Source organism: Bidens hawaiensis, unplaced genomic scaffold (genome assembly GCF_021521415.1).
Source record: "Bidens hawaiensis isolate Kalapana, Puna unplaced genomic scaffold, B.hawaiensis_p1.1 tig00031477_1, whole genome shotgun sequence".
Classification (NCBI taxonomy): Eukaryota; Viridiplantae; Streptophyta; class Magnoliopsida; order Asterales; family Asteraceae; genus Bidens; species Bidens hawaiensis.
The window spans coordinates 54,425-126,513 of NW_027495308.1; the positions used below are offsets into that span (position 1 = coordinate 54,425).

Here is a 72,089-nt window from a genome sequence, read left to right on the forward strand (position 1 = left end):
ACTAAGCCATGAGTATCCACGGAGAAACAATAGTCGGAGATGCATGGATAGTCTTCATCATCATCTCCCTCTTCGACTGCTCGTACGTTCTGATGTTGAACTTGTTATACGGCTTTGTGTTGTTGTTCTTGAACGAGAATCCTTGCTTCTTGTCAGAGGATTCTTGTTTTGTTTGATTCCCCAGACGATCCTGGATCCTCTTGTCATCTTCTAACCGTATAAATCTGAGCGCCCTGTTTCTTACTTCATCTAGGGACCTGCAAGGAGCATCACAAGATCATCATAAAAGGGGGAGCCCCTCTGAAGTCCCATCTTGAAGGCCTCAACAGCCGTAGCCATATCAAGATTGGGGATTTCCAAGGCTTCCCTACCAAACCTCGTAACAAAATCCCTAAGGGATTCATCACTTGGTTGGATAACTCGGTATAAGTCACTAGTTAACTTTTCAAATTTCCTGCTACAGGAAAATTGGCTGTTGAACAAGTTAACTAAATGAGAAAAAGAAGTAATTGAAAAGGGAGGAAGACTTAGTAGCCATTTCAATGTTGATCCTGTCAGTGTGGATCCAAAGCCTTTGCACAGGCAAGCTTCCTTGAGTCTCTCAGGGATGGGGTTGATCTCCATCCTTTCTCTGTATTGCGCCACATGTTCTTCAGGATCAGTGGTTCCATCATAAGTCTTCATGTTGGGGGTTTGGAATCGCTTCGGGATTTCAGCATCACAGATAGGTGGAGCAAATCTGGATCATTTGTGGCTTCCCTCAGGTATCTTGGGGATTGGTCGTATCACCCTGGGAACACTGGATATCATATCCTTGAGCTTCTGTAGCTCCTTGGCCATTGCTTGGTTAATACCTGTATCCTGCATGGAACTACGGTTAGATTCTAAGGATAAAGGATCATACAAATTACCTCTTTGCTGGGCGAAAGTTGGCATCTCGGATGAGTATCCGGGATAAGAAGAGTCAGCGATAGGAGTAGGAACACCCGACACGATAGTCTGCATGGGAATGAAATCTCCTTCATGGACTTCGGAGGATCGTTGATGTTGGATTCCCAAGGATCCTTGATTCTGAAGGAAGGATCTGTTGGAATGAAATCTCCTTCTTAAACTTAAATGTATAAACCGATTTCGTTAATCATGCATGTTAACTTCTGTCCTAAAGCCTTTTTCCACCACGGAATATCAAACCCATGTGTCAACAAAATTAAATTATTTCAAAATACTTTTTATAAATAAATATGAATATAATGATGTAAAGAAATATTTACTCTGTTTCTTGCTTCAATTGAATATGGGGAGTCAAAGTAGAAGTCAACTGAGTGTTTGTAGGCGAGATCAGCCAGTACCTTTGCTAATATTCAAACAAAAACTTATTAATGACACTTGAAATTAATTTGTTTGTTTTTAATTAGGTCAAACAAACAAACAAACAAATTAGGGCGAATTGAATATGAATATAATAGTGAATCGAAATGAATTGAAATAACCTTTGGCTTTCTTGCCGATATCGGAGAAGATTCCCGGTCCGGTATTCATATTTGGCGTTGAAGGAGAGTTTTCGATCGATGGATGGATGGATGGATTGATGGATGTGTGGAAACCGGAAAGAGGTCGTGGAGTGGCGGTGCGGGCAGTGGTTGTAGTGGAGGCCATGGAGGGGCGATAATAGTATTCAGCGACCATGGAGAGGGGATGGATGGATTGATGGATGTTTGGAAACCGGAAAGAGGTCGTGGAGTGGCGGTGCGGGCAATGGTGGTAGTGGCGGCCGTGGAGGGTGGGTAATGACCAGAAGAGGGGGATGGATGGGAGTTTGGATAGTTGTGTGATTTAGGGTTTAGGAAGGAATAAAAGATCCAGATCCGAATTACACACAGGGTGGGTAATGACCCATAGGATTCATATTTGAAAAATGGGTTAAAAAGTCTAAGAATTGATGAGAATGTGACAAGTGGCACTTAGTGGTAGTCTTTTATTATAGGAGTTAGATATGTTGTACCACCACAAACAAGTGTTAGTAAAGTTAGATAAACAAGTTAGAATGAAAGACTATGGTTAGTTTGACTTGGGAAGTCAAACTACTAATAATATGAAGAACAACCCCAAGTCAAACTACTAATAATATGAAGAACAACCTTTGAATCTTTAAGAATCGAGAGAGAAGTTGGAGTAAGAGCAAGAGTAAAAATGAAGAAGATGGGTGTGTATATATAGGGTAAGGGTCAAGGCTTGTTTACAAGGTTCTCTTTCATGTTTGTGTGTAAATAGATTGGTTAAACAAACAAGCAAAACACAAAACAACAAACAAAATCCATAATAATGTGCAGCTCACCCTAGGCGCCGTGCGACCGTCTCTCTTGCCCTGGCCGCGCAGTGCGGTGTGGCCGGGGGGGGGGGGCTTTCCAACTCGTCTAGTGTGGTTCGTTATGTGTCCGGAAGTTCGTTTTTGATGTAATTTGATCGTTTAAAAGGCGTTTTCGAATCCGTAAAAGGTGTTTTTCAAATTGAACATGTGAGAATGTTTTAGTAATATAAAATCCAATATTTTATATATTTGAAATGTTCGGGATATAAATCGGGTCGGTTTACGTGATAAACGAATACAAATAGAACCCGAAATTGACGAATGTCACACTCGGGTTATCTCATCTTGCATCTGAACCGCGAGTGTGGATGCATGATCCTCGGCTTGTTTATTCTCCTTGGTCATCTTGGAAAGTGTCTTGCTCTTTGCAGCGGTTTTGGACCTCATTCCAGAGAGAGTTTCCTCGTATTCTTCAACAATCTTCTCATGGTGGCTTCGGGCAGAGTTAACAGCCTATACGAGAAAACAAGACAATATTAGAAGAATATTCGATCCATAGATAAGGTCTATCAGGATGAATGATCCTTACAGCAGTGAGCATCTCGATAAGTTGTTTCTCGGAGTCAAAGGGATTCTCGGGCTCTGAGCTTTTCTTCCTCTTGGCTCTTGACTTGGCTCGGGTCGTGACTGGACGTGGCTCGTGCATTGGAGTGGACTTTGGAGTCTATTTCTTCACGAACATGCAGTCAATGTCTTCGAGGGAGAACTTGGACGCAGACTTGCCGGACTTCTGGGCGCCTACAAACAAGGATTCACATATAAGTTTTCAATTATTTTTTACTTTATATTAAACTTGGTTATAATGATACTTACTCGACATGTTTGACTCTGAGTTTGATTCTTGAAAAGCTTCTATAAACTTGGCTTGAAAAGTTTTGATTTTAGGATCCAGTGCAAGGAATTTCTTGACTCTCTCTTCAACTCCAGGAAGTTTAGCTAACAAAGCAAAGTTGTCAACTGTACAAGAAAAATAAAGTGTTAGTGAATGAATCGAATATCCTACTGATGTTACCTAAGGATCCTGGATCCTACCCTTCCGTATCCACTTTTTGGGTAAATCAGATCCACCCGGGATTGAATCCCTTTTCACGAAGAAAAATTGGTTTTTCCAGAGTGAATCATTCTGGGTAACCTTGGAAATAGGGATCGGTTGACGAGACTTTGATTTAAAAACAAAACGCTTAGAACCGTGAGTAGCTAGGGTGTACAGGTACACTAACTCCAATAAGCCGAATTCAACGCCTTCTTCATCGATTATCCTTTCTACAGCACGAAGGACCCTCCATAACATAGGCATGGCCTGGATATAACTGATTCCGGTCAAAGTGAAGAAGCCTTGGGTGAAGTCAGGAAAGGGGTATTTGAAGCCTATTAGGAACAGTTGGGCTTGAAAGCAAACCCAGGTCTTCGAAACACAGTCGCTGTGAGTTGTAGAATCATAGGGTCGGAAAATGGTGTTGGTCGAAAAAAATGGTCGAATGTCGTCAATATCTGGATCTGTGAACTTACAAATCTCAAAGGACGGGTTCTCAAGAATACCTTGTGACCGGAGTTTATTGGGGTCCGATTGCTCGGAAGAAGAAGAAGAATAAGAGACAGAAACAGTAGACATGATCGAGAAAAAGAAAATGAAAAGAAAAGAAGAAAGGATACCTGAATGGCTGCTGTATTGTGTGGTTATAAAAGGGTTAAGATGATCAAATATATAGGCGGCGGATAACCATAAGGTTATTGATAATAACTGCTTCTGACGCACGTCTAATCATATATCTTTCACAGGGATTTCAAATTTTAAAATGACAGTTGTATTGCATAAACACCCGCCATTTTGGGGGCAATTGTTAGGGCATAGAATTTATGCTGAGAATCCTCTATCCTTAAATGACTTATGGATAAATTATCCTTGAGATATGTTCCAGGTTGCTAAGGATTAAGGATCCTCGGTACATTTGTTTACTAATGATTGTGTTTGAGTGGTGTTGTGTTTGATAGATATAACGGTTGGACAACTTAGTCACCCTATTTAATCGCTACTGGACTACTCCCGCACGTGGTCAAGATGGGAACGGCTAGTGGGAAGAGTGGGTGATTATAGGAATTATAGTTGTTTGTTATTTTTTATTTATATCGAGATTATTATCGATTAGGATTTCACTTGTTATCCCACGTTGGAAAATACTACTGAGAACTCTCTCTAGCAGTACACACACACTTAGAATTATTATAATCATTGATCATATCTCCACCATTTGTAACCCGATTTTTTATTAATAAAGTGGTGATATACGATTTGTCATCACCCGGGGATTTTGCGCCGGCGATCCGAACAAGATCAAGGGTTTTTCCTCGTAACAAATCCTAGTGTTTGTGCTTGCAATAGTTTCATTATTGTTATCATCAAATTAGCACTTGACCTCACCTAACGAATTTGATTATATTATCCTTAGACGATTTTTGACCAAAACAATCGCCTGCTTAAATTATTTCATGTGACCCGGTCGAGTACTTAAGCTAAGATCTAGTATCTAAGTTCGACTACATAGATGGATATATCGATCCAACTTTATACTCTACTAAGATACTTAACGGTCTTACAATATTCGGGCTGCCCAACCACAAGCTTATACCAAAAGTCGGCGTACTCGTGATGCTTTTGAGAAATATCGATAAAAAAAGGGATTATGCAACGTCACAAGGCTCCAGGTTGTTTCTTTGGGTACGCATGTAATCGAAGTGAAAATTCTTTCGAGGACTAATATTGGTGAGAGGATCTCTATTCCAAGAATTGCCCTAACACCTTCTGATAAGAACATAGCATTCACGTTTACAAGACGACAGTCTCCCTTATCAGTTTGCTTCGCCATGCCAATAAACAACAGTCATTAACTAGGGTGGGTTTGTACTTAAAGAACGATGTCTTCTAACACGGGTCACACTATCAAGAGTAACGAGCAAAAAGGGTTTGAAGATATTAATTCTAGACAAAAACGACAAAGAGGCTAAGTAAAGGACAAATGTTTGATATAGTCCCCAGAAGTTGTGAAACATGTTTATTATTATTATTATTATTATTATTATTATTATTATTATCTGCTCCTGAAGAGAATTGAGGGGGAAATGGGGGAGCATGTAGAAGCAGACAACGCAGAAGCCATCATCACAAGGATCGAGCACAAATCACGCAAGATCGAGACTTTACTCAAACAGTCAGTCAGTCAGTCAGTTTGTTTCTATTATTAAGAGTTAGATCGAAACCCTAATAATAATAAAAATAATATAATGAAACAGATACAAGCCTGTTGAAGCCCTCAAGACTGCACTCGAAGGATCTCCTCCCAAAACCAGAGATGAAAGATGCAAGGTTTGGTTGCTTTCTTCTTTTTATTCATTTTTCATAACCCTAATTGCTGGGTTTGAATTTACAATAATTGATTGTTGGGTACTTGAGATTTGATTTGGGTGGGATTTTATTATTATTATTTATTAGGTTTCTGGTTTTAGGGGTGACCATGAATCCGAAACCAAACTGTACTCAATCCGAAAAACACAAAACCAAACATTTTGGTTATCCCAAAACCGAACCGATACATGCATATCTAGTTCATTTTGGCATTGTGTTGTTTGTTTGATTCCAATTTGGTTTAATATGGACTCAAAATGCGACTTATTTTGACTTTTTTGGTTTGAAAAATTGATATGGGGATTTGGCTGGCTAGTGAATAAATGAAGTTGTGCTTTTGAAGCTCTTCTTGTTCCATGTTGGATAAACTTGTGCTTTTGTTTTGCTTAAAAGTCGAAATTGATATGGGGATTTGATTTGGGTAACGGCTCATCTCGGTGATGATACAGATATCTTATAATTGTGCAAGCAAACTGTTCTTGTTTCATCTTAGATAAAGTTTGTGATTTTGGCTAAATGTGAATTATTTTGACTCTCTTTTTTTTTTTGGTTTAAAAGTCAACATTGGTATGGGCATTTGATTGGGAAAACTGATTGAACTGGATAGATAATATTTATGTTATAAATGAAATATATATTTCTCTTGGTTCAAGCATATTGTTCTTGCTTCATATTAGATAATTTTGTGATTTGGCTAGATGTGAGTTTATTTGACTTTCTTTTTTGCTTCAAAGTCAAAATTGATATTGGCATTTGATTTTGATAACCGATTCAAGTGGGTAGTGAATACATATGTTAATGTTATGAATGAAATGAACTTCTATTAATTGTTCAACTCAGCTGTTCTTGTTTCATGTTGGATGAAGTTGTGCTTTTTGGCTAAATGCGAATTATTTTGACTTTTTGCGTCAGTGTTCAAATTGATATAGTCGTTTGATTAGGAAAACCGATTCAACTAGGCCAATAATATTTATGTTATAAATGAAATTTACTTCTCCTGGTTGTTCAAACAAGCTATGTTGACTTTTTCTTGCTTTGAAGTCATAAGTTATGTGCGATTATATGCTGAACTTGTTAATTCTTTTTAGATAAAGTTGTGATTATGGCTTCTTGGCTTGTTTGTAGTCTGCGAATTGGATCGTGGTTCACAGAGCGTTAATGGCAATCAAAGATGTGGATCTAATGTTCTCGTCTCTGGACCCCGAGTACTATGATATCCTCATGAAGTTAGTCCCTTCATTTTATAAAGTTCACAAAATAAAAACTATAAAAACTTAAACTTAAATAAACTCGTGTTTTGATAACTCGACAGGTATTTGTATAGAGGATTGTCTACAGGCGATCGCCCCACCTGTGACCAATGCCTGCGGATTCACGAAAAGCTTACACAGAGAGCGGGTCTCGGATGCATTCTTCGAGCACTCAGCGATACTGTAAATACCGTTTAGTTTCTGCAATTCTCGTTATTATAAACGTAATGTTATGTGCAAAATAAGTCATGTATCTTTCTTTCTGTTTTTGCCCATTATTCTATGTTAGCGGTTCTCACACGGGTCAGTCTTTAAGAGATATTGTTGACATTTTCTAATACTACAGACAAAATCAACATGTTTAAAAGAAAATCAAATGTCAAACTTTATGGTAGTCAGTATTTAGGGCATGATATGACATAGTTTTTAGTCTTTGGTTGATTATATACATAACACATTTAGTCAATGTTGTAATGTCCCAAAGTGTTATGTTTTATATGGTTGAACATGAAAACCCGTTAGAGAAAACTCATGGGCCCACAAATCCATGTTGACTAGGAGGGTCGATTAAAGCGCAACACAATTGTGCAAACGTTACTTTAACATGTTTATACTCACTCGTTGTATACATAATCAACAACTTTAACAATAATTATGAAATATGCATTGTGTTAACACATTAATGCGCAACGATAACACACCAGTTAATATGTATCTATTGTATTTTTAATGGTCATATGCAACTTATAATATGGGCATAATAATAATTATAAAGCTGTGCTTAGCTACAATCAATGTTACACTCATGCTATATCCGTGAAATACAATTAAAAAAACATCAAGCTCTATGAATTTTATGTTCCAAGTTTTGGACAAATCAGCTTGGAACTGTGTTAAATTGAAGTTTAAAACTATTAAAAAAGGAAAAGAAAAGAAACTTGTTGAAAATCAAAAAAATATCAAATATAGAACCAAAAGATGTATACAAATAACATAACAAGACATGCCACAAATTATAACATAGTAAAATATAGTTTGTTTTTTTAAATTATTTTTAGTTAAAAGTTAAATATATCTTAATAAATAAACAAATGGTTACTAACTTTATATTAAAAATGAAAAGAGAATTGAATAGAAGGAACATGAAGAACACATGAGCCTTGCATGACTTTTCCTGTTGTGAGTTGTGACTTTAAATCGTGTTGTACATTTATAACACCGTTACTCTATTCACTATAAAGGTTTCCAACAACTTCTACCTAAGCCTACTTCTCTTATTTCTCACATTCATTTCAACATTAAATCTATGATACCAATAATTAAATGACTCCTACACTTTTCTTTCTATACGGCAACTCAAACACTCTCTAACAGTAATCTTAATATACACCTTATCAATCAATATCTGGTTCTCTAACAAAATTTGAACTAGAAATAACTCGAAAAATAAATTAAAATTGGAACTAAAATAGCATTCAAGGTAACGAATAAAATAAAAATAAGAATTCTAGATCCATATTTAAAAAGCTCAAAATATTTCGGAGATCTGACTCATTTTGTTAATAAAAATAGCAACCCGATTAAGTAAAAATCTCTTTTTATAGACAAGTGAAAATCGAAAACGAAAACTTTTCTGAATTATAAATATGCATTGTTTCCTTCTTTAATACCCAATATTATGGTGTCATAAAACCAGTCTAGAGCGTGCTAGTTTACTAGACTATTCAAATACCTAAGATTTGTACAACATAAGTTAAAGATCATAGGTTGATATTTACAAATAACAATCTACTTTTACAAATAAATGAAATATGTTGGACCTACCACTACAAATAATTATGTCAAAGATAAAAAGATGCCCAAAACCACATGAAAAGTGAATGGTGGATTGCCATGTGTGTAGGTGGTGGTGGTGGTGCCCATTATATTTATCAACATACATATAATATTATACAAAAATGTTAATGTATAAAACCATTCATACCACAATACTCCTCAACCCCACCTCAACCACCTCTTCCTTACTCCCATTTTTATGCATCATTTTGGGTACTCATTCTTGTTTATAAAACAAACCAACATGGAGAATTCAACCACCTCAACCACCATCATCACCGCCGCCGCCCCAACAATAACATGTGCCTTCAAGGAATGCAAATATGAAAAAAGTTCTATTAGAGATCAAAAGAGAAAAAATGGCAATGTGGACAAGAAACTATACATAAATGGCGGCGGTGTTGGCAGGGCTGTCAATGCTGCCGCCAGAGAGAGTGGTGAAGACCACCCAACTTATCATGGTGTAAGAAAAAGAAGTTGGGGCAAATGGGTGTCCGAAATTCGTGAGCCACGTAAAAAATCAAGAATATGGCTTGGGACATTCCCAACGGCTGAAATGGCGGCTCGAGCCCATGATGCAGCGGCTCGAGCCATAAAAGGCGCCTCGGCTAACCTCAACTTTCCTAAAATTGCACATTTGCTCCCTAAGCCGGCTACAACATTACCCATAGACATCCAAGACGCAGCCACAAAGGCTGCAGCCATGACATTTGATGATGGAGCCGAGCCAGAAAGCCAAGAAACAATGGCTTCTGACGACGACGATGCATTTTTCGACTTGCCGGATCTTTGTCACCGCCATAGCGACGGTTTCTTTACGGCTTCATCTTGGCAGCTTGTAGCTGGTGGCGATGGCGGCTTTAGCCTTGGAGCCGATGAGCCGCTACTTTGGGAGATATACTAGCTAGCTAGCTTATAATAAAAATACATATAATAGTTTGTGTAATTTGCTAAAATATACACACTCCTTTTGGATTTATCACATATATCGTAGATTATTCATGTTGTATGCTTGAGTATATCATGTATTGTTTATTCTTTTGGGAATTATTGATATATATAGAATCTGATATAAACATCTTATAACATTAAGAAGCATTAGATGATTAGAATATTACGCTAACAATGGAGTATTTATTATTACTGTATATATTTCCGCTAGAGTAACTGTACTTACTTTAGTTCATATTAATATAGTTATATATTTCCGCTAGAGTAATTGTACTTACAATTTAGTTCATATCAATATATTGTAACAACTATTACACTATAGCAAAATAAAGTTGAAAATTATTATAACTGTAAGTCCCGAACAAGGGCCGGCATAATGTTCTCGGAGGCCTCAAGCTAACTAAAAAGTTGGGGCCTTTTTTAAAATGTTTTCAAAAGTTCAGTGTGAGTTTGATGTTGATATATTAGTAAAAATATAACAAATATCAAAGAGTATGACACAAGACCATTAAAAATTATTCAGGTAGAAAATATCAACAATCAAGGATGTAATATCGATGTGCTAATATGTAAATTAACAAGGTTTTAAATAGTTTAAACTTATGTCATCTTTAAGTCTTTAACGAAACCTAATTTTACCCTCAATTCTCAAATATTGGAATCTTTTCTTGGGCCTAGGGGGCCTGGCAAGTTAATAATATGTAAAAAAAACATGAAAATCAGTTTTGACAAATAAAAAAGATATAATATATAAAAGTATTAAAAACAATAGACTTCCTTGGGGGTCGAACGGGCGTCTAAACAGAACAACAGATGATAATGTTAGATTGTCTACCACTGAACCAAAGGAACACCATTAGTATGGAAATCAAATTTCTTTTTAGTATCTAGACAAAATATATAACGTTTTTTTCTCTAAAATAGGGCCTTAAATTTTGTGGGCCTAAAGCCCTAACTTCACTTGAATGGTCCACGGGCCGGCCCTGGTCCCAAATCTGATCACTACATTATAATATCAACCCAATTACGATGTTAGTGTGGAATCCTAACACCGTGGTAATTCAAGAACGAGATAAAAGAACAATATAAATATGATGAACACGAAGTAATATGGTTTCAATGCATACGATTCTATTATCAAATAAATCGTCACATACATAAATCAACTCACAAAGAATATTATGCTCTCTAGAATATGGTGGTTATGAATGTGTGATAGTTCTCTAGTTCTACCACCCTAATTATCAACTAAGACATGTATTATATAGTTAACATTTACAAAAGGCCCAATGACCAAGTCCAACTAAGCCCAAACAGAAATCAACATGATTTATATATTGCTAGCCTTTCCCAACCGAAATCCATATGGATTTCGGTATTACATGCTACAATTGAAGTTTGGTGACCAGGATCGATAAACACAATAACGGAATTTAGATCATAAGCTCGATCCTTGTAACTTTCATTAGCTCGAAAAATTACAATACTCAAATCTCCTAACTCTCAGTTGATATAACCCACAAGCTCGGGTATATATACTAGTTTAAACATAAAAATCTAATTAGACTAGAATACAAACTCCTTATCATACTCAAACTTTAGTAAAAACATATTTAAACAATAATTAATAAATAAATTCCTTGTTGTCCAAGTCATTGGCTCGACTTGTTCACCAAGTAATTTATTCCATGTAAACCAAGTCATGTGCTCAACTTGATAAACAAGACACAAACTCATCATAGGCTCGATGAGTTGATCCAACGGAAATTACGTCTAGCAACAAGCCATAAATTTCATCTTGTATAACCTTAATCATGTCATGGTCTTCTAGATTATTTCTCTTTTGTCTTGATCATGTCATGGTCTTTTGATATGCGTCAGTCTAACCAAATCGTGACCCAACAATAACCTTAATTCAAAGTTATATCAAAATTATAGTTACTCTTATTTCAACTGAGTTTTATTTATAATTCGTATGTGATTATAACTCAGGTGTTTTTTTTTTATTAATTCAAATATTATTTGTATGTGAAATTAATATCTCAGTTTATTTATACTATTCACATGTAAAGTAACACTTGTTCACATGTGAATCCACTAACAACCGATATTTTGTTCCTGTTGTTCATTAAGGTGCACAACATTTCCCTACCTTTTAGATATTTTACAAACATTAGTTACATGTGTGATCTTTACTCCAAATCACAATGTGTTCATTAGAATGTAAACGAAATGATCAAACGTGAACGAGCTATGTACATTTGCGTTTGTTAACTATCGAATAAATATACGAAAACTAACAAATATAAAGTAAAAACATCAACAATCGATAACATGAAAAGAAATATTCAAATTTAAAATCCTAATAACAAGTTTAGATAGTTTGGTGATACTGATCACCAGCTCATATTTTAATACTTTATTTATTAGCGAATATATACATGTAGACACAAAAACAAAATGCATTAACATACCTTAATGAATGAGGGTAAAATAAAATAAACGAATAGAGCATGTATCTAGGTTCATTTGTTTAATTTATTAAATAAACGAATAAACAAAACTCATATTATCCACGCCAAACGATATATTTCTTGCAATCACAATTTTCATAAGTTATTCACTTGAAATAGCGCCCGGAATTTTCCAACAAGATTGTTTTTGTCAGTATAAACATGTTATTTTCAATGTAAATCATAGCATAAAACACCATGATATAATCATGTAAGTACACACCAAATCCAAAAAGTAATCTCATAGCTAGTCATCATTATGGGACCCCCGGCATGTCACTCCAATATATGCACATATATTTTTCATTCGACAACCCATTTATGATTTGGGGCATCCGTCATGATTTCAATAATTTATAAAAAAGACAACAAAGTTTCACTTAAAACGCCACGAACCACAAAAGTGCGTAATGGTATCCTAACCATGTTAGTTAAATGTTAAAACAATGCTTAAATTAAATTAAATAATTAATGTAAAAAAGTTTCTTATTGGCTCTTACAATTAAATGAAGTGTGATGGACCGGGTGTTTATCGGATTGAATATTGGTTATTCGAGCTGTTTAGACTGGTTTGTTCGGATTTGAATTTTTCTTTGTTTTATCCGTAAACCGAACCGATCCGAATTCAAAGCTGTCTAACTGAACCAGATTCATCCGAATTTCAATTCGGATTGTTTGGTTAAAATCAGAAAAATTCGAATTCGTATTTTACTTCATGTTTGTTCCATACATCATTTAATCTTTCAACTTCACCAGAGTTTTGAAATGGAAATGAGGATATGGAGTTAGACTTTCGTATAATATGAAAATTGGGTTGGTGGCTGTCATATAATAAGAAAATTGAGTTGGTCTTGTGGAGGTTAACTCCTAACTTAAAACTGATAAAATTATATAAAAAAAACACTATATGGCATTGATTGGATTATTCGGTTATCTGAACGACCCGAATTCAAAAATTTTCAAATCTGAACCGAATTAAGAATTCGGATGGTTAATATCTGATCCGAAAACCGAATCACAGTTTGCACACCCCCTATATAATGGAGGGCACGTCCCCACTTTCACTCGTGGGCAACACCCTATTTTACCTCCTATATAATGGAAAGGTCTTGAGTTCAAGTTCCATCAGTGAAAGAAAAATAGAGAGTTTCAGGTTACGTCAGAGGAGTTTCTCACCTATGGTGGGTTTCCTTTTGTAGGTGATCTCAAGTACTCAGGTAATGATGAGTGGGTGAGCAAGTGCGCCGTCAGTAATCAAAATTAGCTGTTAAAAAAAGTGACAAAGGCGTTGCCTGTTATCAATAGCCTTAACCGTATCAAAATCAAATTAAGGGAGTCACTTGTTTCAACACACACGTGTTCTAATCCTGGTTGGAACTCACTTTAAACAAACCGGATATGTTTTTCACTATATCTAAACTCATAGACGTATTATTTCCAATAAAAATCCATAAAACTTTATTTTCTTGTGTGAAACTTTAGTTCTATATAATAAATACAATACCTATACTAGAAGGGTTTAACTTTATGAATTCAAGTTAATGGTGTTTAAAAAACGTTAGAAACCAACCAAATCGTCAAAACAGAACTTGGCAGATTTCGCCGCTTCGTGATCAGAACGGTTGGCTTGGCTTGGCTTGACGGTTTAACAATACAGGCCAGTTTGAAATTCAAAACCGATCGTGTCAACCAATCGACCTTCATTTATATGTTTTCAGAAGAAAAAAAATGCATATCTGTGTATGTATTACACTTACTAACAATCTTCATTTTAAACATTTTAAAACAAAACAATTTCTTTAAATAGAAAAGGTTTGTTCAAACAGCCCAAACCAAATCGAAGCCGTTAAACCAGCAAAACCGACCAAAGGCTACAATAACATGCCGAACAGAAAAGCAACAGAACCAAAAGTTTATGATTCATCAAGTCGGTAATTGTTAATATTATTAAGCTCCAAGTTGTAAAAAACAAGGAATTTAAAATCATGCCAAACAAACTTTCACTATGCTAAAAACTAAAACAATCTGCAAAATCAAAAAAAAAAACCAGAAAAACTAAATCCATATTTGATATCCCCGGTATCGTTCCCGAGAAACATTTTTCATATTATACATCTGAAGCTGCCATTGACCTGAAAACTCCGGTCAAATGTAAACAGGTTTGACATCGTTAGCACTAAAACTTGCAGCACAAAGAGGGCATTTACGATGTCGACTTTCAATGATCCTCTGGACACATGTGTTGCAAAAAAGATGATAACATTTTGTGATGACCACCTGCCAACATGTAAAGTTGGGATAATTAACATTGAACACAAATATATACACAAATCATAGATGTAAAATTACTTCTTAAATACTGGTTAGAACTGCCAAATCAAAAACTATTTTTGTTTTAATATTTTTTGGGGTCATGCCAGAAACTATCACCCCAGATAGAATACTAAAAAAAGATTTTAACATATTTTAAAAAATGGTAGTTTTTTTTAAATAAATAGAACTAATAACTTGAACATTTTTTTAAAATATAGAACTTTTTTAAAGAAATAAATAAAATTAATGCACAACCTTTCTTATGGTTACAACGGTTCTCTCTACATTTAAAATGGTAAAAGTTTTATTTTTCAAACTTCAGAAAAAGATATTTAAATTTTCACTAATGAGATGTATATTTATGCAGTTGTCCAACTCTTTTTGTCTATAATTTGATATTAATTTTAACGAGAACCAAGTTTAATCCACAACATAAAGTACTTTTTTGGTCTTTTTATATCCAAAATAGACATTATTTTAAAAAAAAAATTATATCAGATAAACCTTTTCAAAGAAAAATGTATATTTAATATTACGCAGCATTAGAAAAATTAAATTATATCTTAAACAAAAATTGTAAAATAAAACTTTTCACGTTTCAAATAAGAGAGAACCCGTTTTAAAAATTTTCTATACTTCTAATTTCTAAAGTTTAAAAATTGATCAGCAGGGATAAACTTAAAGATTTGCATCATTTGTTCAAAAATTCCTAAAAGTTACTGATAAAAAAAAATCAAAACTTGTTCTCAAAAAATACAAACTTCTAAAAGTTTCTCTAATAGAGATCATTTTCACACATGTTTTTCCTAAAACTCGTAAAGCTTAGACCAAGGCAAACACTGTAGATTTATTTGTATACATATAATTTAAGATATGTGAGATTACCTTCTAGTTATAACCTAATAACCTATGTATCCATGCACATAAAACATAAAATTACCTCTTTTGGCCTATCAAGGCAAACACTGCATTTGAGTATTTCCTTGTATTCTTTGAGCTCCTGCTGAAGCTTTTCAACAACCGATGACCCATCTAAGTCCGACGTTAGATGTAAATACTTTCTCCTTGCACCTTCTAACTCCTCTACAACTCTCCTTTTCTCAAACCTATGTCAAAATATAACAGCTGAAATTACTAAAGTATCCCTCAGGCCTCAGTAAAAGATCATACAGAGAAACCTTGTAGAGATTGACACAACTGTTTACAATACTTTACTGTAATGATTACCAACGGGCAAACAACTGAGTTTTGATTGAATTTTTGAAATACACAAAAAGAAACAATAACTATCAACAAGCAGGTCAACTCAAATGGGTCATATTGAGTTGATCAGAAACTTTTCCTCCAAATCTTCTATAAAAAGATATTATATTATTTGGCTTGTAAACAAACCAAATGAACATAAACTTTGGCCGAACAAACGATCAAACAAGAACATATAAATGGACAGAGTTTTCTAGTCCGTGTTCGTTCCTTAAGAAAATGAACGTGTTCATGTTCATATATGTTCGTTCATTAACAGTACAGTCGTAAAGGCAAACATGAATATCAATCTTTTGTTATAAAAAAAACTAAACTAACTTGTAATGTATGTTATTTTAATTTCAAAAAAGTTGGCTAAATTGTAATGGACCTAGCAATTCAAATGAATCAAACCAACAAACGTAAGCGAGCAAATATAAACAAACGTTCAGGAACAAAAATGAAAGAACGAGTCGTTCAATTAACTAAATGAACAAACAATGTCGTTTACCTCTCTTTCTCTAACTCGATCTGCAAATCCACGAGACTAGCTCGACTTTTGTCGACCTTACTCTGCGAATCCTCCAACGAATCCGTTACCTGCTGAGACGTTCTTCTAATATCATGCAGTCTCCTTTGAGTATTTTCTAAAGCAGCCATCTTTTGAAACCTAGTTTCAGACAGCTTCTGAATTTGATCCGAACATGCTCTCATCTATAAAGCACAAATCTTGACTCAGTATCTTCACAAAAATGATCATTAGTTTGAAAAAAACACACAACAGGTTACAATCAGTGGTTTGAAAAGACCTGATCACCGATCCTCTCAGCTTTTGTTTCACAGAAATGAACCAATGCATTGCCCTGTTGAATCTTCCTTTCAACTGTTTGTTTATCCAGGAGAAGAGAATCGTTCAGCTGTTTTGCACGCACTCCCTCCAAAACAAGCTAAAACGAGGATTATTGTTAAATAACATTAATGATTTAATGTGTTATTATTGAAGTAGCTAAAAAATTTACCTTAATGTTATAGTCATCTCTCTCGGTTATTTGCTGCAAAAGCTGTTGATTATGAGTTTGAACGTCATCATACGCCTGGCCAATTGTCTGCACAAACAGAAACCAACATTGTTACAATTTATTCTCAAAATATAACTTTAAAAACTAGTAAACACGAGCATAAACTTGCAAGCACAAACAGAACACAAAAATGAATTTTGAAGTTACGCATACACAAACATAAACTTGCAGGTTAGAAATATGTGTTGTTATAAAAATGAGTGTTAAGAAACACAACACTGAATTCAAATATAAAAAATAGTAAATTTATATTACGTTTGTCGATTTGAATAAAACTTGTATCAAAACGTAGGAAAAAAAATACACAGAATAAAAATTATATCGAAGCGTACAAATATACATTTATACTTAGAATTTAAAAATCATTATAGTTTAAAAGTTTTTTTTTTAAAAGAAAAGTAAAAATATACCATATTTAATCCGACTTGGTTTTGAATACAGATTAGATCAAAATGTAGTTAAAATTAAGTATATCATAACGGCATATTCAGAATTTAAGAAAACGCTAAATTTTAAAAGTTATACAAGAAAAACAATATATGTCTAAACTGCGTATAAATAATAAAACAATAAAAATAAAATAAAAGTGGGACAACTGGCAAGAAATGAATGGGTCGGTTACTATTCATAGTTTGCTGATTGCATAATGCATATATACTTATGCTTATATATAATATATAAATTGTTAATATAGTGTAATTCTATTATAACAAACCTCAATCTCAGAAAGGTAGGCCTCGTTTTCCTGATGTTTGGACTCAAGGGCATCCGTGAGTCTACATTTTTCCCTGAAAGCAGACCATAAGAATGTAAATCAATTCAGCAAATGCAATAATATATATATTGATATAATGTAAAACACTAAAACATGTTAATTTTGAATCATGAAACAAAGAAACTACTTGTTAGATATTTCCAATTTCTGTCTGAGATCAGCAATCTTAGCTTCTGCAGCAGCTAACATTTGTTGAGATGCAGCTTCTGCTCCAATCGCCATCTTGACTCGCGTTTCCAAATTATGTTCATCAAGTGCATAACTTAGGCTTTGAACATGAGCCCAAGCCTTGGACTCAGAGGTCCTAGCCTCAAGAAAGTCACTGTCATCACCAAAAAACCATTTTCAAATTATTTTAAATTTTTAATACTTAATATATTTCATATAAAATCATATTAATAGTTACTGAAAAATAATCTCTAGATTTTCTCAACCTGGAATGTGGTGTATCCCGCGTGTACATGTCCAAAACAACCTTCAACTCAAAGTCACTCTCCTCCAAGTCATGTATCTGTATCAACGTTAACAGTATCAGACATGAAATCAAAGATATGAGTCTTTTATTATCTTTTTTATAGCAAATGTTATAAACGGGATAGATAAACATACAATTGCATGCAGTTTCTGTATCTCAACAGAATGTGCAAAGGATCTGACAGATAACGCTTCCAACTCTTTTGTCTGTGTAACGCAACCAAAGTAAAGTTAAAAAGTTGCTACTTAATCTATTTAGGAACAAAAGGCAGACCTAGGCTTGTAAATGAACCGAACGAACACGAACAGAGCATATTCGTGTTTGTTCATTTAACTTTAACCAAACAATCGATCAAACACAGACAATTAAACGATCAGGGTTCTCATGTCCGTTCATTTAAAATAGAACATTTTCGTGTGTGTTTATGTTCATTTAACTTTAACCAAATAAATGATCGAACACGGACAATTAAACGAACATGGTTTTCATGTCCGTGTTTGTTTATGCCCATTCGTCAACAAAATAAGAAAACGATTCCTGAAAGTAAACGAACAAACATATATGAACTAACAGGATTGAGCTAAACCAGTTAAAAGTAATGTAAAGAATTATGTGTTGGGCCTAAAAAGTTTTTAGATTAAGGTGGAATGAGCCAAAAAATTAAGATGAATATATTAATGTAAAAGAACAAACTTAAACAAACGTAAACGGATGAACATTAACAAATTTTAATGAGCAAACGTAAACATATGTACATGAACATAAATGAACGAACATGACATATGTTCATATTTGTTTGTTTATCAAAGAAACAAACTTCCCACCTTCCTATTCAGGATGGCGGTTAGATATTGAACATCAGCACGCAACGATTGAACATCTGAAGAATCCTCTTTGTGTTTTCTTAGTTGAGTTTGCATGTTTCCCATATCTTGGGGGAAAGAAGATACAAAAGTTCTAAACTTTGCAATGATTTCTTTCCTACCAGGTTCTCTTAACGCTTCTTCAAACTTAGATTCAATCAACTTCTTTTTATTAGTTTGTGTTTGTATCTCCATTTGCAGATCCCTAATTCTAGAATCAGTAACAGCTGACGATTGGCGTAAAACATCCCCAATGTCATTCTTCATGCTGAATTCTTTCTCATGCCACCCAAGGTTATCTTTCTCAACCTATATATAGTAAATTGTTATTAGTATGGTTTATTAAAATATAAAACAAAATATAAATGAAACTGTCAAGAATATACTACCTGCAATTTCTCATATACAGATTGATACTGAGCAATGTCCGCTCTTGCTTTAGCAATCTGATCTTTCACCGAAACAAAAGCTTCAGATGAGAAAATGCCCTTCACATTCTTTAAGGAACTCTGCAAACTGGATAACTTTTTTAATATGTTGGTTTTTTCTTCATGAAAACGTTTAAGTTCTAGTTGTCGGGATGAAGATTGATCCTGGTCAATGAGTTAAACCGGTTTATCTTAGTATTACTTTATTGTGCAACTAAAATAACAAAAGATGTGAAAGAAGGACAAGTGGTCTACCTGTAATTCCTTCAATAAGGACTCCATATCATTTAGATTCTTTTCTTTTTCTCTTGCTCGATCATTAGCGACACGTTTATTTCCAAGAAGAACGGGAAAAACGCCTCCTTTTGCTGCTGCATCCGTCTCTGCTTTTAGGACAGCCAAGTTCTTGTTGCTTTCTTTCAAATCCGCATTGGAACACTCCAGCTCACCTTCAAAAGATATCAAAATATCATCTTCAACCTTTGGTTTCAAAGCCAATCTAGACAAATACAAGTTAATAAACAAAAATCACAAATGACTGCAGGACAGCAGACTATGTAACTGATACAGGTCCGTTTGTACAGATTTATTGTCAATGTCTCATTTTTTTCACTTATGTGCTATTACAGTTTTGAAAACAATAGAGTCTCTCATTTTTCACTTATGTGCTATTACGATTTTGAAAAGAATACCTTTGAAGTAATAATCTAAATCTTTCAATAAACTAGACTTTGAGCTACTTTCAACCCATTTGACCCATTCTAGTTTTACTGAAAAAAGAATTAGTAGTTTGAGATAAAGCACAACCTAACTCAGTTTATTCGTAGTATATGAGTCAAAATTGCTACATCTGCTAAAATGCCAAAGAATTCCGTATAAAACTCTAAATAGACTGCAGGTTTAGCATAAAAACTTACACCTGGCTAACTAGAATACTAGAGCAGGATGAGACTATATATTAGTAGTATTCATCACAAGAGAAAAAATTGTCCAATAACTTTAAGAAAATGAAAGTTACCCCTAAGTAGTCTGAGCCGAGATTTATTCTTAGCATCAGTATCACGGTGGAACTGCAACTGCTTTAAAATAGATCTATGCGTCAAATGTGCATCATCTATCGCTATCCTTATATTCTGCACTTCTTTCTGTAACTCAATCAACGAGTCTCGCCTGCATGACCCTATAAAAACAGAAATACTTGTGAATAATAGCTAAGCAGACAACACACGACTCACACATCAGTGTATTTAGTTAGTAGTATTAAAACCTTCTGGAAGTTTCTTTATAGCTTCAGCACACACTTTGTCCTTCAAATTCCATAGACTATCAATGGTGTGTACAATATTGCTTAAAATGCTGTCAACTTTGTTGCCAGCAGAGTCCCGACATTCTTGTAGCTGACTTGGGGTATTATTATTCAGAGAGCTACTCTCGGTTGCACCTTGTTCAAGAAGTCTGTGCAGAAAGTCATCCTCTGGAGGTGATGATGTTTGTTCTGGAAATAGATTTACACTCAACATTAGCACATTCCAGTTAAAGCCAATTCGTTTAGAAAGTGAAAGTAAATAACTAGTAAAATGTACAAAACTACAAGTATGTAGCAAAAAATGCAAGTATTTTGTAAGCAAAACTTTCAACAAGATAAAAATAAAAAATTCAAAAGGTCCTAAAAAGGTGTTTTCAGCACATAAGGGATACTTGCATATTCTTAAAATCATCTATTTTGCATTAAGAATTTCCTAACATTTTTTGCTGTTCCTGATATGCAATCTGTATTTGTTCCGGGTAACACAGAAAGTGAGAAAACAGCAGGCATAATCCAAAAATATAAAAAAATCAGGTATGATTTCATACATAATTGAAAACTCCACTAGAAACGGAGATTTATTAGCTTGCATTGTAAACCCAATACTTAAAAGCCAAATATACCTGACAAAACAGGCGGGTCGGGTTTGGCAGGGTAGAAGGTCAGGATGGGTTTGGCCGTTTGGGTCAGAATGGGCCAAATTATAGAAAGGTTCAACTTGGTCCGGGTCAGAATGAGCCATTTTAAAAAAGACAAAACGTATATAAGTGCCAAAACGTACCAAAGCAGATCCAACAAATATGATTCAAGTATTCCATAAAAAATCACAATACCCGAAAATATGAGAAGCCAATATCAATTGCAAATACAAAGCAAAATAGGTTATCATTTACGAATGTAGTAACAATTTAAAAGCACTAGCATCATCAAAAAAAACCACAAAAAATAACAGCAAAATAAAAACTAGAATATGATCAAAATGGGCTTTGCAACATAAATTAATAAAATAACTTGAGAAAGATAAAACTCTAAAAAACCTTAACAATGCAGCCAGACATTTAGAATGCATTGTAAGTTACTACGGTCTAAGCCTTGCAAAATGAGTGATCAGGTAGCTGGCAGTTTAAAAACGTTCTGTTTGGTTCAAGTCAAAATGGGTTCTCGCCAACGTAGGTTTTGGACTTTGGGTAAAACCGTAAGAGCGGGGCGTTCCACGGGTACCTTGTAGCCAAATAGGTATTAGCAAGCCCATCGATAAACTGAGATTCTATCTGCAGTTAAAAACTTAGCTTGAAAGTGACAGAATCCATTGTTGAATTAAAGAAGCTTCCACCTATGTACATAACTCCTTACCAAGTCATCATCAATAAATAAAATTCCTACTACTACACATCAATCAAAACCTAGCAAATTTGATAAAATTCCAAATGGGGATAGAAATGTACAAAATGCTGTCAGGTTAAGGACCCAGAAATGAAATAACACTACAAACATCAAAAGCAAGTCGAGTAGAATTTGAGGAAAATTTAGAGACAAGAAAGCATATGGAACCGCAGATGAATGAAATCACTATATATGATGAAGGTAATGGGTTACTAATGAACAGATGTAATCAAACTGGGAGAGAAGAAAACTGATTGGTTTACGGAGAGACAATCACTATAATTGATCGAGAAAAATGGGTTAATAATGAACAGATATGATAGCGAAAAGCAAACAGAAACAGATACAAGTGATAAATAATTGAATGATTTAAGAGAGCGTTACAAAAACCTATTCGCTGACGTTATGCAATCGTTCGTCAACGAGAAATGAGAATTTAAAAGAATTTAGTAGCAATTGCAATGATAACCAGCTGACCTGGAGGCCTGACTATGCGACTGAGTGATTGAGCAGCAGCCAAGAGATCGGGGATGAGCCCCGATGATACCACCACTGTCTTCTCTACTTCAGTTTTTAGCGGTGCCTGATTCATCTAAAGGGAATGATAGGTATCGCTTGATATATGAATCGAGGGTAATTAGGGTTTCTGCGCAATAAGTAGATGGTCTACAGTGCAGAGACGTATTTGAAGAGCACCCATTCTGCCCCGTTTTTGGCCCTTGGGGGTTTTTCTTTTCTTCAATCCAGCCCATCTAGACCCACTTAAAAATTTACTTTTGACCCAAAATTTAGTAACTGGGCTTGTTATGCCAATTATACCAATAAATACTTACCATAGCAGATATCACATAAAAAACATAGAAACATTTTTTGTGTGTGCTGTCTACTAATACACATACTTTAATTGGGCCATCCAATCCACTACGAGCAGTAAATTAACAATTCGGGCAAAGCAAACTGCACATGCTATTCCATATGCAAATTATAGATCTCAAAAGAACCTTATAATTGACTAATTTACCATATATTCGTTTCAAGTACTTGGATAAAATATAAAATTCCTCCATTACCATGTAATAAAAATGTCAAATCATTTTATATTTTTTGATAAGCACGTGTTACAACCAATTGCGATGAGTTCTAGAGAACCAGTGGTGTGACTTTCACAAGCATACTTTCTAATCAATAATTTTAAAAACAACTTGCTTTTAGCTTAATAGTCTTAATATGCACAGCACTAAAGGCCACTTATCAAATGATAATAAAAACCACTTGTAAAATCCCTTCGGCTTTGTGCTTAGAGCTACAAATTGATTCTATAACTCATCAAAATGTCAACATTTTTGGATTTCCCATGTATGAAATAAAAATAATAAAGCATGTCTTCTCTACGTCAAGCAAAACAAGAAACTAGATAAGACGAAACTGAAAGGGAGAGGGTTAAACAATTCTTACCTTCTGCAGCCGCGTGATGACTACTGTCACGACCACTAGTCACCAAATCCTTTGTGCGGATAGAGCATGACTCTACTTTCTCAGCAAGCTGTTTAAATAACATTTAATTTTTCTTCAACCAACGGATGTATATGCGTATATGTGAGATGTAAAAAAATTCAGGTTTAAGTACCTCCTCCCAGGACTTGTCTACTACCGCTAAAGTTTTGGTGTATGGCGCTTGTTTCTCTCTCAATTGACGAAACTTGTTCTCTAGAATAACGCATTCAACCTTCTGTGATTCTAACTTCTGTAGAAGCTTTAAGTTTTGGAATTGGAGTACCACAGTGTCAAGCTGTGAGCATAAAATGAAACATTATTCCAAAATAAAGTAAAACAAACACATGTATACATAATTAACCTACAATCAAGTGGCGAAATCGTAACAAGCATAAAAAGGCTCAAATCAAGTACTTAGGGTTTGATGAGGACTTATGAGAAGCATAGTAAAGCTCAACATAATGCAGACCGTGCAATTACTCGTGGTTTAAAGAGAGATTCAAATAAATAAAGTAATAAATCACCCAAGATACAATTCAGACTCAAGTATAGAATCCTAACCGCGGTCTCCCAAATGAGGAAACATTATTACTTTGATACGTCATCCGTGGCAAAACAATCTCTATATAACTATGATCATCACAACATATCTATATAAGGACATATACCACAACATCAGGAACTAATCCCATGCATCCATAACCATGCATAACACGAGTAAAACAATACTCTGCCCTAATGGTACTCACACATACCGTAACATGGGCTTGAAATGTAACTTCTAAAATCAAACAAATTCTAAATATAATGCTACTATTTGGTTAGACTCGCAGTGGTTCCAAACAAGTATCCCAAACTCTTATACTCTTATACAACACCTTAAATGCACATACAAAAGAAACATTTGCAATTTCGCATTTGTATTCTGTAATCAGCATCCTTCATCCATATACTACCAATTTATCATATAATTCAACAAAATACACCACACAATAACATCATAAAATTCAACAATCAGATCTATCTAATCAGCAATGCAGCATAAACCCTAGAAAACATTATTACTTTGATACGCCATCCGTAAAAAAAATGTCTATATAACCATGATCATCACACCATATCTATATAAATATAACAACATATACCACAAGATCGAAAACTAACCCCATGCAAACTTAACCATACATCAACTATGCCTACAAGTTCAACACGTGTAACTATAGAATACTCTGCCCAAATTGTACCCACACATTATTTGCAGCATAGTAAAGTGTCAACCTAAGCTGAGTCACTGTGGTTGAAAATAGTGCATAAATGCCACATAATGCAGATAGTGCAATTACTCTTGGTGTAAAAAAAACTCAGATAAACAAAGTAAGAAATCGCCCAAGATACGATTCAAACTCAAGTATCAACTCCTAACTGCGGTCTCCCATACAAAGAAACATTCTTATTTAGATATGCCATCCGTGACAGAATCAGTATCTATATAACTATAATCATCACACCATATCTATATAACGACATATACCACAAGACCCAAAACTCATCCCATGCATCCATAGACATACATCAGCTATCCCTTCAACACGACAACAACCATACCCGGTAATCCAACCCATAGCAAAGCTATTGGTAGGGTCTGGGGAGGGTGGGATGCAGGCAAACCTTACTTCTATCCCTAAGATAGAGAGACTGTTCCCAAAGAGACCCTCGGCTCCACACCAAACCGAGCGCACAAACAAAACTATACATATACACATGAAGCTACCAATAACCGAAGAAAAAGAGAAAGAGTAAAGTAAAAACATATGTAACATATATATACATAAATAGTGATAAGCAATAACATGTATAGTAATCCTACGTCTCCACAAATGCCTTCAACACAAGTAACTATGAAATACTCGCACATAACGTAACATAAACTTAAAACGCTCCAAAATCCAAACAAATTCTAGAAATAATAACATCATTCAGTTAGGTTAACAACACCTTAAAATGCATTTGTATTCTGTAATCAACTAATCAGCATCATCCTACCTTCAGCAGATATTATCACACAATCAGATCTAGAAACAACACAACCTCTAGAAATCAATTAAACATAAACCCTAGAAAAGCTAATAATGAAATTATACCTTCTTTTCGGCAGAGGAAGGCACAAACGGATGCTTCTTAGCAGCGGCAGCAGTCGGAGACGATATGGAACTGAATTGACGCTTGCGGTCAGCTTCACCAGTTCCCCCCATCATAAACAAACCCTGGCCGTGTGTAATAACAATAACATCTCACTACTACTCTCGATGATTCATCGACACATATCAATAATAATAATAAACACGAATTGATCCAATAATATTAATAAGAAGCCCTAATTGACTACTACGAATGAACAAACAAACAATCGGTGTGTGTGTGTGTGTGATTTGATTTGATTTGATTTGATTTGTGTACTGGATATATGCGTATTGAAGGTGGGGTGTATGGATTATTATTACTATGCGTATAAAGGTTATTTCTCTCTCTCTCTAGGTTTTGTTTTTTTCTCTCTCTAGAACAGATACAGATACAGATACAGATACAGATACAGATACAGAGGTGTATATATGTGTGTGTGTATGAGAATGAGACTGGAAGGTTATTATTCTCTGATTGTATTGTATGGATGATAGAAAAGGGCCGAATGAAATGAATATTAGTTTTAGGGTCAAGTGATACTTTTGGCACGTGCCGGTGACACGTGGATGTTAATGGGATGGACACCGTGTTAAAACACTTGCTAATAATCAAGCTACTTACTTGAATTAAACCATGTACCCAACATTTCAATCGTAAATGGTTGATATTCGGGTTACTTATTAGACTGACGGTAGTGGGGGGTGAGGTGTGGGCGCAGCCGCCTACATGGCTCGCGAATACCGCTACACCCCTCCGATGAGCGAAGGCGCGGCCGGGCGGCGTGGCTGTGGTCGCGGGGCTAACTAGCCGTTGGAGGGTGTGTTGACTGGTCAACTTTACCGTTGGCCAGTTTAAATATTTTTTTTTTATCTATAAATACAAATCCACATTTTCTATAAAAACTCAAACCATACATTATCTCTATCAAAACTTCTATTTATATATTTATAAATGGCATCGTCGTCATCGTCTTCGTCTTCCTATTCTACCGAAGAAGACGAACTCATTTGTCAAGCGGTTCAAACGACGATAAGCTTTTTGAGAGATCAAAATCGCCCCCGAGCCCCATTGTTCCGCCAGCCGCGTATTCGTGATCGAAAGACCGCTAACGAAACTTTGATACGTCACTATTTTAGTCCCAATCCCACATATGGTGAGGATAGTTTTAGAAACTTTTTTCGAATGACTAGACGATTATTCATGCGTCTAGCAAATGACTTGCCGGGGCACTTTGAGTATTTTCAACAAAGGGATGACGCTAGAGGTAAGCCCGGGTTCACAACTACTCAAAAAATTACCGTCGCTCTTCGACAACTAGCGTATGGTGTTGGATCGGACATGTTGGACGAGTATCTACAAATGGCTAAAAAGACCGGACACGATGCGCTTAACCACTTTTGTAGAGGTATATATTTTTTTTACGTTTGTTTATATATTTTTCAAATATTTACATAACTTATATAACTTTAATAATTATATTTATGGGTCATATCGCTATACAAGCGGAGATACTTACGTAGACCAACAATGTATGATATCCAACGCATATACGAGGTGCACGGTGAAAAGCATGGTTTCCCCGGGATGCTCGGTATCCTTGATTGTATGCATGTTGGTTGGGCTATGTGTCCCACTGCTTGGCGAGGTCAATTCCATCGAGGTGATCACCCCGGCCCTACTATCGTACTTGAGGCGGCGGCGTCACAGGATCCTTGGATTTGGCATGCGTTCTTTGGGGTTGCCAGGTCTAATAATGACCTCAATTTTATCGATCGGTCACCGATAATCGATGACCTTATCGACGGGGTAGAACCTCCTCAAGCTTTTTTTGCAAATGGAGAACATTTCAAGTACGGGTACTACCTCGTTGATGGTATTTACAACGAATGGGAGATACTTGTTCAAGCTTACACGGCTCCAGTTTCTGACAAACGAAAGTACTTCACGAAGAAACAAGAATCGGCAAGGAAAGATATTGAAAGGGCGTTTGGAGTCCTAACGAAAAGATGGGCAATGTTGGCGAATCCAATAAGATTTTGGACAAGGGAGAAGATAACGGAATTCGTCATCACGTGTATAATCCTACATAACATGATACTAGAAGACGAGGGTAAAGCTATTTGTCAAAACTACCAAGGTGATATTCCAAGACAAGAATCGACGATCACCAATGAACAACGACTCGCCAACATAAATATCATCAAGAGCCGTGAGTTACATGGCAACGTTCGGCATGAGTTGGTCTAGCATTTGTGGGATAGAAGACCCGATGATCTTGTATTATACTAGTATCAACGTAATGTTTTATATTATTATTAATGTAATGTTTTATATTATTATTTAATGTATTATTTCAAATAATTAAATAAATAAAAAACTGGATCAAGCCCCTTCTCACCTAGACCACTACACCCTCTGGGGCTTGGTTGAGGGGATTGATCCATGGCCATGTCATCGCCTACGTGTCAGATTTTGCTTGGCTCATCTGGGGCTCAACCAAGCCCCATTACCCTCAGCCTTAGAGTGAAATGGGCACTCATAGTAAAGGCTTGCCTTGAATTGTAAGTTGGCAATCTACCCATATGGGATGGGGTGGGTTTGTTTTGTGGTATGGATGAGCATTTTGTCCCAAATATCAGTACCGTACTCGTACACGTATATGATCGGTACAAGTATCGGTACTCGTTTTTGTTGAATTTCGGTACAAATACAAGCGGGTACGTTTGGTAATTTGTACATGTTTGAAATATATATGGGTTTAATTGGGATGCTTCATATTTAATATATAAGATAAACTACACAACCATGTTATTATTGAACAAATATCACTGTTTCTTCAATATTAAATAAAATACCATCCAATCAAATCAACAAACAAATCACTTAAAGACGGTGACCGAATTATGGTTCTTCAATACTATCGTATCATTAAATTCGCGACCAATTTGGTACTTGTACTATTTGGTACCTGTCACGTACCTGTGCAAGTACTGATACTCGGACTAATTCAGGTTGTATGTTACTCATATGGGTACCGGTTTCAAGATCGTCGAAGATTTAAAAATAAAAAAGCAAAGTGGTACAAAAGCGGGTATCGTACCGTAATACACGTGCCATGCTGAAAATTTTGGTACACGTATTGGGACATGTTTTTATTGATTTTTGGTACGGGTACAATCGAGTAAGGTGCTGGCACGAATACATGTATTGTCCAAGGCCATCCCTACTTTGTGGTTTGTAACACATGAAGCTTACCCATGCATGTGCCATTTCCCCTCTTAGACCATGGGTAGTAATAATATTTCAAGTCATGTGGCGTCGAGTCAGTATTTTGTAAAAAAAATGGGTGTAGTCAAAACTCTCATCATAACTTTGTAGTAATCATTATCATTTTTTTCCTTTTTTGCATTTCTATTTTTTTAATTAAAACAAACAAATAATATTTCATTATAAACTTATCAGAAATATCAGTCGGGTGTGAGACGTTAAACATTTAAGTGGGTTTGGATATACAAAACCCATTTATTTACTTTAACAACCTCAAAACCCTAAGTATAAATATCACATTATACGTGTTTCCATTTCACAGCCTCACACACACACAAAACCAGCACACCTTGTTTCCATTTCACACCCTCACACACATAAACCAGGATAACTTGTCGGACTGTAGAACCACGGCTGCCAGCGACGGGATGGGTTTCAAGCGAAAGATGCCACACCATAACTGTGACACTCGTCCTTTTTAAAACCCGAAAACCCAACCCATTTTAAAATTTTGACACCTCTCGGATCTTCACTTATTAAAAAATGGTGAATTGTTTTTGTATTTATGTTCATGATGTTTTTTATGTTTATAATGATTTTGTTTATGTTTATATGTTGTTTTATTATTTTTTATGTTACACATTTAATCCTAAGTATTATATCATATTTATTTCATCAATTGAGTCAAAGATATTTAATTGATCATAAAAGACATTCACCTAGTCAAAACCATGTTTCAAGACTTATGACTAGTATAACATCCTACTTTCGATAATATTAATAAAGGGAAATATTGTTTATTCAATAATATGTCATCTATCAATATTGGGTGAATAAACTATTAGAGGGTGGGTTTGGACTTTAAAAGATGGAATAAGAGATGGAATGGGTCTTAGGTCCATGGGCTTAAGGGAGTATAAATACCCCTTAAACCCTAATCCTTTCCATTTTCATCAATCTCTACACTATAGTCTACACCTTCAAAAGCACACACAAACACCCTCATATATCCCGAGCCAAGATCCAAAGGTAAAAACCCGAGCTTGTTAGTGTTAGAGTATTGTAACGAGTCAAAACCAATATCAAGACTAGATCGTGTTCGTAAACCGGTCTGTTTAAATGTACGTTTTATAACGAAACACTTATTCGACTCATTTAGGATTCCTAGATCTGTACAAATGATAAAGACTAATCAAACACAATGATTTTCAATGAAATTCATTAACGACTGATAGGTTAATTGTTAATATAAACAACCAGGTTCTTGTATTGGTCAATCGCACCATTAAAACACGAATGCTTTGCTGATTTGATGTTTGGGGTTTGTTAGCGCTGCTATTACAATCTTAATGATACCAAGTTTGTGTTGTTTCATCATGATTTGAAGTTTAATCGCAGATCTGTTTCAGTTGACCCATCTGTGTTCATGACGATTTTAACCTTGACCCCTGAGTCAAAGTTTTGGATAAGACCAATGCTCATTCGTCATGATTGAACGAATCGCTGGTCATTCGTTAGACAATCATAACGAATGAGAATGCATGTGTAACGAATAAACCCTTCATTCGTCTATTAGAGGTCACGAATGGACTACTCATTCGTTATTCATCATTCGCCTTGATAAAGTAACGAATCTAGCCATGTGTTATAACAAAAGGAGAAAGTCATCATAGCGAATGAGACAGCGAATGGTATAGCGAATGATACTAAAACCAGAAGGAAGCTTTCATAACGAATCAGACCATTCGTTATAACAAATGAAGTCATTCGTCATAGCGAATATGATAGCGAATGATGCTTAACCAGAACCCATTCGTCATAACGAATGAGTTAGCGAATAAAAAAATTGTAACATCCCCAAATTTTCGATCTAAATTTAACAACTTAGGAAGTTTGAGGGATCAAAAAATAATATCAAGACAAGTCATGAGAAAATATTAAATAAGGAAATATAAGAAAAATAAGGAAATAAAAATATTTTCTAAGTTAAGTATTCTTACATGAAGGAAATAAGTAAAAGGAAATTTCATCCCGCATGGAAGGATGTAAGAAAAAGGAAGCATTTTACTTGGGTATAAATAAGGAATATAAATCTCATCCCACATGGAAAGTGGTAAAGAAATGGAAGCTCTTTATAAGGAAGAGATTTTTCATAATAATATTCTTTTATGGATATCATGCACCAAGTAGTCCTAGCGGAGGGTGCGTAGCACCCGACGTGCACGCGCGAGGGCGAGGGCGACGGCGAAGGGCGTTGGGTGCAATGTGAGGGGAGCCTCGCGGCTCATTCCCTCACACCCACAGCCACTCTCTCTCTCTAGAATTACACACTCTCTCTACCTCGGTTTGCATGTCGAACATCGTTTTGCGTGCCACCGACCCGACAAATATTACCTCGTAATCCGTGTCAAAAACCCGGCATTTTCCTCGAAGTGCGTGCCACCCAAAAGTAACCCGACATTCCGTCTTGAAGTACGTGCACGACCTGGCGACATCTGAACATCGTCTCGATTTTCGTGCCAAGAAGGGTTGATCAAGAACGCCTCGATAAACGTGCATATAGAGTAGAAGTGTTGCCCGTATAAACTTAGGAATATCTAACTCCGAATACCCGTGCGAGGTAGGGGTTGTGCCTAAGTTATTATTTTATTATTATAAATGACTTAGACCATAGTCGAGGGTATAGCCCGAACCTTGATTTATAATTAAGAATAATATAACTTTTCTTAAGCAAAGGTTATAGTTAAAATATAGTTTCTTCTTGATTAAGAAACGTAAGCAAGTATATACAAGAGGTATAATTAAATAGTATTTCTTTATTATTAAAAAATATAATATTCATATAGAAAGATTATAAAGTTAATGTTTCTTCTTGAAGAAGAAACATAGTATATAAATGATAAACAAACAAAGGGACTAAAGGTCCAAATGTTTTGAATAAACAAATGTTTTTATCAAGGTTAAAGCTATACAAAACAGACTAAAGGTCTGAAGCTAGATCGTTGATCTAGTTATTTATATAAAGGTTATTCTCGTATTATAGGCCCGAGGTAACAAAACAAGAAGAAGGAAACAAAAAACAGGAATCAGTAACAGAAACTGATTATAAACAGAAAAGGTGAATACGCCCCAAACCTTTTATAATGAGTCTGAATGTTTGCATAGGATTTACGAATCCTTAAAACTTTGTGTTACAATAATAAGAAACGGACACTATGATTAAGAGTATACATTTGTCTGGATCCAAACATACATGGTGACTCGGTGTTCCCCGAGGCCATGCATATCATCAACATGCATCTGAAGGTCTACGGGACTATTCAGAGAAATGATATTGTATATATAATTAATTGTACATGGTACTTAGGGTAATTTGATCCCAATTTAGTTGGGTGCCTAATGAGTAGTCACAAAGGTATTATTGCTGGTTTCACAAAGGTATTGGAAAGATATTTTTAAAGTCAACGTTATTCACCAGCTTTGAGCTGACGTATTTTCCCACCCATGTTACAAGGAAACAAGAAAGGTTAGAACAGACAAGCAAGAAGGAATAAAAGATTGGAGTTATAGTCATTAGATGCTATCTGGTGGCTCAGATATTTTATTTTAATATTATAAAGAGTTATGTTTTATAAAGAAATGTATTTGAAATATCAAACGGGTATTTAACCCGAGTTTTTAGTAAGTTTTCAAAATAATAAAAATTTATAAAAGACTTCCGCTAAAACTAAACTGCAACTCTGATGTATTTACAAAACAGGTACCAACTTGTTGTCACACGCCTAGACCCTAAAGTCAGGGTGTGACAAAAATAATTTAAAATTTTCAATGAAATTTGTGTTATGGCATCTAATGAAACTAAAATTTTTCCAAGCTGACCTGGCAGCTTAACCCCTTGGACCTTGCTAGGGGATGCCGCCCCTAGAACCCCACTGCCAGGGGCGCTGCCCCCGGGCCCCCGTTCGTTGTGGGTTATATACTAAACTAGAAATACGACATGGATAGGGATAGTTGATTGATACGTGTAATTGTTATACAATTAGTCGTGCCCAGCTAATGAAAGGAGTTACCATTAACTCTGAAAGGAACCAAGTTCAGGTGAGTTTCTAGCCCAAATTCCTTGTTATGTTTTCGAGGCTGTGTGCATACTCGATGTGATTAGTTAATACACTTACCATAAGTGGTAAGTGTATGCCTTTTGAATGTATATGAATTATGTATGTATGATATATGAATGTTTATGAATGATATATGAATAACATATGAAAGTTATAGAAAGGGTTAAGTGTAAGTATGAAAGTAATAAATTAAATTATAATGAAGATGATGTATGGTTGTATGGTCGTTTGCTTAAAGGGTTGCAGGCCCTAATAATATATGCGAAGGTTACAGGGTTGCAAACCCTAATAATATATGCGAAGGTTACATGGCTGCAGACCCTAATAATATCTCCGAAGGTTACAGGGTTGCATACCCTAATAATATCTGCGAAAGTTATAGGGCGAAATGCTCTTTAAAACGAATAGATAGCTATGCATGTAATGTACGGGCTAAAAGAATGAAAGTATGAAAGAAAGAAAAATAGTATGTATGCACGAATGAAATAAAAGTAACAGGCTAAAGTATGTAATATTTATTTTCATATACGTATATTGTAACATTTCGGGTTTTCCGTTCCCTTTCATTTTGTAATCATTACCCGACCCGGGTTCGGGTTCGGGTAATTTATCAATAAAGTTCGTTTTTGTTTAACATTTCATTTATTTAATTATAATTGATTACAACTTTGAACAATATGCAATATCTATCCCCCAAACTAACAATTGATCCATTTTGCATCCAACCTCAAAGACCAAGAACCCAATTGCTATTATTCAAATTCCCTTCCTCCGTCCTCTTCCCCTCTCACTGCCGACTCCATACCCCCCCCCTTCAATTTCGGAATTGTTAAACGCGTAATTGATCATACCATATCAATCCTTACCTTATTTCGATTCTACCGACACTCCAAACATGGAAAAACGTTAACAAATTGACAGCTATTACGTAATTACAATCTGCGGCTGACCTCGTCTTTAAAACTCTATATAAACACGCTTATAATTCAATTAAACTCGTTCACACATCCCTCTCTACCTCTCGAATCAAAACCCTAACCTAATTATAACAAACCAACTTGTTAATATCAGTTTCGATCTTCACTTGAGCCGCAAACCCTAAAACGGCCGTTCTCCCTCGTCATCTCAACAATTTCGGTAATTAATCTTTGCTCCATGGTCGTTTTTAATCAACAAACGTAAGCCCTAACTCTAATTGAATCAATTTTGAACGAATCAAACAAACCCAGATTCTAGGGTTCGTTTTTGATTGGGGGATGTTCTTGGGACTGCATGTATATATATTAAGAAACATGTTTTCCCTCACAAGTTATAGCACCAGCCCAATGGGTGGTGCATGTTTGTATACTTCCATTAAAACCGGCCAGGCGCGGGTTCGAGCCGCCCTGGACGCGGTTTTGGATTTTATTTTTTTTAATACACTTTAAACAACTTTCTTTATATTAATTTATGTTTATAACTTTTAATAAATGAAAATTGGTTAAATCGAACCTCTAAGTCTCACGAAACCCGATTTTTATAGCTTTATATTTTTAAAACTTTTTAATCAAACTTTTACATTTACTACATATAATACAATATTGTGATAAACCGAAGTTAAATTATTCCTAATAAATCTTCTTTTAAAACTCCACGTTAATTTATATATATTACATAATATTTATCTTAGTTATCAAAAATAATTAATAAACATGATAATTAAATACTAATAATAATAATAGTAATAATTAAAATGTTAATAAAATACAACAACCGTACGATGATTACACATTAATAACCTCATCGAGACCCAAGATCCGTCATATTATTTTATCTTTTATATCTAACTCACTTTATCATTAACAACTAAGAATATTTGTCGGTGAACCTCAAGAAGCTTGATCGTTTTCCATCATAGCATTTTCTTTTATTATCTCGTCCCCTCATTAAAGATAAGTAAATTCACATCTCCCTTTTTACCGCTTTACAATTTTGGGGGCGTTATGCGTTCACAATTAAATTATTGTTTTCACTATGATTCCACTATATGCGTAATTGAAATTGTTAGATTAGTTGATATGTGCAAATGTGACTACGTGTTTACTTTATGTTGGTTGGTATCCTCATCATCATCATCCTCATCCTCATCCTCATCCTCATAAGTATGATCATACGCCGTCGAATTAGCTCGTTATCAAAATGATTCGAGTGAAAAGACAACTTTTATTTATTGTTATACTAGTTGTAGTGATTTACAATTATCGCACGGAATTGTCATTTTATTATTATATATACTCAAAATCGTGGTTTACTTACTCAACTTTATATTGACAAAATATATATTTTCACGCATGGCGCAGGTAGCTTTATCGGATGAATCAAGTTTTGGAAGTAGATGAGACCTTAGGTTGCTTGATGATTGAAGAACACTTTTTCTTGTTTTAAATAATTTATTATCGATTTGTAACGTTATTGTTAAGACAATGTTTGTGCTTTTGAAAATTGATATATGAATGAATAATTTAGATATTGACACGTGTATTTTACTTAGTGTCTTCTGAGATATGATACAATCAATGCCGCGTCCCGGTATGTTCCGCCGTAGGTTGGGGTGTGACAGATTGGTATCAGAGCCGAAGGCTATAAGATAGGTGGTTAGACGTAACGACCTAGTAGCATGCTTAGGGTCCATATACGTGTTCCTATACGTGCACCCTACTTGTTTAAATTTTTGTACATAGCTTAGCATATTTATATTGTTCATCATATACAATTGTACACAAAAAGCAGACACTTAATCCGAGGCTATGCCTCACCCTTCAAAATTATTTTTTTTTAAAACTCTAGGATGATTTTTATCGGGAAATCCTTAGGAAATCCCACCTTTTTGCTCCCCTCTCTTTGAGGATGATTCAGGGGACGGATATGTAGTAACTGGAAGAGGGACACACTTGTTTACCGAACCTTTGACACCAAGGCTTGCGAGCCTAAGGAAGTGCAATGCGTATAAATCTCAATCAACCGCGAGACCTGGTTGCCTTTCTGGAGTGTTCGGTAAGGGTGTGGAACTTATTAGGCCAAAGCATATCATACCAAACGTACTCGAATCTACTACCCTCATTGTATCAACGTGGTCATGTGACGATCACAACCTTAAATTTATAACCGAATTCACGGTGATTTCGTGGCTAAACTCGGTTTTTCCGTATTGTGTTTTGTTGAATCAGATGGATGAAGTATATTCAATGGGGTGCTTCCCGAACTACTTCAACCATCTACCTCAACACCCCCCTCAAATTCGATTTTCGACTGATTTTGTTTATTTGGTGTTCGATATTTTTCATTTGTTGAAAGGACCCATGGTGATTCATGAAGCCCTAACCGACAAATGAACCTATGTATTTTTGTGTTCAAGTTATGTTGTTATATTTTCTCAAAATGTTAAAGATGATAAAATGTTATATAATCAAGTCTCGTTATAACGAAATTCTCAACCTCAAACACAATCCCAACCTCAATGCACGATTACTATATTTCGCCAATTAATTTTACTCCCAACATTTACCCGAGTCTTACGAACTTTACACCTTTTACCCTCGCAGTATGTCTTCTCGCCTCATCAACCGTGACCGTCGCACTGACAACTCTGGCCGTAGCATGTCGTCCCGCATTGCTAAGGGCATCGTGGAAGCCCTCCCAACCATCATCACTCAATTGGAAACAGTGAATGCTTCTTCATCATCCACAACTCCGAACCCAATTGCTTACCCCCTCAAACAATTCAGGAGTGCCAACCCGCCCGAATACCACGGTATCGACGGTGCTACCATTCTCCTCCAATGGTTCGAAGAAATGGAGAGCATATTCCTCTAATGTGAATGCCCCGAGGACAAGAAAACTAATTACCCCTCGAGCAAGCTTAAGAAGAATGTCCTCAATTGGTGGAATGGTGAGAAGCGCACGCTTGGCGCTGAGGTTGCCATGACCTTTCCATGGGATGACCTCAAGAAACTTATGCTCAAGAAGTTCTGCACCGGGACCGGGGCTTTACAACTAGGCACTTGACTAGTCATCCAATTAATTCATTTTAACCTTGTTTTTAACGATTTTTGGCATATATAAAGACCACTTCACTTCTACAAATCTTTCACCACAACTCATTTCACTCACAATTGTGTTCTAGCTCTCTAATTTGTGCAAAGTCCAAGTTTGACCAAGAAAAGTCAAGCCGCCCAAGTTTAAGTTTATTCTTTTTTTCTTGTGTTCACTTCTCGAGTTAGTATGTTGATTTTTCTGCATGTTTAGTTTGTTAAGGACGATTCCTATGCTAAAAATATTTTCCAACGGCATTCGTCCGACTGAAAACGAACTTAACTCGCTTATGTTTATTTTGGACAAAGTTTGGTTATTTTTATACATATAATTTTTGAAACATAAACTATTAAAGTTCTAACCAACGAATAATATTTTTACCATGGCGGAAATGAATCCGACATAAAAACCGAGTTCGAGTCCGACAAAACGAACCTCTTGCTTAAAACGTTTTCTTACTTTTAGGCCGTTTAACTTTCTTGAACAATCGAACTCATAAAAATTGATTAACAAATATCGCAACCCGGATTCTTAATAAATTTTACCAACTTAGCTATTTTTATGTCAAAAATATTACTAAACCAATTATTGAGGGAAAACTATACTTTTCATTATAAACTCTAAAAAAATCCAAACTTTGAACAAAACTTATCGCTGTCTTTGATATTTTCTGTCCATTATTTTGAATCAAGAATTTATTTTCTAGGATCGTTCGTCTAACCGAACTTGTCCAGTTTAGATCGCTTAAACACTTAGTTCGCTTTCACTCGCTTACTTTAACAAGTGAGTTTTTCATAACCCCTTTTAATGCTTTTAATATGTTGGGATGCAGCACGTCACAAATTTTATCTCGTTAGTTATGCGCTTGTTTACAAACTGATTCACATTTATCGTTCGTGTTAATATTATTCTCGCATCTTGTTTATGATTATCGTGAATTTTGTGCAACGTTTTTACTGTTTTTATGGTGAAAGTTACACAAATGAAAACGCATACACTTAGTGGGAGTGTCCAACGGGACGTACCTGCGCTGTCTAACGTTACGACTTCGGTTGTTTCGTATGGTGGTTCTCATTTCCCCTATTACTACGGCTTCAGCTAAAGGAACGGGAAGACGGCACTATTTGATTTCATTTACTTTATGTTTGGATATTTATTGCATGTTGATTGTTGAATCACGCCCTTTTATACATATATGTACGCAAAAAGTTATGAAAACTCACTAACATGTTGACGCAGCGTGATGATAAAATTGGAAGTCAAACACGTTGATTATGCAAATACCTGTGTGATTCTTTCCCGAACTTCCAGAAAGACGTAGATCGAAAATAAGATAAATAATTGAAGCTGTTGATTTACAAAAATACCAAGGTCAATGCTACCAACTATCGTTGATTCACAAAGAATACCGATAATTAGGTCCTTCACACACTAACACACACTGTGATAAAGAGGAAACTATTTTTTTTCCTATATTCCAAATCTGCTTTTCTATATTACAAAATCTCAAGTATTTAAAAGAAACATAATACCATTGAGCTTCTAATGATTAAACCAAAAGACATAAAATATTAATTATAAACTCTTGTAATTCCATAACTCATGTCGTCATTATTTGGTAAATGTTTGATCTCCCCACATCATTCTCTCCACCTTTGAAAAAACTCACCCTCGAGTTTTTGTCTTTGAACTGTAGCCACCTGGGTCAAAGGGACCATCAAACTCCATGATTCTCACATGAACGAAAGCATTTGATCCAATTAATATCACCACACCTTCACCTTTACGAGTTATGTGTATGGGCCCATCACAAGTAATTACCACTTCATGCAATTCTTTTATATTTATGTAATCATCATTCAATTTTGGGCCCACCATATAAAGCTCAAACATAAAATATTTTTCTTTGACCTTCGAATGTGGGAAATAGTTGATAATTACGGTAGACAATTTCTTAAAATTTGCATCTTCATTTAACTCATTAATATGAAGTTTCAAAATAGTGGGAGATACCATGTATATGGAAGGCAAATTCGAATCACCATTAACCACAATATCACCACCATTTTCTACCGTACCATCCCTTAAAATTTTATCAAAAATACCTGAATAAATTTTAGACCACTCATGTTTTCTTTTTAAACTTTCAAAAACATCACCGGTTGCCCAAACATATCATTCCTCGTCCTCGTATTCATCAAACACGGGGCAGGAATCATAGTTATTGCCCCCCTCACAAGCCATATTGAGCCAGGTTTTCGACTTTGATACCAACTGACGCAGGGTGGTGATAAAATTGGATGTCAAACACGTTGATTCTAAGAACACCCGTGAAGAACTTCCCAAAATTCCCAAAAAAGACATAGATCGTAAATAAGATAAATAATTGAACCTGTTGATTCACACGAATACCAGGATCAATTCTTCCAACTATCGTTGATTCACAAAGAATTCCGATAATTAGGTCCTTCACACACTAACACACACTGTGATAGAGAGGAAATTATTTTTTTTTCATATATTCCAAATCTGCTTTTCTACATTACAAAATCTCAAGTATTTAAAAGAAACATAATACCATTGAGCTTCTAATGATTAAACCAAAAAACATAAAATATTAATTATAAACTCTTATAATTCCATAACTCATGTCGTCATTATTTGGTAAACGTTTGATCTCCCCACATCACATGTGTTGCTGACAAATGTATTATTTTACACATGCTGCAGGTTGATACGATAAAGTGTCATGAAAAGAAAACTAGTTATGCCTTAGGATTATCTCAATAAATAATATTTGATTCATTTCGATGTAATTTTGTTTGTCTCATTATCAATCTATTTGTGTACATGCGAAACTATGGAATAAAATAGATATATTTTCACTATTAATAGTGTTACGAGCTTATGAGTTATCTGTACGTTGCACACGGACGTATTCTGCTTAAAGTCGAGGTGTTACACCAACCTACAGCGGAACATGTCGGGGCGCGACATAATTTGTATCGTAACTCAAAGACAATAAAATAATAATATTAAGTGTTGTAGGCTCCTGGACGGATCGTACACGGGATGTCGCTATCTGCGCAGGTGCGGAATCCCTGCGTAGTTAGATACGAGTGCAGAATATGTAAATCAAACACACGAGCAATGAACGAACACGTTATATTGATAACCGAACACGTGACTCGAGGTCACTATTACAGACACAGACTAGCAAACACGTAACACTTGAACTGAACAACTCAAACGAAAACCTAACCAACCACTTAAACTGTTACAGCGAACAGTTTAAATAGACACGACAACTTCGCCTCAGGCGAAGTTGTCTTTAACTTCGCTTGTTCAACAAGTTCGCCTGAGCGAACTTGTTGACAACTTCGCTTGTTACAAAAACATAAACATAATCATAAACATAATTACATTACAGACTCGATTACAAATGCTAGACTATGAACTACTGACACACATGTACCAACAGACTCCCCCTTGGCAGTAGCTTCATATCTTGATCTTCAAATCTTGAGTCTTGTAATCTTGCATCTCTACGCGTGCGCTCCCTCTCTAACACACACCGACACCACCCGTTGATATTTCCTAGCTTGATCCTTCCAAGCAGGAATGTAGAAGATCTTCTTCTCGTTGAGCACCTTCAGATCAGCCTGCGATAGATTAACAAGATGCATCGGGTCGTAAACCCTAAGCACTTCTTGTTCATCCTCATCTTCCATAACCGCTTCAGCTGTCTCACAGTCCACAAACCACCATTTTAGGTCTTTGAGCACGTCCTTGGGCATGAGCTTCATCGGTACTTCTTTAAGGCACCGGATCGGTTTATATTTCATAACCATCCAAGATTTTCCATCAGCTCTCAGACCTCTATCCTTGTCTTCGACAAGTTTCCCCTTTTGTGGTCTCATCAGCTCAAACTTCTTCTCCTTAATACACTCCTTCCACACGATCTTCCCGATGATTCTAGCCATGTTGTCTTCACTTCGGTTTATCAATCCCAATCTGGCTAAATCTTTTACCTCACATTCAGGCAGTGTGTTTAAAGATCTCAACGTTCTCCTGAAGTACTGAATTCCATCGTATCTTTTGATCACGAAGAGCCGCAGCTGCTCGTCATATATCCAGCAGATAATACCTTTCTTTGCTTCTGCGTATCCCTTAATATTGTAACTTGTTTTGAACATTTTAGGGATCGCCGGCTTCTTCGTCTTTATGAACCAGTGAGCACAACCTTCCTTCCAATTCGGTTGTTCCTCCCATTCAGTATCTTCCACCACGCTCTCATCACCCAACTCTGGTCTCTCAACCTCCGGAATCTCGTGTTCCACGGAGTCATCTACAATCTCCCCTTCCTCTATCACATTCTCAACAGTAATTTGCTCACCGATCTTCTCAATCTCATCAACCGGCAGCACATCTTCTTCAATCATAAACTCATCATCATCCTCATCCAGCTCTTTCAACGCGTCTATAACATCTTCAACATCAGCATCATCATTAACATCTACCACGTCGTCACCGGCTGCGCTTGCAGACTCCCCCTCAGCTGTGGAAGCCCCAAGAGCCTAAGAGGTTCTTGGCAGCTCACCACCTGCACCTTCCGGTGCATTGGGATCATCGTCTTGATCTTCTCTCCGTTTTGTCCGCAACTCATCTCCCCTACAAGTCTTCTCCCCCTGAGATGCCAAGAATGCCTTGAAGGCATCTATTACTTTCCCGTGTTCAACCAGGAGGGAGGCTTGTAGTTGATTGGATTCCACTAGGCTTTGAATGGTCTTTGACTGTTCAGCAACGATCCGCTCTAGCGATGCAATCCTTTCGGAGTCAGAAGTAGGCGTTGGAGTTGGCGGGACATCAGCAGCAGAAGTGACCGCAGGTGGTACACTTGGTAACCCTGCAGTAGTAGTGACGTTCGATTCAACAAATCATGCAACTACCACCGGTGGAGTAAGCGATTGGGGTGGTAGAGACACAACTGCTGGGGCCGACGTCTCGACGGCAGTAACCTGTGCTGTAGAAGGAATAAGAGACATACCAGACAAGGCAGGTGGAGCAAAACGTACCAGCCTCGAAGATTCTCCAGCTCCCGAACCCATACCTGTCCGTTCTTTTCTTGAACGCCTGAGCACTAGTTGAACTGCCTCTTCTTCATCAACTTCCTCATCATCATCGTCAACAGTTCTCGGCCTCTTTCCAGTCGTTCTCTCCCGAGACACCATTAGTCGTCTCGCTTCAGCAAATGTTTCGTCAAGATCGGAGTCAGCTACCGAAATAACTGCTCTAGTAACCTCCATGACCTGAGAACCTGAGACATCCATATCAAACAATCTATGGCCGCTAAAAGCAGCATCAAGATCTACTTCTTCATCAGTAGGCACAGCAGGAGATGCAGCAGCTGGCACAGCAGCAGAGGCAACAGTAGATACAACAGGCGCAGCTGGTACAACATGGGGTGCTGCCGCCTGATGTGGCTGTGGGTCTCTGAACTCCTCCCCTCCTGCAGGAACATACCCCGGGTTGATAAGATACCCAAACAGTGGAGTATGCCTGGGACGCAGCTCAGGCTTGCTACGTGTGCTCGAAGTCCGACACTGAGCGAAGATACGTTTCGTCACACATTCGACGTATCTTATAGGGCGTCTCTGCGGTAGCGACGGAGCGACATGATTGAGGATCATCTGTAAGAACCGAGGATACATAATAAATCGCTCGCGCGCCACAGCCCTCCTCTGACGATCAATCTCGTAAAATATCAGCTGACTAAATGAATATCGTCGGTTGTAAGTCAGGGCAATCATGGCAGACTGCATCGTCGCGCCCATCCCATCAGTTCCTGCCTTCCTCCCAGACATTCATACGATCAAGACATGCATTAGGAAGCGCCACTGATCCAGTAAAAAACCTTTCCTCCTCTGTGTGTCCCCCAACGGACCTGAATAACCCATCCTCAGGTACGCCCCATCACGAAAAGGAGCTACAAACTCCGTTGGGTCATCCCTTGTTTCTTCTCCAAACTGCAAAGCCAACCGTATATCTTCAGAAGAAAACTGTATAGCATGACCATTTACGGTTGCTCGCATCACCGGGGGCTCAGGCCTGCAATCATAATATACCGACTGCCAAAAGTCTTCTATGTTAGGCAGTGAAATGGGCAGGGTATTTGTGATCACATGAAAGATTATTGAGCGCTGGAGAAAAGTGATTATCTCCCTGTAGTCTTCCACACCTCTTGCGTCTGGATCTAACGTGATCACATGAAAGATGAAGCGAACTGTCTTTGATCATCACCGTCATCACCACCAGCACCGCCAACAGCAGCCATATCTGCACAAAACAAAACAAGTTAGAGAACGGTTAAGCAACTCACAAGTTCGCTTTGTACCACGAGCGAAGTTGTGATTAAACCTGTACTGGCGAACTTAAAGGTGAGGCGAAGTTGGGAAACAACTTCGCTTCATCTGTATGTTCGTCTAAAAACTGTTAAGTGAATTGGTATAGGCGAAGTTGTTGATAACTTCGCCTTATCACAACATCGCCTCAGGCGAATTTGAGTTCAAGGCGAAGTTACGGATAACATTGCCACAGGCGAAATTAAGCGTCAAGCGAAGTTGAGGATAACTTCGCCTAAACCCTAACTTCGCCTGAATCTGAAACGGCGACTGTTCAGATTCAAAGTCTCTAGATCCGATGATTTCGGACGATTTGAAGATCCAGGAGTGAAGAACAACACATATTAATGGAATTAGGATGAAAAGTTCGTCCATGAACACGTATTACAAGGGTGAAAAATTTTGGTTTTGAAGGACCGACGACCCGAGGTCTCGAACCGGGTGAAAACTATAAAGAACGAGTATGTTTATGAAGGATATCGACAACACATACCCTCACTGAATAATAGAAACCGGAATCAAAGATCGAAAACGGAAATAACTCTAGTTCGCCGGAATTTTTGTAAGTTCGCCGGAAATAATGATACTGTTTACTGTTGAAAAGTCCTTATATAGGGCAGAGTTTGTTCAGGCGAAGTTACGCTTAACTTCGCCAAGGCGAAGTTAAACACAAGTTCGCCTAATTCAACAACTTCGCCCGAAATTTCCAAAATTAAACCTTAAAGTTTGAATAATTTTGCAATTAACATTGGAAACTTCCAAAAAGAGTTAACCAAAAATGATCATGTCCAAGTAACCAGTTATAAGATAATACAACTACAAAAATAGAAAAACTTATAAAAATTTAACGAAATAAGGGATCAAATTTCAGTCTAGTCAGGGACCACTGCGTTTTAGAAAAGATCCTAACAGGAATCATACTAACTATGTGACTATCACTTGGATCCGTGTTTAGCTGTATTATGACATAGAGAAACAGGTTGTAAGCATGTAAATAACTTAAATGGTTTTCATCGTTTCTGTGATACGGATTAAGGTTCAGTTAAGCTCAAAATTTAAGTGGGCAACAACTCAGAGATAATGATGCCTTCTATCTATTCTCAAATCGTATTTGGCTATACCCAAGTCACCCCGAATTGACTTCGACCCATAGTGTCTGATTAACTTGTAGATACTCGTTGTCTGCTTCCCGTTCTCTTCTTACTCCAGAATTGAGAAGTCTTGATTGTTACAATGACTCATAAGTACTGAAAAATATACATGTTTTTTTTTTTTTAACTATACATACTTATAGACTTCGGAGTACTAAACCACTGCAAGTCCCGAATCTGGATCACTGTAGTGTCTTGAAATGCTTTCTTCACGGGAATCAGAACACTCACGGGCTCGTGTATGACTGGGTAATCGCTTTTCTGCCTATCATTCGGAAAGATATGTATGAAGACATTCAAAACTCTTAAGGAGTTTCCACGTAAATTCGAGTAGTTTAAGTTAGTATCACATACACTTTTACGCACCATAAAAACTACCATGACATACAATGACTGTTCTAAAGCCTTTTAAGCTTAATAACTTCACTAGTTAAGCACACACAATCAGTATATATATCATTTTCCAAGGTTGGATCAATTTTCTGTTAAACATGCAAATAACTTCTTACGAAGTATTAGACTTGAAAAGTAATTTCATTTCCCGTTAACAAAACTTTTGACTTCAGTCACCCCGATCAAGTCAAAGTCTTCAGGTAAACGGCAATCCTGAAGATCCAATGGATCAACTGGACCGACCACTTACAAGTATGTGTCCTTCTAACTATGTATGACCGACTAATTTTCAGCGACAGAAAGAAAACACATCATAACTGCCCCGGTCACTTTCAGTCATCTGGTTAATGGCGACCCTCATTTTCTAAGTAGAAACGAGGACCAAAACATATCCGTGGATATGTCCATCAAACGGAGGTAACCAACTAATTTTAAGCAATAGTGACGTTTTTTTTTTTTTTTTAAATAAACACAAAAAAATATGGTTACTCGGGATTGATCATCCCGTTCAGCTCAATTAGGTTTTGAAATCTGGATTTATCAAACGCTTTAGTAAACAAATCAGCAAAATTTTCCAGTGTATCAACCTTTTCGATCTTGATCAGTCTCTTCTCAGCACAATCCCGTATGAAGTGATGACGAATGTCAATATGTTTAGTTTTACTGTGCTTCACGGGATTGTTAATTACTGAGATGGCGGCAGTGTTATCAATTAAAATAGGAGTGAGTAAGAAATTCAGACCATAGTCGAGCAATTGTTGCTGAATCCACAAAACCTGAGAGCAGCAGTTGGATGCTGCCATGTATTCAGCTTCGCATGTTGAAATTGCAACTGATGTCTGTTTCTTGCACTGCCAGGAAACTAATCTTCCTCCAAGAAACTGACAGCCTCCTGTTGTTGACTTCCGACTCTGATTGCATCCTCCATAATCAGAATCTGTATATGCCACTAGTTCAACGTCTCCTCCCTTTGGGTACCACAACCCTAGCTTCGGCTTGCCTTTGAGATACCGCAAAATCCTCTTCACACCTTTCATGTGAGATTCCTTTGGGTTTGCCTGAAAACGAGCACAAAGACAAACAGCAAACATTATATCAGGCCTAGAAGCAGTTAAATACATTAATGATCCTATTATCGCCCGATACAGAGTTGGGTCCACATCTGCGTCACCATCTGATTCAGCGCCCAATTTGTGATTGACGCAGATTGGAGTGTCATATGGAGAACTTTCCTCCATCTTGAATCTCTTCAGCATCATGAACGTACTTCGTCTGATGAATGAACATCCCGTCCTTCTTCTGATCAACCTGCAATCCTAGAAAGAAAGTTAGTTCACCCATAGCACTCATCTCGAACCTCTTCTTCATGACAGCCTCAAAATCCTGACACATGGATACTCTTGATGCAGCAAATATGATATCATCCACGTAGACTTGAACTAGCAGGAAGTCACTTCCTTCTCTCTTCACAAACAAAGTACTGTCGATCAATCCTCTTTCAAAACCATTTTCCAGCAAGTAGTCTGATAACGTTGAATACCAGGCACGAGGTGCCTGATGTAATCCATACAGCGCCTTGCTCAACTTGTATACGTGATCAGGAAAGTCTGGGTCAGGAAAACCCGGAGGTTGCTCAACATACACAACCTCATCAACTTTCCCATTTAGGAACGCGCTCTTCACGTCCAACTGAAATACCTTCATCTTTTTAAAAGAAGCAAATGCCAAAAACAATCTAATCGCCTCCAACCGGGCGACAGGAGCGAACACCTCATTGTAATCAATACCCTCTTGCTGATTAAAACCTTTAACAACCAGCCTCGCCTTATTTCGAGTGATAATTCCCTTATCATCTCTCTTGCACTTGAACACCCATTTTGTGCCTATAGCATGCACATTCTTTGGTTTTTCAACCAAAGTCCAAACTTCCATCTTTTCGAACTGAGCCAACTCTTCTTGCATGGCTTCGACCCACGAGCTGTCCTTTAAAGCCATTTGATAATTCTTTGGTTCAATCTGGCTTATAAAGCAAGAGTACAAACATTCGTTCAGTATACCCGTTTCCTTAATGCTTGTATAAACACAGGTGTGCTCATTCAAGCTACTTCTGGTTTGTACACTGGAGGACACATCACCTATAATATTCTCCAATGGGTGATCTTTGTGTATTCTCGTGGTCGGAACTGAACCGACATGCAAATTATCTTCCAAATTTGAAGAGATCTCATCAATGGTTGTTTCTGACTGAGAGTGAAAAGGATTAATAAAGTGGAAGGTTGAGATTTCTCAATCAGCTGTTGTTGCAATATATTCTCTTCCTCATCAAGTATCATCTTCGTCACCGCTCTTTCATCTTCTTCAGAAATTTCCAAATCAGGTACGTTAAACGACTTAAAAAGCTTAACATAGTCGAAAAGCTCAGCAGGTCCATTGCTTGGTTTTGGCGATTGGTAACTAGTTATGTCGGTGTTACAAACCACCTCCACCTTGCAAGTCGACGTATTGAAGACCCGTCTGTTGGGAGTCCCAACAACATAACCGACTAGGATTCCCTCATCGGCTACTTCACCAAATTTCGAATTAGTCTTCAGAATCGAACAAGGAGACCCAAATGGTTCAAGACCGCACAAGTTGGGCTTCCTTCCATGCATAAGCTCGTAACAAGTTTTTCCAAGTCTCTTAACGGTTAACACCCTATTCAGAACATAGCAGGCTGTAGCAAACGCTTCAGCCCAGAACATCACAGGAAGCTTCGAGTCTGCCAGCATAGTTCTGGCTCCTTCAATTAACGTTCGGTTCTTCCTTTCAGCCACTCCATTCTGTTGCGGAGTATACGGAGCGCTGTATTGATGTTCAATTCCTTTCTGAAGACAGAAGATTTCCATTTCAAAGTTCTTGAACTCTGTCCCATTGTCACTTCTGATGTATTTAATTGATTTACTCATGACGTTCTCAACCTTAGTAATTAGATTCTTCACCATTTGAGCCGTCTCATCTTTAGATTTCAGAAAATATACCCACGAATATCGCGAGTAGTCATCAGTGATCACCAAGCAGTAAGAAGTACCTCCTAGACTTTTTACATTCACGGGACCGAAGAGATCCATATGAAGTAGTTCTAGAGTACCGGCAATTGAATTGATCTTTTTGGTGAGATGGGATTTCTTGTGTTGTTTTCCCTTCTTGCATGCTATGCATTTGTCTTCAAAGTTAAAACTTTTTAAGGGAACGCCCATCACAAGCCCATTCTTGACAATGAAGTTCATCTTCCGAAGATGAATGTGTCCCATTCTCCTGTGCCATAATTCTGATTCTGATTCGCTTGCTTTTGTCATTAAACAAGATTCTCCGGTGGCCATTTCAGTAGACCTCATATCCATCACATATGTATTCGTTTCACGTGGAGCTTTCATAACTATCCATTCGTCTGGTATCTGAAAACCAGGCTTTAATACGATCGCTTCGTTCTTCGTGAAATGGACAGTGTAATCTTTATCACAAATCTGCGACACACTCAGCAGATTGTGCTTTAATTCCTCCACAAAATTCACATTCTCCAATGTCATTCTCCCATTCGACACTGTTCCTCTACCAGTGATCCTTCCTCCGCTCTCACCAGCAAAACTAACTCTTGCACCCTGAACAGGTTTTAAGTCTTGCAACAAGTGTTTGTTGCCCGTCATGTGCCGGGAACAGCCGCTATCTACAATCCAAAGACTGTTGGCAGCCCTGTTCAACTGTTCCTGCACAATAAAACAAAGAGTTAGAATCTTGGGACCCAAGACCAATTGGTCTTGGATCAATACGTCCCGTACCCTGGCTTTCTCAAGTTAGCATCAGGATAATTTCTGTAAGTCCTGTTAGGAAATCTCCTTGCAGATTGAGTGTAATGCCTCCCAAACCTATATGAATTGAAAGTGTTATATCTTGTGGTTTGGTTGAAAAACTGAGGTTTGTTTTTATAAAAACTTGAATTAGTTACATTTTGGCACTTTGAAAAGTTTTCATTTTTAGCAGTAACAAAATGACGCTTATCCTCAGTTTTATTTGGCCTCACACCTCTGAATCTCGGCTTCAGAGGGCAATCTGCAACTAGATGTCCTAATTTGTTACATCTAAAGCAACACCGACTCTCCTTTTTCTTGTCAAATGTTGGTTTGGATGTAGAGGCAGTGTTACCAGCCGTTCGTCTCACATAAGGTGGGACGTACGGATTGAGTGGAGAACTCTTTTTAGAAATGTTATTTTTATCTCCACCGGTGGGTAACCCTACCTTCTCTTTTGTCTGACCAGATTCAGACAACTTATCCGATTCCGATGAGACTGGACTCGAGACAGAAACTTTCACATTTGAGACAGGCGAACTCGTTTCGCCACAGCGAACACTTGGTTCTATATTTGTAACCTTGATGGGAGTTGTCTGAGTAACCTCGAAATCAACAGATTTCTGAACACTCGGATTATAAGTATAGTTGTGGTTAAAGGGTGGTGGAACCTCGTGATAACCGATTCCTCCCCTCTTTGCAGAGGTACCTTGATCACTCACGAGGTGATCAAGGATGGCCGAGGAATTCCTGAACTGCTCAAGTTTGCGGTTCAGTTCCACCACCTTCACCTGGTGGTCAGCAATCTGTTTATCCCGATCAGCAATCAATTTAGTTTTTTCTTCTAAAACTTCATAACTAAGATCAATTATTTCAATTTTCTCAGCAAGTTTAGTTTTTAAGCTTTGAATGTCTTTTTCACATGCTTTTATCTTAATTTTATAACTGTTTTCTCTTGCTTTCGTAAAATGGTGATCTTCTTTAATAGTTTTAAAATCAGCATCTAAACGGACGTACTGATCAGTTATTGTTGTTAGTTGCTCAGACAAATTCTCACAACTAGTGCAAATATTCTTATTACTTACCTCGGAGCGATTGTCCTTGTCATCTGCCATGAAAGCTGTTTCTTCTTCAGTAGCTTTCTCATTTCCATCAACCTTCTCACATTCTTCAACTTCAGCCTCAGCCATGTTCGCTTGCTCACCAGATTCATTTGAATGCAGGTTCCAGTTGTACTCACCTGCTTCTCTGGTCAACATGGCATTAATCTCTCTGTTAACTCCAGAGTGTTGTGTAGGCTGACCTTGTCCTCGTTCAACCCTCTCATTTCTACATTCTTTGGCAAAGTGCCCGTATTGTTGACAATTATAGCACCTTACCTTAGATTTGTCGAATCCAGGCCTACCACCAACAAACTTTCTCCCAGTTTTCTTCATAAACCGTTTAACTCGCCTCACAATCATTGCCATTTGCCATTGCAAATCCATCTCCTCCAGATCATCAGCATCGATCTGGTCGTAATCCTCATCCAGAACAGCAGGGTCCACAATCTTCCCCTGGATGTAGTTTTCATAGGAAGCAATAAATGATGCATAGACTGCAAACTGCTCTTCAGCAGATTTTACACTCATAGGCATCTTGGAATAATTATTGCTTGAGGCATTTGCAGAGAAACCACTTGTGGATGCTTGAGGCTTTGAAGTACTTGATCCTCCAGCAACGAAACAGACATCACCGTTCAAGTTCACAGAAACGTTTCCTTCATGAGAAGAGTCAGGACCTGACTCCCCTTTTGAGTAAAAAGCAGCAGATTCAGGCCTCGAACTTGAGTCTGAGTTAACCTTTGCACCATACATACCAGGGTCTTGTATCTGATCTGTTGGTGTTTCTTTTCGAACCATATTAAGCTCATAAGTTCTGAGCTTGTTTACTGCCGTTTCCAGATCATAATTAGGAAAGTCTCTGTCTTCCCTCATAAGAACGGTGTACATTTCCCACTTCGGTGGGAGAGCATCGAGAAGCTTTTCAACGATCTCTTCTTCTCGGTAAGCAATCGAATAATTGTTAAGCTCTGTCATTAGATGATAGTATCTGGTGATAATATCATCCAGTGATTCGTTCTTCAAATATTTGAAAACGGAGAACTGGGTCTTTAAAAGTTTGATCTTCGATGCACGGATACCCACGTTCCCCTCGAATCTATTTTCCAGAGCATCCCAAAGCTCTCTCGCAGAAGTGTACTTTCGGAACGTATGGAGAACCTCTTGAGGAAGTGCCATTGTTATAGCAGCATGGGCCTTGCTCTCGGCCTCATACATTTTCTTTTCTTCGTCCTCCATTTTGCTATACTTCTTAACCACATCACGACCTTCGTATTGCATAGTTGGGGGGATATATCCATCCTGGATGCACACCCACATTTTTGCATCCTGGTATCTAATGTATTGGATGAATCTGTCCTTCCATGCCACGAAGTCAGTTCCTTTCATTAACCTCGGGGCCTTAGTGGCTGACCCCGCTTCTACTTCCATCTTGACTAAATCGGAGATGTTAATTGACGACATCTTTGCGAAAACCCGAAAACCCGAAAATTTAAAAAAAATCTTCCAAACAGCACAGTAGGCGAAGTTAAGAATAACTTCGCTTGAAAGTTAACTTCGCTGGAAAGTGTAACTTCGCTGGGTCTTAAATTCGCTTGACTGGGCGAAGTTAAGAATAACTTCGCTTAGGATGAGCGAACTTAGGAGGTAAGCGAACTTGGATGGTAAGCGAAGTTGAGGATAACTTCGCTTAGGCGAACTTAGGAGGTAGGCGAAGTTGTGGTTAACTTCGCTTAATCCTTATATCTTCGCAGAAACCCTACTTCCAGTGACGGCAACTTCGCCTGAAGAACGGTAACTTCGCCCGATGAACAAGGAAACTGTTCAGATCTGATTTCGTCAATCTAGCAGTTTCCGATCGATGTAATGGCTTGAAAATGACTGTCAAACACGAGTATAACACAATCCCAATAAAAACACGTCCCGCGAATAGGTCAAACGAGACGTTTTCTACACCCGCGTGAAATCCCGAACCTCACAATCGAGCCGATGGCTCTGATACCAATTGTAGGCTCCTGGACGGATCGTACACGGGATGTCGCTATCTGCGCAGGTGCGGAATCCCTGCGTAGTTAGATACGAGTGCAGAATATGTAAATCAAACACACGAGCAATGAACGAACACGTTATATTGATAACCGAACATGTGACTCGAGGTCACTATTACAGACACAGACTAGCAAACACGTAACACTTGAACTGAACAACTCAAACGAAAACCTAACCAACCACTTAAACTGTTACAGCGAACAGTTTAAATAGACACGACAACTTCGCCTCAGGTGAAGTTGTCTTTAACTTCGCTTGTTCAACAAGTTCGCCTGAGCGAACTTGTTGACAACTTCGCTTGTTACAAAAACATAAACATAATCATAAACATAATTACATTACAGACTCGATTACAAATGCTAGACTATGAACTACTGACACACATGTACCAACAAGTGTCGATATCTAAATTTATTTGTTCACAACAATCGTACACAAATAATTCAAATGAAAAATAAATTAATACAACATTTAAACTTTTATAACTTTAGCCTAAAGTCCAAACTACTTCTTCACTTCATATAACAACAAACATTATGCGTAATTTTTTTTTGTCAACAACACATGTTGAGCGAGTAACCACAGTTAAGTATAAATATAATAATAATAATAATAATAATAATATTGAGAAGTAAACAATTCCTTGTGTATGTGCATACCATCAATTAATATAAACAAGTATACGTGTCTTTTCGATTATGCGCTAGAGTTCGGACATGTCTACTCGAATGAGTTCGCTACCAATAAACAACATAAAATAAAAGTGTCGTTTCCCCTTGAACCTAACGGTGTCGAGTTACTCCGACGGCGTATTATCATACTTTAAGACGAGTTCACAAACCAACTGAGTTGGACTGATATTTTGATATGGATTAGTTCTGATTAATTATAAACACATGCCTATGATTATCCCCAAATCTATATAAAACCTAGTTTTTTATTAAGCCCCAATTGGTAAATGATTGCCCTTTGTAGATTGAAATTGATAGAAGGCTTTGATTACTCGACTAAAGCTGATTTAAAAACACCAAACAATTACTAGATATGGGTTCATATTGAAAGAGAACGACGACTTAGGGTTTCCAGTATGAACACTACACAACTCGTGAACACTACACAACTCTTGATCTTAAACGGGTTATGAGGTTAAATTTATATAGGGCTTTGATTCGTGATGATGTAGTGATGGTGTATGACGAGTTAATTGAATTATCGATGAGTATTTATAGGGTTTTAAGGTTGAAGGAAGCTGCTGGTTGTGTTATCGGAATTTGGTGCCAATGGATTGTAATTTAACATAATTAGATGATGTTTTAAAGCGCAATCAATCAATTAATGATTTGGATGACCAATTCCGTGATTCCCGGCTTAGATTGTGGATCGAAAATTCAAAGAAAGTGTCACACCCTCAAAATCCACTAACAGAGTTTTACCGTCAGAGGGTGTGAACTAACAGGATCGGAATCATTAGTTATAATCAAACCATAAAACAAAGTTTCAAAACCATGAAAACGTTTACGAGTATTTAAATGCGAAAGCGTAAAAACCATGAAATAAATGTTGCGCCACGCAGGACGACTTAAACCAAATGATAACAGTTTTAAAAATAGTTTGCATAACAAAAGCGTTTCAAGCAATGCATGATCCTATACCGCGCGCCCGCCTCGGCTACCTGAGAATAACATACTAAAAGTGTCAACACGGGGTTGGTGAGTTCACAAGTTTATATAAAATAAAGCGTTTAGCGTTTTGCGTTCAGCGTTTTGCGTTACCAGATAGTGTTATGTCAATTATATATCTATAGGTAGCTAGCCTATAAAACAAGTATTACTAAGTGTTCGACACCGAAGCTGACTGTTTATCATTGCCTTGCCACCAGGTCTATCCCGACCATGGTATGTGTTTAGCCAAAATTACACCCACTCGACCTCCAGTCGAGTTTAGCGTTGGGTGGGGTTTGTCAAACCCAGTAGTACTACTCAACAATGACTCGCTATTATCCAATATTAAACGGTTCGATGTGAATGAAGGACTTTAGTTATTGCGTTTGCCACTTAGTCTTTACAAGTGATATATAATTTAAATTAACAAAATCTTAAATGCGTTTTCGGAGTATGTTATCTCCCCAAGTGAAAAGCGTTTGAAAATAGTTTAGAGGGGTAAGTGAACTCACTGTTTGCGAAGAATTCCCAAAATAAATCACCAAATGATGCGCGTCACAGAAAAACTCTCTCTAGCGTTCTAAAACAACAAAGAGATTTTTCTAAGTGTCGGAACTATTATCGAGTCTCTAGACCCGGCACATAATACCTATGCACACAATGTGTTTCGTGTTTCGTTTGTGAATCATGTGTGATTTTAACAAGTACATTTGTGATACATTACATGTGTGAGCAACTATTTACGTGTCATGTATTAATAATGTACATCACTAGCAATTACTCCCCGTGAGGGCAATTTGGTCAACACATAACAATTAACTAGCAATTATTCCCCACAAGGGCAATTTGGTCAAAACACGACAATTAATTAGCAATCATTCCCCTCAAGGGCAATTTGGTCAAAACACAACAATTAATTAGCAATTACCATGTTTCATGCAACTTTTACAAAATTCAGCAACTAGTTTCTTAACGATAGAATCCTACTTGTAAAACTAGTCTATTCCACCGATCATTGCATCTCAATTAATTTACCAAAAATCATCACAAAAGCATATATATATTAGGTTTCCAGAACATATTTTATTTTATTTTTATTCCACATAGGTTTCTCACAATGATCAAAACATTACAGCAAACTCATAACAGTCAAATTCATGCGCAACAGAATGTTATTTGAAATTCCCGTTAAATGAAAAATCCAACAAATGCAAGACCAATTGGGTTAGGTTCTTAACTCAACAAGTTAACTTCCAGAAGTGGAACCAACCCAATTGGTCTCGTAGTTCATGAGATATAACATTTACAAAACAACCTAACAGCAGGTCTAACAACTCAGCTTTGCACAACGTTTTTGTAAAATCATAAAAGTTAACTTTTACACGTCCAAAAATTGAAAATTTATATTATTTAGAAACTAGACTCAACCTAGTTTACTGTAGTATCAATAATCTCAACCAATTTTCACATTTACTCCCCGTTACAGTCAATTAAACATCAATAACACAATCTGTCCAGAAACTGTTTGCATCCAAACTCAACATATTAACTATCTATGGACCATAATTCATTCATATAACACTCTAGACTCCATAATCACTATCCATGCACATCAATTACACATTACATACATGATTAGGGTTTTTGTTTGAACTCAAATCAAAGACACAAACAATTAACATGTAACAATATCAATTCTAGTTATCAAATCATCATCAATACATCATCAAATCAAACAAAATCATATGAACACAATAACATATAGAAATCGGACCTAGGGTTTATAATTAACCCATTGAAAATCGAAAATTAAACATAGAGGATGCATAGAATAGTTGTTTATACCTTCCTAGCACCTTAATCTTCAATCAAAAGCTTGAAAGATTGTTTGTATGTGTGTATATGAGGCCGATCGCAAGGGGGGGGGGCTTAGAGCTGCCGTCGGGTTTGGGAGGGAGAGTAAGAGTGTTAGGGTTTTAGTTTATGTTATTATTTATAATAACATGTTACACTTTAGTCCCTCAACTTCCAAATGTTACTTTTCTAGCTTAAATAACTAGTTCTAGCACATTGAGTTAACGTTTATACCATGTTATCACATAACACATAAGTCTAACACATAATTATCACATAATTATTGTTTTGACATTTTTCGTTTATTCACCAATCGTTTGCGTCAACTCGTTTGCGTTTCGGTGCAATTCCCGAAAGACTACACATGTAGTAAGTGTTAAGCGTCATTTAAACCCTAGTTTAAATGTAATGAGGTGTGCGTTATAGATTCCGTGATCTTTAAGTTTGAATTGACGGAGTTGAGTTAACGGAGTTAACCTGAAATTGACGTTTGTCACAGAAAGGAGGGAGAAGAGCAATGGCGGGCAGAAGAAAGAAGAAAGGGATTTTTATTTTTTTTTGAAAATTTGTCATTTAGTCATCGAAGTAAGTTTGGCTATGCATGATAAAACCAAAACATGGTTCAAGGTGGGCTTTTTTGCAATAAATTAATAGATTAATTTTTTTTTAACGAACAAAATTAAAACAATAATTCATCGTCTATAACGAACATTTGATTAATAAATAAATACAATAATAATAACAAGAAAAACTTTAACTATGCCTTAGTTTAGCGTCCGAAAATTGACGAATGTTACAGTATTCACAACTTTTTGGAAATTTCGTCTCGAAATTATAATAAAAGAAAAAATAAAAATAAATCAAAATACTAAATCATTTCCGTATTTAAACCAAACAACATAGATGTTCGAGTGATCCGAAAAACGATACAAATGGGTAAGATGACAAATCCTTTTATATATAAAATGTACCAGCGGCGTATCCACTATGATCTTGTCTTATTTATATCATTTGTATCGTTGTCATATAGTCCCTTGGTTCTGAGTTGTTTACTCACCATCGTACCTACTATGACTTTCATGCGAGGATTTTAGTAATCATGTGTACACTCATAATTATTTATTTCATCGCATTTTCTGCATCTATTGTTCCGTTGGGTATTTTAAAATCATACACAACGTGTATTAGAAAATCTTTTGAAAATTAGGGTAAAACCTTGACTAAACAAAATTGACGGTCATCTACGAAATAATTGAATAAGCTCAAATATCGAAATTTTTATAATTAGCGTATCTACCTATATTATTAAAACAATAGTGTTTTTGGACACATGACATCTTCTTATTGGTCCAACCATATTGCTTCTATATATAACAAGCACTTCTTTGATTTTCTTCACAATTAAATAATTCAAAAATAAAATAAAATATCAAGCCTTTATAGATTTTCTTCACATTTAAATTATTCAAAATTCATATTGAATGTCAACTTATATCATATGGCAATTATTATATAGTATAATTACAAAGTTTGGTGCCGCAAAGTCCCGACTGGGCAACTTTGCGGCACCCTACTGGTCCCTTTTAGTTTGTTTTAGTTTCAGTCCGTAACAAGCGTAACGAAAACTGGCCGAACACTTATTGGTCCTTTTTTGTTTGTTTTAGTTTCGGTGCGTAATAAACGTAACGAATGTCAATTTTGTTTTGTTTTAGTTCTAGTACCGTAACAAACGTTGCTAAAACCAACCGAATGCCGATTTTGTTTTTCGTTTTTGTTTTAGTTTTGATATCGTAACGAACGTGATAGAAATAACCGAATTTGCGTAGATTCACCGTCTAAACGCCCGAGATTGACAACGGTAGTATCTTAACAACGACTGAGTTTTACCGGCCGATGCCACTTAGTCCACCTCAAATTTTATTATCTTTTGTTTTATTTTGGCCTTAGTTCTGGTAGAATAACACATGTGACTGAAACCGACCAAGTTCGTGTCGACTTACCACCTCAACCCTTATGACCGATAACTCTTGGGTTTTACTAATCTATCCCGGCGCAACGCGCCGGGTAAAACACTAGTTAGACATATTTTTAAATCATAGTCAATACATTAACTATCTTTAAATACATTTTTATGGCCATTAAATTATAGCATCAATTTTAATATGTTTGTTATGGTTTTTTTTAAATGCTTAATTAATTTATGAATTCCTTTTGTTTAACTCATACAATATTTTAAACTACAAAATAATATATTCCAATATTAAGAAGTTAATCAATTAATTTTCCTTAATCAATTGTCCAGCTAAATAAAAGGTATTGCTTTTAAACAAATTCCATTTATACCATGTATGAAAATAACTTATCCTTGAAATGATTTCATAATACTAGTATTTATTGCACGTCTTTACATATATCGATTAAAAAAATTCTTGATTTATCATATTAATCATTCTGAATTGTAATTCTTATAAAATGAATGATTATTATTCACTCATACACAATATTGGAGTTTCTGTATACACTATCCCAATGCCCATTTTTTATTATTTTATGACGTCTCAAGTTAGTTGATATTTTTCTTATTCGGTACTGTAAGATATGTTGTTTATGTTTTCCCTTTAATATCTGTAATGTTCATCTATTTAATATGTTTATGGAACACTAAAACAATATAACATATTTTCACGCATCACACATGTAGTTATATTGAATGAAGAAAGAGAACAAAGAGTAGTTTGGACCTTAGGTTGCCATGACGAATAAAGAAGACATTTATTTTTAAATTTATTTATGTTTTGAATAGTTATTTGTAACGATATTTCTTTTGAGAAAATGTTTGTGCTTGCGTACTTGATATATGAAATGGATAATTTATATATTAACATGTGTAATTTAATAAGTGTCTTTGAGCTATGATACAATATTGTCGCGCTCCAGCATGTTCCGCTGTAGGTTGGGGTGCGACAATTTTGAAACATGTATATCCATTTAAAAGTAACTAAAACTGCCCCAATTGACAATCCATTTAACTTAAAATACTCAAACTGCAGCATTATAAAAATATGCATACCCATTTAAAGGTAACAAAAAATTGCACCATTTTTAAACATATGCAACACTATTCCGAAATTAAAATATGCATATCCATTTAAAGGTAACAAAAATTGCACTATTTTTAAACATATGCAACACTATTCCAAATTTGTAGCCAAACCCAAACAAAATCTACAAATGACCCAAAATAGACTGTCAAAACGGTTGCAACTTTGATGTTAGCAGAGTTACCAAAGTTGATTCTTGTTATGAAAACAAGTGGTCGATAAATAATTTATCCCTGCAAAAACAACATAAATTATCAACACATCTCCAAGATTACATACATAATTATATGATATTGAATTTCATATATACTGAAACTTAAAATCAGGGGCGGATACAACTTGTACCTAGGGTGGGCCGATGCCCACCGTCCAGCCGCCGGAATGCCGCATTTGTAGGCGCGCATTAGTATATTATGACTTAACAGTCAGTCTATGCCCATCGTCCTGCAGCCGTTCGTGCCCACCGTCGGTTACCGTTATCGTCAAATTTACAAAGAAGTTTTGAGTTGCGGTGGTCCGACAATGTTGTACGTGGAAGGTGAAGACAAGAAAGATAATGGGGGAGACTTAAATGCCTTTTGTTTGTTAGTTTTTAGTGCAAATATGAATTGTAACAATATATTATTTAACTAAAAGACCCAACATAATTTTATAATATTATTTTTCCACTGACTGTTATTGTGAACTTACGGGGTGTTATTTTATTAATTTTTTATAATATATTAATAGAACTCTCTACATTTATGTGTTACGTAACAATTATATTATTTATTTTGATATATAATTTTAATTTGTTAAAAAATAACATTATATATATATATTATATATAATGCATCATTCATGGGCAAATTAAGACATCCAATTTTAAGTAATTTACAATTTTTCAAACACATTGTACAACCTTAAATAGGGGCATAATAGACATTCTAACACTAAATTTAACGTTTCTTTCATATTTCTTCAAATTATTTACAACAATGCCCCCTCAACTTTAATAAACATTTGGAAATTTAAAGAATAGTTACCACTTTGATCCCCATCTTTTAACTATATATTATTTATAATTTCACTTTTAACCCAAATTCCCCCACGATTTTTAACCGGTCATAACTTTTTCATACGTTAATATTTTTTTAAAAAAATTGCATTATAAAAACAAGCATTTAATTCTCTTTAATTTGAGTATGATATTGTCATAGTTTGTTTTCAGTTAAAAAAACAACATCTTACGTATAGTCGTTTGTGGTCCGGTTTTGATGGTTTTAAACTAAGCCGTGAGTCAAGCCGTTTTTTGTCATCAAAAACTGAAACCAAACCGTTGAAAATTATAACCCAACAAAAACAAACGATAAACAATGATTAGATTTCGGTTTCATTTGTACTTCGCTACTAAATTGAGTTTAAAATAAGAATTCTTAATCCACGGTTTTAAATGGAACGATGAGCACCCAAAAATCTCTTACGTGATTATTAAGGCCTGTATTTCCCGCTGCATCGCGCGGGCAATCGTTTAGTATATATATATATATTCACTAAATATTCTTCATATATTAAATAAACGGATCCAATTACAATATTATATGTAAAAAGTTTTTTTTGGGAATATAATTTGTTACCCTTCTGTTATCATCAATTACTTTAATAAGTTCACGAAACACATATAAACAAAAAATATATTGTAGCCTACCGATTAAAAGTTTTCGATTTTATCACTTAAGGTAATAAGAGATGGGTCCAAATTGCCACCTAATTATTATATGTTTGTATGATATAAAATATAGAAAGTGTTTTAACTTTTAAAGATGACGTGTAAAATGTCCAAATTTATCCTCACGTGTCCCAAAAGTTCATTCCGCTTTGTGTCTTCAAAATGGTTGACCAGCCTTGTTCTCATTGACCTGACCCACTTTTAACACAATCAATCTTGTGCCCCCCCCCCCCCCCCCCGTAGCAAAAATTCCTGGATCCGCGATTGCTTAAAATCATCAACCCTAACACCCTCAATTGTCTGTAATTATGTATATATCATCTTAAATATTTTATTTAAACCAACGATCTCTTCTTTTTTGACGCAATAATCTGCATCCACAAAAACAAATTAAAGGTTAAGGGCCATTTGTGACACCTCGCATTTTTTAGGTTAATTTCGTTAACACATGCTCCCTAATCCTAGACTTTCATGTATAACATTTCACGAGTCGGTAACGAATCACACACACACACGAGTCCATCCGTACGCGTTGGTGATAAATGTCGAACCCAAAAGCGGTTTCATTATAAACGATTATATATGTGTGTTACTTGACAAATTGCTTTACATGTGTATGCGTGGTTATTTTAACAACAACAACAACAACATGTACAGATCATGTTTCTTATCTCATATACGTTGTTTAAAAAGAAAATTCCTAAAAACTTAAATCACATAAATCAAACTGTCATTTCAAAGCAAAACCCTAGAGCTCTTTCTCTTGGGTCGTTTGGGAAGCTTTGGGGTGCATAGGAGGTGCTAGGGTTCGTGTATTATAGAAGTAATCGCGAGTTGTAAGTAACCACCTCTAAATTGTTGCTTTCTTGATTCGTTACATGTTCTTGTGATGTTAAACGAAGCATGCTATGAACAATATCTGTGATAAACATTTTATATGACATGTATGATTGGTGATTAATGATTTACGACGTTAGAATTGATGGAAACATGATTTATTTAGGGTTTATGTTAGATCAGATTCTGGACGAAATTTCACTCGCTTATGGTTTTACATGTAACTTGATGAAGAATGCTTAGTTTTGATCGATTCTTGATTTCATGACGTTCTACTTGAAGTCTTGTTTTCAAAAAGTTATAGTTTGTAATTTTTGGACGGGTTCTTGATAGTTTTTATAATTTTACAAATTCATATGCCGAATCTGACTGGTAAGGTGGGATCCTGACCTACAGTCCCGACGTTGTAACTTGATGGTGACAAAGCCAAATGGGTTAATTCCACTTCTGAGAGTTTCTATTTTGAGTCAGGAAGTTAACCCAATTGGACTTGTTTGATTTAGTTTGGTTTGAAGTTCTAGACAAGTTTATACTTTTTGTTGCGCATACTGATGTAAAATTTGTACCTTCTGTGACGGCCGAATTATTGTGAATGTTTTACACAAATAAAAAATATAATAAACATATGTTGATAAACCAAATTTATGCGTTTTTTTGTGGTAATTTTTATGGAATTTATTATAAAGGGATGTCTACTTATAAATTAGTTTCCGCATGCGAGAATCTGTCTCTGGAGATTCTTGAACAGATTTGAAATAATTGATAACTGCTTTATGTTCGGATGATGTTGTGAGATAGGATGCATGTTAGAATAATTGGAAACATTCGAAATTAATGTTAATCACCAACGAGTTGTCGGGTCAGGTCCATGTTTGTGTGTGCGGGTCGCTACGCGAGTCTTAGGGAGTCGTATTGTTAAACACATCCTCATCGCTTAATGCTTGTACTAGGTATTGGTTAGACGGGCACACTTTCTTTCGTTAAGCTTGTTCGCGGAATCTCTTCTGAATACTTAAGGTGAGTTCATACTTTTCATACATGTTTTCGGGGAGAAAACCAAACTACTTTGATACATGTTTTCGGGGAGAAAACACATACTTGTTTTTATACTGGTTTTCTGGAGAAAAATGCAGTGGCATACTACAGATTTTTTTGGTAATTTCTTATTTATATTACAAGTTTATACTATATGCTTTTATATCACTGAAAGTCCTTACATTACTTGAACCGATAGGATGAGATCGCGGGGTTATATTGAGTAGTACTGCTGGGTTTGACAAACTCCACTCGGGCTAGTCGCGCTAGCACAACTGTGATGTCGTAAAACGAGTGTTTTATTTACCTAACTATTATACGCCAATGTCGGTGATATACCTGGTAAGAAGGCATACATACAGTCAACTTCGGTTCAACCGTCTAGTAGCTTGTAAATGGGCTAGCTACCCTGTGAAAAATCTACTTATGCATATTATACTTGTTTTTTTTCTTCGTAATTAGAACTTATGAACTCACCAACCATGTGTTGACACTTGAGTTTTGATACTTGCCCAGGTCGCTAGGTAATGCTAGGGAGCACGTAGCATGCTGCTTGGAGTTTTTATTAATTGCATGAACTTCATTTCATTTTTCTTTAAGACTTATAGGTTGTGCATGTTTGGGCACGTGTTACTTGTTTTTAAAATTGTTTATCCTTTACGCTTCCGTAAGACTTTGAACTATTTGTTTTTTTAACTCGTGCTTTGACGAAAGTTAGACCACGTGTTAAATATTTTATGTGTGTTGGTTTGGTATGACGAATGGTTAAGATCCTGGTGTGTCACGCGCCTCGCGGTAAAACCCCGCTAATAGAAATTTGAGGGTGTGACACCATTGACTAACTGATTTGGTAAGTCAAATAAACTTGTCAAACATAATGACAACCAACCCATCTATGGGTGCATAAATGGTATTATTAACTTTTAATTAAGCCTACGTTGTGTGAAGGCTGGCGTAGGCTTCTTCGTTAGAACAACTTTAACCCAAGTCCCCCACCTAACTGTTGTATACAGTTGCGTGTCAATTCAAGTTTTAGCAACGACTGCAACCTCTCTCTAGATAGACAATAAAATTTTCATAGATATATTTCAAGTATGGGTTATAAAAAAATGGCTGACACGCTACAAAAATGTCGGTCATAGCTAACATGATATTTTAGGCTAATTAAAAATAGAGTTTCATTTACAAGTTCAAATATCGAATACGGGCCAAACATAACTAAAAGTGTCTCATAATTTATATTTTGGGTACAACTTTTGGTTTAGGCTATTATTTATTAACTTACTAATATATATTTATATTTACATTTTTATATATTTGCAATCGAAGTGCATTTTCGGTATATTCTCAAAACATGCTAAAATTTTCTACTGTGAAAATTTTGGAAAAGTGTGAAAAAGAGATTAAGGAAATGATATAAATATAAATTAATATATATTTGCAATCGAAGTGCATTTTCGGTACATTTTTATATATTTGCAATCTCATTTTCGGTATATTTGCAATTGAACTCCCATTGACACCCATGTTCCCTAGCTCCCAAAAGTGTGAAAAAGAGATTAAGGAAATGATATAAATATAAATTAATATATACACAGCGTTCGTTTTAGTATATGTTGTGAACCGGAAGAATTGTATGATGCATTTGTAGCCATTGCTTTAAATGTGATACGAAGTACGGTTATGTACGTAACCGCCTTTGTTTCACTCTCTCACCATTTTCTATTATCTTTTATGCACTAGGTACAAGTCTATCATGCGATTCTTACGTTTCTCAACATAAATTTTGTTCTAAAACGGATGTGCTCTACACAACATTGAATATTAGCCATTTTCTTATATCTTAAAAGTTTTTAAGATGAAAAATCAATGCTTTATTTTTTGTTCTTCCTGTTCTCATAAAAAACCTAGACCCCCTCCCCATCCCCAAACATATACACACGAGATCATACCTTTGGTGTACCGAGAACCCAATCACGCATATGATCACACACAACGCTTGCAGTAGAAAACGAACTAGACAACCTCCGAGCTTTAATTATAGCCTCACCTCTGTGTTGCACATTTGTGATGAACTCGGTATTCAACCTGAAACATATTCATCAACATTCTAAACTTAAAAACATACTTAAGATTTGTATTCAAGAAAAATAAATTAAATGAAGAGCTACCATTGATCATCAGAAATAAGTTCTCTCAATGGTTTATGTCCCGCCCCAATATCAACAGTAGCATGATTAGCGTCTGGATATAAATTTGACGAGTGATTTCCCCAAATTATAACATTTCTTACATCACCAACATGCACAATAAGAGCCTCGGATATCTGGTTTAATGCACGGTTATGATCGAGTCTAGTGAGGGATGTGATGTTCTCATCCAGGATCAAAGGTGCAAATTCTTTTAAGATTAATGCATTTGTATTTGCTGGATGAGCTACCACAAGCACCTGTGTAATATCTAATATCATATCACACGAGTAAAATAAAAAACTACCTAAAAAGCAGGGGCGCATAAAACCGAATAAAATGAGTATACTGAAAAAACTGACATAACCAAACCCAACCCAAAACGATGGTTTGGTTTTATGTTTTCCCAAGAACCTTATGGTTTGGTTTTGGTTTTGCATGTACCAAAAAAATCCAACTGAATCCATAAAAACCAAAAAACTAGACTTTTGTTATTAAAACTATAGATTATATTTTTTCTTTTTGAATATCAACTAATTTATAAAAAAATGGATAATAATCAATTACTTAACAAAAGGTTTAGACCCAAAGTTTCATGTTCAAATTCATTATTGTGGCCCTTTTTTTCGGCCCAAAGATTTCAAGGCCAATTGAAACTGAGAAAACCAAACCCACTGTTAAACTAAAAAACTGAACGTTTTTCAAAAAACCCACAAACCGAGTTACCAGTCTTTGATTTGGTTTAAGCCCAAAAACTAACCCATGAACAACCATAGCAAAAAGTTTCCAAAGTCAGTAAATTTTATGGGCAAAACCTTCTATCCGATTTGATTTAAAAACGCTTATTATCATTTAGCAAATCATTCCACTTTCGAAATCATATGTTTCAATCTTATTGTCTTGTTCAAGTTAAAATATTACTCGTTCTGCTTGAACTCGTTTTGATCCACCTTCCAACCCGTCCATTTTACCATCAACAAGTTAACCGAACAGTAGACACAAACATTGCAGTTTGGATCAGCATGTTGCTCCAAAGCCGAAGCTTGAGCCTTGTATATACCAACATTCTTAAATATTAGATCTTTGTTATCCCCTTTCCTATGAGGAAATCCACCTAGCATGATTGCAATGTCAACACCTTGACAGGCTTCAATAACATCGGTTGTTGCAATAACGCCTACAAAATACATTAGATCCAAATTAAAACTGTATACAAACAATTGTACATGAATATCACAATGTATCTTGAAAACTAACCTTTAAGAAGAGGGAATGCTCCATCCATTAATTCCATTTTTACCCCTTTCAAGATTTCTGCAGCAGGCTCAATATCAAGCATGTGTATAATTACAGGTTGATTTGAACCCAACATTTGCCCTCAAGCTATCATCGGTATTAGAGCATTCCCGATTTGACCTGAGACATAATTTTATTATTAATCATTCAAATGCGTTATCTAAAGGATCAAGAAACATATGATTACTTAGAAAGTAGACACTACTACTAGTCAATATTTTGCTCTTTTTTTTTCAGAAAGCTGTGAACTTTGTTGCAAATTATTAATCTTGTCCGAAAGATAATAAATTTACCTTGCTTATAAGATACTGTTAAAAGGAATACCAAATTTGATGGCTTAAAATCAAAATAATCAAATTAAAACACTTAAGATACAATTATATGATTGTAGTTTACTCATATAGAATCTAGGGGTGAGTAAAAAACCGATGAACCGAAACTAAGTTAACTGACAAAACTGCACCGAAATAATCAAACTCACTAATAAGTGGTTAACAAAAATTTTAGCCCAAAAGTTTCTTTTCATCTAAATTCATTATTTACGGCCAGCTTTTTTCATGCCCAAAAATCCGACATCTAAAACCAAAAACGACCCATAATTGAACCCAAGCCATACGTAAATCACAAACTGAAATTTTGGTTTTGGTTTGGTTTGAGCCTAAAACTGACCCATGCACCCCCTAATGGAATCGACAATTTTATAATTTATAAAATAAAATCAAGGACATGCATGCCTGCGGCTCCTGTGACGAGCACAATAAGGGGATCTTTTTCGACATCGACAAAGCTCCATATGTATCGAAACATCTTTTGTGACATATACAAACAAACCAAAACAACCACAACTTTCTGAACCAACTCCAAAGGCTCCATTTGATTAGTTAAAACAATCAACAGTAGACACAATGCAATATGCAATCCGTTTTAGTAAACCAACGTTTAATTATTTATAAAAAATGAATGAGTTAATAGACCAAACTCTCACTTAGACAATTTATCAAAACCTGGTGGGCAAGGTAAAGAAAGCTGAAAACCCTAATTGAGGGATACCAAAGCATAACCCATAAGCCATGCAACATGATTAATGGAGTATGTCTTGAACGGATGTAACTTCATTGTAGAGGAAGGCATAAGATGATCATGAGCATTTGGTAACGTGATAATCAGAATTGGATTCATGATCATGATTCTGAAACTGGAAATCTTGATCAAGTTGTACTGTGGAGTTTAATGATTAAAAAAAATTATAGAAAGAGTGTTGATGGGTTGTGGGTCGATAATTCGAATTGTAACCACTATTTTTATTTGTGTCAGAAACATAATCCTAACCCATATACATTTAAATTTGTGTAATCTTAACATTACTAGTTTAACCAAGCTAAACATGTTAAATGGGTAATAATCAAGATGTAAATGCGTTAAACGGGTTGATGGTTGTAAAAAATGACTTACACGGGTTAGTTAGTTGACCATTAAAAAATATGTTTATTAATATTATTAACCAGAAACGAGAAGAGATTAGGAACGTAGAAATGATGGGTACGTCCTTGTAAATTGTAATCTAAAAAAAATACTGTTTTGTATGTTGGGCCTAAGTAAAAGATTTCTCTGAAATAACATATTTTTTTTATGCTGGGCCTAAGTTATATAATTCACCCAAAGAACATAAAAGAAAATAAAAATAATATATCATTAGAAGTTTCAGTGTAAAATTACAAGAAATAGTAAGAAATAAGCTTACAAGACACGTTTTTCCTACTTTTCTTTGGCTTTTCATTTGAAACCTTACTTATTTATTTTGAACTATTTTTTTATTTATTGAATTACCATTTTATATTATGTCTATACATTTATAATATAAGCATCGTCATGTACGTGTGTGTATATATGTAAGTATTTAAATATTATGTATGCAGGGCCGTCACAAAAAAATAAAATATAAATTTGATAACTTATATATAAAATAAGCAAGTAATACAATAGTAATTGTGATTTCTTTTTTATTAAAAATGGATTGGTGTTGTCTTTTTATTAAAAATACAGTTTTTTATATATATAATTTATTTTTACAATTTTAGGGTCTATATGGGTGATCGAGTCAGGGACCGTTGACCACCCTGTCCCCCTATCAAAGACGCCCATGTATGTAGGTATAAGGTATGTATGTATGTATAACATGTATTTTTATATAAATTCATTCATGTGACCTGATATATAAGTGTATATGTTTTTTAATGGCAATGTCAGATCTTCTTATGGGCCGGGAGGGGTTGTGGTCCCTCCCGTTTTCGGGCTTAGAAGTAGCAAAAAACTGAAGATAGATTGCATTATAGCTAATTTTTTTCTATTATTTGAAGAACTCAGCCAAGTTCTAATGGTCACTGTGGTCTCTTAGAGGAAGAAGATGAATATAATATATAATATTAATATTATATACACATTCAAAAGTCAAAGTTAGTCTATAATCTATTTTTTTAAATAGAGCTATATATAGGTTGTGTACAAAAGTTATTACACAGCACTCATGAAACACCATTGGACAAAAGTATTTTCAATATTTAGTATTTTTTATTTTAAAAATCTTAATATATATACACACACTATACATTATTTATTTAGTTATAATTTAATCACGAAAATTTTTTGTCAATATGTTTTTCGGCCCCTCAATATAAATGTCTAAGTTCCGCCACTATGTTAATGGCTTGGTGTAAATCTCTATATAAGTATTTATATAAGACGCATGGATATATCCTAACGCCTAGAGCGTTAAAGATAAGTTGGCAAGAATTAGCAATTGGCATACCACTTCTTTCATAGGTTAAGGGGTTTTCGAAAGATATGTTGAAATATTAACGGGCTTTAAATCCTCTAAACACACACAATAATTAAGAATTAATTTACATTAAATAAAAAAAGGTAAATGTGGGTTAAAGGTTAAACAATTTTTTAAGGTGAGGTGAAGTGAAATGGGGGTAAAGTAGGTGAAATAGTGCCTACGTGGAGTTAAGGAGCATGAATGTATACCCATGACCTAAGAGTTGGAAATCGTAAACATCCATATATATAATTGATTAATTGTTTCACTCATATTCACCCATAAAACTTTAGTTACCTTTATTTTCAAATATAACTTAGCTTACTATATTACAAACAAGCCACATATACACACAATAATTAAGAATTAATTTACATTAAATAAAAAAAGGTAAATGTGGGTTAAAGGTTAAACAATTTTTTAAGGTGAGGTGAAGTGAAATGGGGGTAAAGTAGGTGAAATAGTGCCTACGTGGAGTTAAGGAGCATGAATGTATACCCATGACCTAAGAGTTGGAAATCGTAAACATCCATATATATAATTGATTAATTGTTTCACTCATATTCACCCATAAAACTTTAGTTACCTTTATTTTCAAATATAACTTAGCTTACTATATTACAAACAAGCCACATACGTCAATTATCTATATATAGTAAATGTGACTCCGGGCGCCACAGATAGTTTTTTTGGAATATTTTAAGTTTTAATGTTGGTATGTATTTATAAAGGTTGAAAGCTAAAGCAACAACACTATTTGATGGAATGGCTAAATTAAGTTGGTTAAAGTTTCTTCTTTTCTTCCTTAACTCAGGTTCAAATCTCCATTACTGCATATACCTGTTGTAGTTTTTTAGATTTATTTTTGGTGTATGTTCTAAAAAAATATTAGTTAAACCAAGGAAATTATTCGGTTGAATGGTTAGAGGAGAGTTGCTTAACTTAAAAACCACACTTGCTTGGTTTAGTCTTTTTCCGAAACTTGGGATTTCATTTTTTTAGGTTTTTTACAACTTCGGTTATTTTACAGTTTCAAGATAATTTAGTTAAATCTTCATAAACTTCATGCATGGGAAAAAATTCAGAAAATACGGACATTAGAATTGGTATTATTTTAATCAAAGTAGTGTTTCTTTTTATATTTCCAGTTTAAATGTATGTTGGTTTCATAACAGTAGTTACAAGCTAAACCGATATTGCTTAACATGAAAGACAAAACATAATTCGCCGTACAACGCACGGAGGGGAAATTCTAGTTTCTACTAAAAGAAAAAAAAAGATACTACTATCATTCATATGAACACACAGTTTTCAAAGTATTCATCTTGTATAAGATGATGTTCATAGATATCAACTTGCAATATAAAAGAAGGAAAAATAGGAAGTACATTAATGCTATAAACATGTACATGTTTTCGAGATTTTATCTTAAGACTAAACTACCTAAATAGTTCATGTAGTTCATAAAGTTTTTCAACTTCTCAAAAGAGTTTGAATTCTATCACTAGCTTTTGTTAAAACTCTATTAAATTTGTGTAAAATATCTATTTTATTACCTTAAATAAAAAACAAAACAAAATTTTAAAAAATCCTGAAATCTTCACAATAAGAATATTTCCCATATTCTCCATGACAATATTATCCACCACCTCCGAACCTAAATTATGAACATCGACTTACTCTTCACTTTATTATTGGCCAGAGTTTTAGGATTATTCCTACTCTAATAATTTGGTGCTTTAGTTTGTAGCACCGTGGATGCTGTGAAGGCCATCGTGAACTACAACATAGGGTACGCGAATGTAAGGCCCCAAACCGGTAGCCCTAATTTAGCGTCGGAATTACTCATAAACACAGTTCTTGCAATCAGAGTTAATTAAAACTTTCGCGGAAACGTTTACTTGAAGCATTCGTTACAAAACATTCAATCTCTTCTCTGATACTATAAAATAAATCATTATATTTAAAACATCTTTTCTTCCATCTTAAGATGCCAGCCGTTCAATCCATGCCATGTGCCATCCTCATGCTAGTTCTTTGGTCTGATCACCTGCGTGCATACTAAAAGTCAGCTACGCTGAGTGAGTTCTAGTTAATCAAGCAACTTATCATACAACCACTACATGCATCATATACGTATCCGCAGACACGTAGTCCACTATCTAACCTGCTTACATTACCACTTAGCCTCTTATTTACGCCTACCACTTTGCCACATTTCCACTTTAATAACGTATAACGTTATGCCACTTTAATAACGTATAACGTTATGCCACTTTGCCACTTTAATAACGTAAAACGTTATGCCACTTTGCCACTTTAATAACGTATAACGTTATGCCACTTTGCCACTTTAATGACGAAGGCACGTATAGGCTTACCCTACCACGTACTATCGTTATGCCACTAACACTCTTACTAGACTCTTGCCACTTCTAACACGCTCTACCTCTACTTGTCTACAACACGCTTCATATCATTTACATAATAAGCAAGTCACATCAACAATCATACACACATAATAACGATGGCACGTACAGGCTTTCCCTATCACGCGCTCACGTTATGCCACTAACACCCTTACTAGACTCTTGCCACTTCTAACACACTCTACCTCTACCTGCCTATATCACACTTCATATCAGTTCAGTATTTACGTAATAAACAAGTCACATCATAACATTCATACACACTATCAACCACTTGGAATTTACTATCCTTGGCGATACGTGCAATATCCGAAGATCGTTCACGTACCGACAAGCATTATCAAATATATACCTCGTATAACATCTATAGCATACACTTACCACTTAAGGTAAGTGTATTCACACTTCACATCGAGTATGCACACAGCCCCGAAAACATAACAAGGAAATGGGGCTAGAAACTCACCTGAACTCTGCTTCTTCATCCGATAGTTGTAAATCCCTTCTTTAACTGAGCTCGGCTGACTGTATAAGTTACACGTATCAATACTCGCCTGATTTAATCTGGTGGCCTAGTATTAGCTTACTTTTACTTATCGTTTTTAATTTATTTTCTAATCGAACTTGACTCTAGGCGAAGTTAAACCTTAGGCGAACTTAGCTTTAGGCGAAGTTAAACCTTCGGCGAACTTAGCTTTAGGCGAAGTTAAACCTTAGGCGAACTTAGCTTTAGGCGAAGTTGTCATCAGGCGAACTTAGCTTTAGGCGAAGTTGTCATCAGGCGAACTTAGCTTTTAGGCGAAGTTGTCATCAGGCGAACTTAGCTTTAGGCGAAGTTGTCATCAGGCGAACTTAGCTTTTAGGCGAAGTTGTCATCAGGCGAACTTAGCTTTTAGGCGAAGTTGTCATCAGGCGAACTTAGCTTTGCAG

At 35.9% G+C, this 72,089-nt stretch overlaps 3 protein-coding genes and 1 pseudogene across 4 annotated transcripts; 2 read left to right on the forward strand and 2 right to left on the reverse strand.

Moving 5' to 3' along the window:
- The first annotated feature begins 5,449 nt into the window (after window positions 1-5,449).
- Window positions 5,450-7,324, forward strand: LOC143582175 (actin-related protein 2/3 complex subunit 5A). Its single transcript, XM_077064801.1, has 4 exons — window positions 5,450-5,574; window positions 5,657-5,729; window positions 6,894-6,994; window positions 7,081-7,324. The coding sequence occupies exons 1-4, from the start codon at window positions 5,486-5,488 to the stop codon at window positions 7,214-7,216; spliced, it is 399 nt and encodes a 132-aa protein (XP_076920916.1). The 5' UTR covers window positions 5,450-5,485; the 3' UTR covers window positions 7,217-7,324.
- A 1,474-nt stretch (window positions 7,325-8,798) lies between these two features.
- On the forward strand, window positions 8,799-9,758 carry LOC143582179 (ethylene-responsive transcription factor ERF039 pseudogene; annotated as a pseudogene).
- A 4,417-nt stretch (window positions 9,759-14,175) lies between these two features.
- On the reverse strand, window positions 14,176-26,186 carry LOC143582174 (E3 ubiquitin-protein ligase BRE1-like 1). 2 transcript variants are annotated; one of them, XM_077064799.1, is made up of 17 exons: window positions 25,818-26,186; window positions 23,810-23,971; window positions 23,638-23,725; window positions 20,761-20,988; window positions 20,512-20,673; window positions 19,749-19,942; window positions 19,455-19,658; window positions 19,027-19,374; window positions 18,337-18,408; window positions 18,162-18,238; window positions 17,855-18,049; window positions 17,668-17,740; window positions 16,893-16,979; window positions 16,683-16,820; window positions 16,385-16,587; window positions 15,572-15,737; window positions 14,176-14,595 (listed from the first exon to the last, which is right to left on the reverse strand). In XM_077064799.1, exons 1-17 carry the CDS (start codon window positions 25,929-25,931, stop codon window positions 14,464-14,466), a joined length of 2,643 nt encoding a protein of 880 aa, XP_076920914.1. In that variant the 5' UTR covers window positions 25,932-26,186; the 3' UTR covers window positions 14,176-14,463. The 2 variants fall into 2 exon arrangements, with proteins under 2 accessions (XP_076920914.1, XP_076920915.1); XM_077064800.1 differs by lacking the exons at window positions 23,638-23,725; window positions 23,810-23,971; window positions 25,818-26,186 and adding an exon at window positions 22,660-23,555 and having other exon boundaries at window positions 14,182-14,595.
- Window positions 26,187-63,911: 37,725 nt separating this feature from the next.
- Window positions 63,912-66,087, reverse strand: LOC143582172 (malate dehydrogenase, cytoplasmic-like). Its single transcript, XM_077064797.1, has 5 exons — window positions 65,874-66,087; window positions 65,621-65,793; window positions 64,599-64,876; window positions 64,380-64,515; window positions 63,912-63,959 (listed from the first exon to the last, which is right to left on the reverse strand). The coding sequence occupies exons 1-5, from the start codon at window positions 65,986-65,988 to the stop codon at window positions 63,912-63,914; spliced, it is 750 nt and encodes a 249-aa protein (XP_076920912.1). The 5' UTR covers window positions 65,989-66,087.
- Window positions 66,088-72,089: the final 6,002 nt, after the last annotated feature.

Coding starts and splice junctions, on each gene's coding strand:
- LOC143582172 (XM_077064797.1), bottom strand. CDS start 65,988: ATGTTGGGTTCAAATCAACCTGTAATTATACACATGCTTGATATTGAG. Junction 65,794..65,873: donor AGCATTCCCTCTTCTTAAAG/GTTAGTTTTCAA, acceptor TGTATTTTGTAG/GCGTTATTGCAACAACCGAT. Junction 64,877..65,620: donor ATGCTGATCCAAACTGCAAT/GTTTGTGTCTAC, acceptor GATATTACACAG/GTGCTTGTGGTAGCTCATCC.
- LOC143582175 (XM_077064801.1), top strand. CDS start 5,486: ATGGGGGAGCATGTAGAAGCAGACAACGCAGAAGCCATCATCACAAGG. Junction 5,730..6,893: donor CCAGAGATGAAAGATGCAAG/GTTTGGTTGCTT, acceptor GCTTGTTTGTAG/TCTGCGAATTGGATCGTGGT. Junction 6,995..7,080: donor TACTATGATATCCTCATGAA/GTTAGTCCCTTC, acceptor ATAACTCGACAG/GTATTTGTATAGAGGATTGT.
- LOC143582174 (XM_077064799.1), bottom strand. CDS start 25,931: ATGATGGGGGGAACTGGTGAAGCTGACCGCAAGCGTCAATTCAGTTCC. Junction 19,943..20,511: donor TCGGCTCAGACTACTTAGGG/GTAACTTTCATT, acceptor TATCTTTTGAAG/GTGAGCTGGAGTGTTCCAAT. Junction 15,738..16,384: donor ATCGAGTTAGAGAAAGAGAG/GTAAACGACATT, acceptor ATTTTGACATAG/GTTTGAGAAAAGGAGAGTTG.